The 64,112-nt window shown below is 35.0% G+C and overlaps 4 protein-coding genes and 1 long non-coding RNA gene across 5 annotated transcripts; 1 reads left to right on the top strand and 4 right to left on the bottom strand.

Annotated features, from left to right (window-relative positions):
• Positions 1 to 6,597: 6,597 nt before the first annotated feature.
• LOC131014795 (probable pectate lyase 13) lies at positions 6,598 to 10,391 on the bottom strand. Its single transcript, XM_057942883.1, has 5 exons — positions 9,793 to 10,391; positions 8,536 to 9,256; positions 8,241 to 8,432; positions 7,936 to 8,141; positions 6,598 to 6,877 (listed from the first exon to the last, which is right to left on the bottom strand). The coding sequence occupies exons 1-5, from the start codon at positions 9,930 to 9,932 to the stop codon at positions 6,658 to 6,660; spliced, it is 1,479 nt and encodes a 492-aa protein (XP_057798866.1). The 5' UTR covers positions 9,933 to 10,391; the 3' UTR covers positions 6,598 to 6,657.
• A 9,843-nt stretch (positions 10,392 to 20,234) lies between these two features.
• Positions 20,235 to 20,920, bottom strand: LOC131019069 (uncharacterized). Its single transcript, XM_057947749.1, has 2 exons — positions 20,389 to 20,920; positions 20,235 to 20,239 (listed from the first exon to the last, which is right to left on the bottom strand). Exons 1-2 carry the CDS (start codon positions 20,918 to 20,920, stop codon positions 20,235 to 20,237), a joined length of 537 nt encoding a protein of 178 aa, XP_057803732.1.
• Positions 20,921 to 23,086: 2,166 nt separating this feature from the next.
• Positions 23,087 to 25,923, bottom strand: LOC131014794 (uncharacterized). Its single transcript, XR_009098320.1, has 4 exons — positions 25,830 to 25,923; positions 25,698 to 25,737; positions 23,903 to 23,978; positions 23,087 to 23,307 (listed from the first exon to the last, which is right to left on the bottom strand). It is a non-coding gene; the product is annotated as an uncharacterized LOC131014794 (long non-coding RNA).
• Positions 25,924 to 30,165: 4,242 nt separating this feature from the next.
• Positions 30,166 to 32,650, top strand: LOC131014792 (SHUGOSHIN 2-like). Its single transcript, XM_057942881.1, has 10 exons — positions 30,166 to 30,274; positions 30,664 to 30,824; positions 30,919 to 30,956; positions 31,068 to 31,176; positions 31,273 to 31,296; positions 31,399 to 31,467; positions 31,558 to 31,599; positions 31,761 to 31,851; positions 31,933 to 31,984; positions 32,129 to 32,650. The coding sequence occupies exons 1-10, from the start codon at positions 30,217 to 30,219 to the stop codon at positions 32,433 to 32,435; spliced, it is 951 nt and encodes a 316-aa protein (XP_057798864.1). The 5' UTR covers positions 30,166 to 30,216; the 3' UTR covers positions 32,436 to 32,650.
• LOC131014793 (uncharacterized) lies at positions 32,253 to 35,181 on the bottom strand. The gene is made up of 2 exons (XM_057942882.1): positions 34,532 to 35,181; positions 32,253 to 32,389 (listed from the first exon to the last, which is right to left on the bottom strand). The coding sequence occupies exons 1-2, from the start codon at positions 35,000 to 35,002 to the stop codon at positions 32,384 to 32,386; spliced, it is 477 nt and encodes a 158-aa protein (XP_057798865.1). The 5' UTR covers positions 35,003 to 35,181; the 3' UTR covers positions 32,253 to 32,383.
• Between the last annotated feature and the right edge of the window lie 28,931 nt (positions 35,182 to 64,112).

Raw genomic sequence — 64,112 nt, 5'->3', positions numbered from 1 at the left:
GACCCTTGATTTCGGTGAAGGCTGGGGCGGTGGTATAAACTGAGGCCAAAGCCCCAAACTCATACCATTCCTTGACATCGTTTGGATTGGCCCCTGGAGTCGTCCAAACCCTTGGATATTTTCCGGCAACATCAACCCGGCAATTTCCCGGATTAATGCCCTTCCTTGTGAGAAGTTTCTCCCACCTGTCCTGGTACATCTGCCAAGAAGGAGAAATTTCAATAAAGTCAGTATCAACCTTAACTTGGCCTGTCATGGGCCTAAGATTGATCTCTCCCTCTTTTACCCCAGAGGTGGAGGGTTGACATGTTGATTCAGGGTGTGACCCCTTAACAACATCTTTTCCTCGAGAGTCTGGCTGTGAAACCATTGTCTCAGGACTTGTGCTAGGGGTACTTGAATCCCCTGCTACAGGTAATCCGCCCTGTACGGAAAGCATTGCTTTAGCCCGATTTTCACGGACAGCGCGCAAGAGCGGCTTGTTGGTTGCTTCCTGAAGATTGAACATCTTCATGAAACAGACATCGATTTGGCTAGATACTTTGGCTTCGTCAGCCGCTTGTATCTTTCCTGCTTGTTTGGTATGTAGCACACACTTGTGCCACTCTTGTTGTAGCAGCTCTATACTTTCAAAGAGCTGCCCCTGTATTGCCTCGATGGCCTCCACTTCAGGGAGCTCCATCCCTTGTCAGGAAATCTGCAAGAGCATTCTGATCAGATTTCAAAACGACAATATCATAATCATAATATTGGCATTCTGCTTGCCATCTAATCAATCTAGCCTTTTCAGATTTAGATTCAATCTTTTTAGTTAAGAAAGCTTTAACGTTAGTGTTATCTACTTTCAAAACAAATTTTTTAGCAAGTAAGAATAGCGGCCATTTCTTGAACGCCTTCCTGACTGCAAAAAACTCTTTTTCGTTTATGTGCCATCGCACAGCCTCGTCGTTGGAGAAAAGACCGCTACAGTATCTGCAAGGTTCTTCTCCATAAGGGGTGATCTTTGTAAGCACTGCTGCCCACCATGAATCACTCGCATCTGTGTAGAGGACCAAGTCATCCTCGTCTTGTGGTATTGAAAGTTTCGGGAGATTCTTGCAAATCTCTTTCAACTTCTTCATACCCTCCCGATGTTCTTCCTTCCAAATGAATGGAACATCTTTCTTCAGTAGTGGACTAAAGATTTTTCTGTGTTCCGCAAGGTTTTTGATGAACATCCCTGCGAAATTGACAACTCCGAGAAAACTTTGGAGCTGCTTTTTCTCCTTGAGATCCTCTGGGAATCCCTGGACTTTTTCCACAATATGATCTTGTAGAATTATCCCAGATTCATCGATCTCAATTCCCAGAAACTCCATCTTCTGGGTGGCAATGACTGTCTTCTTTTCAGACAGCACAAGTCCTTCTTGTTGACAAACATCCGCAAAGATCTCTAGATGCCTGACATGTTCATGAATGTTTTTTGATGCAATAAGGATGTCATCAATATAAACAAACATAAACGATGAATAATCTTTGAAGAGATTATCCATTTTCCTTTGGAATATCTGAGGCGCGTTGGCTAGCCCCATTGGCATGACATTCCAGACATAATGGCCTTGAGGAGTTGAGAAGGCTGTGAACTTCTTACTCCCTTCCTCCATGCGAATCTGGTAGAAACCTGATTTGCAATCGAACTTTGAGAATACCCTTGCATTTCTGATGCAGTTGATAAGGTGTTCTCTGCTTGGGATGAAATATCCATCGAACTCAAGAATGTCATTAATCCCTTTATAATTAATGACCAATCTTGGCTTTCCTCGCTTGATCTCCCCATGATTTCTCACCAGAAATCCAGGACTGCTGTAGGGTGATCTCCCTTCTTCGATCAGCTTTAAATCAAGATGTTCCTTGATTATACTCATCATATCCTGTTGATCTCGAGGGTTCATCAGGATAGGTCTGAACCTTACGAACTCATGCTCCTTTCCAGTTTTAACTTTCAGGGTTGCTCTGAGCTGGTTCTTGTCCCACCATGCCAAAGGATTTTCATGGTAACACCTCTGAATCCTCCTTTTGACGTCGGCAATGGACACCTGTTCATCTTCCTTGACATCTTTGTGTGATATCAAGGAAACTTTGAGGATTTGAGTTTCTTCCTCGGAGAGATCTGGGAATCCCTCAGTTATGCATTTAAGCAAAACTTCTCCGAATCTCCTTTGATCCTTCATTTGGGGTCTCCGGAGTCTGCCATCATCACCACGCTTGCTGCGAAAGCTGATTGGCAATGATCGATGAAAAGCTCCATTGAGCCTTTGCACAATGATCTCGTGATCACAATTGGTTGTGAACACTAGCCTCCTGGCTTCATTGTCCTGTATGTACCTCTTGAAGCTTTGCAGAAAATTATTTCCGAATAATATATCTGCTCCGGTATCATGGAAATAAATTGGTGGAGTTTTGACCTTGTACCAAGGTGTCTGCCCTGCTCCGCCGATCAATATTTCCGATTGCTTTACTCCCTTTGATAGGAGCAAAATCTTTTTGGAGAAATCCCTTCCTGCAATTCGAGGTAGATCCTCTTCCACTTCTGCTGGAAAGACTCCTCGTTTTGCTGTACAGATTCCTGCTCCTGAATCCACATAAGCAGCAAAATATTCTGCTTTGTATTTCTCGTATAACATCCCTACAGAGATGTATATTGAGAATGGACTTGTCATTGGATCATCACTCTTTGGCGTCCAATGGTGATCTCCATTCCTCCTGATTTCCATGACCATGGTTTAAATTTGTCAAGGAAATCTCGTCCTAAGATCAGGACATCCGCTTCTTGTCCGGCTTGGCCTTCGGTTTGGATTTCAAAACCCCAACCTCCAGAGTTCCGATGTATCGGTTGTCTCCTGGATTCGCCAAGTAATACAACGAACTACAAGGAAACTTGTTTTCCCTGCTTGTTGTATCAAATCTTGTGGAAACTTGTCTCCATCCTTCGGGACATTTGAGCTTGATTCTCATGTCCTGAACTGGTGTTTCCTGAATCGCCCTTCTCTCATATGATTGAGAGAAACTTCTTGTAATAGGCCCTGAGGTTAGCCTATTTCCTTGGAATGATAGCCTTGGTGCTCCCAGTCTGAGACCCTGGGTATGGTTAAGCACCTGCTTGTCTCCAATGTCGATGTCGATTTCTCCGATCTGAGGAATCTCCACTCGGTTTGGTTTGACTGCCTTGGCTACCTCCTTGAATATTTCTGGAATTTCAATGAACTCTTTTCCCAGAAATAATTCTGTGTGATGGGAATTTGATAAGGCATACGAGACTTGATAAGTCAATGAGTATGGCCTATTCCCTTCTGTCATAAGCTCCTTCTTTTTGTAGTCCTGATAGAGGGTCAGGGCTCGGCTGAAGGATGAATCCTGTAGATTATAAGCGATCTGTGGATAGAACTCGGTTATAATCCTCTTGGCATAGAGATTGCCCGAAAAGGCTCCCAGAACTGATGCTCTAGTATCCCTGATTCTTTTGTCGCAGAGTGCGACATCAATTGGTTGATCTGTCCCTGGGGAGAGGGATGATTTGATTACCAACTGAATTGCTCCAATATGAATCCATTTCATCGTGCTTGCGACTTCTGGCTTCATTTTCTTAAGATCCTGCCTAATATCTTCAGCAGGAACCAGCTGGATCTCCACCTGATTACTTGTAATTTCCATTGGAAGCGCCATTTCTCGGTTTGTGACACCAAAATAGACATGATGCTTCCTTTTGGATGGAATCAAGTTATTAAAAACTCGATTCAATCTCCCATTGGAAAACCTTTGGTATGTTTGTACCTCTCCAGTTTCCCTATTGAGTTTCTTCACGAGTTTTTTCACCACTTCTTCTTGTGGAATCAGAAAATGGCTAGTGAATCCATTCTGATCCTCCTTCTGGATGTGGTGGACCTCGTGTTCTTCTTTAGTCTGACTCGTCTCCGGTTGATCCATCGGACATTTCCGAATCTTCAGAACTAAAGACTTCTTCTTGCTCATATATACTCTCATCAGAGGATATATCTTCAAACTGATACACGGGTATCAATTTTTGGTGGTAGATAGCGTCTTCGATATCCGGTGTGGATTCGAATCTTCTTATCTTCCTTTTCTCATTGTCTGGGCAATTGGTTGAAATATGCCCCTTTGCACCGCACGACCAGCAGTTGCAATCCTTGAAACTTTCATTTGCTTTGGCCTGAGTGCGCCTGAAAGTTTTTCTCGCCGGGATTCTCTTTTGATTTGAGAATCGGTTTCTTGATGGACCGCTCCGTTGGCCTGTCTTGTAGGAGCGTGCCTTCTGTCTGGTCCACATAGTTCTTGGCTTCCAAGAATTCCTTCTGGACCTTCTTTCATAGGGTTGATACCTATGTTTCTTTCGGCTCCTCCTTTGATATAGCAACTCAGCACCAATTTCTGTTGGAAGATCGATGTTGTCGCACATCAATGGGGATTTCTTGTTGAGTCTTCTCAATCTCTTGAGATTCCTCTGGTCCGCCGCCTTCTGGCACCATTCGGACAGCTTCTTGTGAACATAAGACATCCTTCTTGAAGCACTGTCAAGTGGATATCCTCCTGGTGAAACATACTCATTGATGAGCATTTCCCTCCATGGACTTGGAAGCTTTGGAAAGAAAAGGTCCATGGCCGTCTGATCTTCAACTTCCCCCATATGGACATATAGGGTGTATAAACGCAAAAATTCATTGAGAGCTTTTGGCTCTAGCACTATCAACCTTAGATTGTAAAGTGCCTGTTGATATTTTTTGCGCTTCTCCTCTGCGGATCCTTCGAAGAAACCCATTCCCAAGAAATGGATTTTGATTTGTTTAGTAATTTCCTTAATGATGTCATATAAGGACGTGCTACTAAACATCTCCTCCCTGGTTGGAACTTTAAGTCCTTCCCAGTATAATTTTGCCATCCCTGCTAAGCTAGCTTCGAAGACTCTGGCAAATTCTTTTTTGTCGTAATCAATTGTGGCAATTACGACCTTTAATGATGAAGCCCAATCGTCGATGAGACCCTCCCATTCCTTGAAACTGGCTTCGTCAAGGTTGAGAATCAATCCGTATGGATGGATTGGTTCTAGTGTGACCTTTCCTACAGGAGTATCCTGCATCTGAGGTCTCCGTCGCCTGGTTCTTTGGAACTGGCTTGCATCGTCTTGAGCTGACCCCTTCTTTGACGATTCTTCTCCCTGAGGCTCTGTTTTGGGAACCTCATCTCCTTGATTCATCTTTAGATCCACCATATTGAGGTTAGCAAAAGATTCTGCTAACTCCTGTAGATCTTCTAATCCGATTCTGTCAAGGCTATTCATGATATTTGCCTCTCATGATTCGGATTATATCCTCCGGCTGCAACTCCTTGGGTGCTGCATCAAATAGAGATGTAGACGTCGGGTCTTTGGACCATTGATTCCGAATTTTTCCGGAACATGGTTTTCGCCTTTCGATCTCCTCTATTCTTTTCTGGATATCACGCAAGAGGGTTAATATTTCCTCTTGTTTGAGTGATATTCTGCTCATCTCCATCGGTAGATCGTACAGCTTGACGCCATAATATTCCACCGTCTTTTGGATCTCCCGCAAGTTGACGTTGTCGGAAGAGCTTGGCTCGATCTTTTGGTAGCCTGGATAGACTACTCCTGCTTTGTCTTTTGGTTCCATCAATCGTGTGACTGATGGGCCTCATCTCTGGTTCGTTCAATCGCCGTTCTGGTGGCGGCGAGTCCCATGAGGTTCTCATGGTAGAATTGGATGCTCGTGATGATATCACGAATAATCTCGACATCTTCTCCTCGTCGTAGGTTGGTAACGAGGGCTCGATTATTCCAGTTGAGTCCGTCAAGTAGACGGGTCATTTCGCTCTCCAAATGTTGGAGAGTGTTCCTGTATGGTACACATCTCGGACATTCGTCCGGATCCATAATTTTTTATGGAGTCTCCACCCACATGGGTTAATAACAAAATAAACTAAAAATTATATAATTCCTCTATAAAAACCCGCTCTGATACCATTTTGAGAAGCGCGGGATCAATTTGAACAATTATCAATTTTAATCATTTTTTGCTTAACAGTACGTGGCGTTGTCTCACAGTCCAGACCCAGTTTACCGAAGTAACCTATCGGGCACGAGGAAAGTTTCCAGCCGATATACCAGTCAAGCTTAATTAGGCAAAAGATGGGAGATAAAGAGAAATTAAGTATAAGGGTAGAAATGGTATTTTATTATGAAGTGGGTATTTTTCATAGATGTTTTATATAGGTGGGTAGATTTGATAGATGTATTATAAAAGTGGGTATTAAAAACCATTTGCCCATCAATTATTCGTCGGAGAGAGAGAGATACCTATCTTCAAATAAGTCCAATTATGATTATTCGTCCACATTTCAATTTCTAGCCTTTTTTTGAAGAAGTTCAATTTCTAGCCTTAAGACTTAAAGAGTAAGAGACGTTATTTCATAATGTGATGTCGGAATATTATTCGGTGAATTTAATAAGTGATCTTTCAAGTTTCAGCTACTTGCCCAATTTGTCAACTTTTGCAACTGGTTCGGGGTAAATAGGGGGGCCCACGTATCTTCCCACAAAATTGATTTCTTTTTTCTTCCACCTCAAAATATTAAAATGAATGAGGTTAATCATAGCAAACCACCAGCAATGGTGGAGATATACAATATTAGAATAATTAGGAAAGACAAAAACAAGATGCTGGGCGGTGATGCCTTTCTCGGGGCGGCGCCGGCCGCAAATATCATCCCAAAATAGTCACCGCCACCTCCGCTAGACCCGCCGCCGCCGCTGTCGCCACTTGTCCCGGTAGTGGTGGACCCGCCACCATATGATCTAACGCTGTTGTCCCTGAACACCAAATGAATTAACATTCTAAGGCTTAAATTTCTTAGCATTACACGCTTCTATTTAAGAATAATATAAACTCATGATTAATTCCGACTAAAAAAAACACAGAACATCGCTAATAATTTAGTCGAGGGTAAAAGGGTAATTAAATTTCGATGGTACAACCCAGAAAAGCACACACTGCAAAAAGTCTACGTGACAATGTACCAGTGCATAAAGCACTGTCACTAAGCTGGCAGCCCAGTAGGTCCGGAAAGAACTGGGCCCACACCTATGGGCTGGATTGCATGAGGAGGAGAAACTTAGTTTTCTTGAAATATACATAATTTTATATACCAATATTTTGACTCTTTCATAATTATGCTCTTATTTATGAGAAATTACAAATTAATACTCATACTATCAATGTTGCTTATAATTTCATTCTATCATTCGATTTCCGATAGCTGACGTTCCCAATCAGAGCACTCTCAAAACTACGACGTTTCCAGACATGGATTTTTCTCTTTGACATGTTCATGTGTATCTTTCCGGTGTGCTTTGAGTTAGAACTTAGTTGTAGAAAATCAAACAATGAGGTAGAATTGTTAGCAAAATTAAAAGTTCAAGATATTAAATGATAATTTCCCTTATTTTAAATGCTCTAACATATTCAGCAAACATAAAGAAATGTGACCAATGACCTCCTAGTTATCTCTCTCCAACATCACACGATGTGAAAAGATGAAAACACTCTTTACTAGTGAAAGGTTGTAAAGCAATGGGCATTACTTAAAAAGAAAAAGTAATACTAGAAACAAAGGCATTTATCTATGCTTGGATGCTTAGGTATGGAAAGTTGCATTGCACATTGTCAGTCTATTTAACCTACCTGCAAAATAGTGTTTTATTTTCTGTTTTATAGTATAAGTGCATGTTACAAGTAGTGACACTATTGTAGTCTAATCCACATTGACAAATGATGCACATGCTCTAAGAGTTGATACTTGAAGCAAACACACACAACTAGGTATGACATGTAGTAATAGAAGCAAAGATTAATGTGTGTGTGTGTGTACCTTGTGCCACCAAGAACACCAGCATTCATGGTTAGTTGCTCGATTTGGTTAGCCGATTTAGGGTTGAAGCTCGAGGCCTTGGCATACTGCATTGTAGCCCCTTCACCGGATGGCACGAAGAATGCACCATTCACCATCAAGTCCCCGTCCGTCCTCCAGTTCCAGTCTGCCCACTCCCCCTCGCTTGTATCCTCGCGTCTTGTCACCTAGAGACGATGTAGTATGCATATTTTCATATTTGCAGCGTTCCTTTCATGAGAAATGCACACAACAAATGTAACCTACAAATGTAAGAAGCATTGTACCTCCTTAGCACTGGGATCGACCGGTGCAGTGAAGCGATTATCCTCACTATTCACAGTCGGGCCAGCACTTCCTCCAATCGCGTACATTTTCCACTCAAAATAGTCGTTGTTCACCACATGGACATATCCCCTCCTCACCCTCGGCATCCTCTGCACGAGCCCCTCCCCAAACCGGTTCAAAGCTATCGTGACCTGCATCCCATCACAAGCATAACAAACAAATCTCAATCATCAGTTTCACATACATAATTCAAAAGGGACTGATCAAAACACAGTCTTTTCCGCAACAACCAACCTGCATTCCCGAGTCGGGCAAGTACTTATCATCATGCCCGAGCAGCATAACCTCATTGTGGTCAGAAAAATAATTATTTGACAAAGTAATAGCCGTAGATCCCATGATGATATCCACCAATCCATCGGTACAATGAGACAACGTGCAATGATCAATCCATATGTTCCTTGACCCAAAGATCGATATACCATCACCATCCGACTTCCCCCTGTGGCCAACGTGCGTGGGGCTCGACCTAATATCAGTGTTCCCAGATGGCATGCAGTTGTACACTTGCACATTGTGGATGATGACATTGCTCACATACTGCAACGTGATGCACCCGTTCCCCGTGATCTGCACATTGGCGCCACGGCCATCTATGGTCTTGTAGCTGTTGACAATCAGCTCATGCTTGAGCTTGATCACCATGTTGGACTTGAAGGTGATCCAGAGGGGCTCGTCCTGGATGACAGCGTAGCGAAGGGTGCCAGGGGTTGGGCTCACTGTGTCATGATCAGAGGAGTCCGTGACTTCATAGAAACGTCCCCCCTTTCCCCCCATTGCGCCCTGGCCGAAGCCAATGGCGCAGTCAGCCAGGCGCTGCCGGTTGTTGCCCCAGTTGGAGTCGCAGCGCCAGCAGTCGTCTATGGGGTTTCCGGTCAAGCATTGTGACTGTGCTTTGCTCAATAAGGGGGTTTCAAGAATCTGGCGGCGTTTCGATATGGATTCATTCACTCTCCTGTGATCGATATTCAACACAATGTGTGAGTAAAAGCTATGTTTATTAAAGTGTAGATGATCAATAAATGAGAAAAAATGGCGCTCAGAAATTTAATTAGCTATAGCATATAAGCTTGAAACAATAGGCTAAAAGGTAGATGATCAATAAATGTGAATGATATACTGCAATTGCCAGAAATAGAAAAGAAAAACATTAAATCTAGGCAAGAAACATAGTAAAAGGGAAAACAGGAGAAATACATGAAAAATCAAATTTTGGGTAACATAGATCTTGAAATGATAGAAAGATTAGAATCCAAATTATGTCACTCTGTATTAAATCCACAAGCAATGTAGAAACAAAAACCCTAACCCAGATGCAGAAATCTAGGTTTAATGATACTATCTACATCGCAGAAGAAAACCCAAATCCTGATAGCTGTAAAATGCCAAGTCCAGATTAGAAATCTCAATTCTTTTCAATTTATACAGAGATATGTTCAAAAATATCAAAAATAACAATAATGTATATGAAATTCACAAATTTGAGAGTACCTTCTGACTTGTAGAGCCACAAAATCAGGGTTGGGGTGCTGATGAGAGAGGGTGAGATTGAAGAAAGTGGTTGCTCCAACAGAGGAAGAGAAGATAAGGCACAGAAGCAGCAAGAGAATGTAGGTGTGAGGAACAACCATCTTTGGAATTGGAAGAAGCAGAGTAATTAATTAAGAATCAGTGAAAACACAATGTGATTTTTCTGCAATGTTTTTTGTCTGTAAATGAAAAATGAAGAGGTGTGTTTGCTTCTAGAGATGAATGCTGATGATTCAATAATAATAATAATGAAAGATAAAATAATTGTGTCAGTTGTGGACTAATTTAAGGAACAGAAATGGTGATTGAAGCAGAATAGAGATCCTGGGCATGGAGAGGAGGCTCCAAGAGAGAGAGAGAATGAGAGGAGAGAGAGAGAGAGGGGGAATCTCTCACTACTGCAGTCTCCCTTGTGCAGCCTCTTCTTTACAGACACAATTTACTACTGTTTGATGCTGGAAAATACTCCATATAGTAGTAAAAGAAAATAATTAATAAAATTTCATATGTTTGGATTTACAAAGGGACACTGTCAGTGTGACTGCAGGTGAATTCTCCAATGAAAAGTTGAGAGACGTTTCTCAAAAAGAAAGAAATAAATAATGAATAAAAAGTTTTCAACTAGGCGTAAAAAAATTATTCTCTCATGAACTAATGTTTTGGAATTTAGCTGCATATTAATGAACATAAAAAAGATTCCTTTGCAGATAATAGGAAATGGTTTTGTCACTTTTGACCCATGTATTGATGATCAGTCTTTTATTGGTTACTAGTGTATAACCCGTCGAAATTCGACGGGATTTTAAATTATAATTTAAATTATTTATATTATTTTTGTATAATAAAATTAATTTTTAATTATTTAGTTTGATGTAATAGAATTTACATTATATTAATCTTAATTATATTTGTCAATTAAATGTTACTAACTTTTTGTTAGAATAGTAAAAATACCCGTTTATATAAATTTTGTACATTTTTAATATATTGATGGATAAGAATTAATTTAAGATCTCATTTTTCATCTAAGCATCATCTCATCTCATGATCATCAAGAACTCGAAAGACGATATCTGACTTTTGAGCATTATCTCGTCTAGACCCTAAAATACTATGCCTGAATGCGTCAATCGTTTGAACATCACTATCTGATGCTTTAAATATCATAATTCACTTCTAAACATCATTTTCATTATGAGCTTGAAAGATCATGGCTGACTTGTGAGATTATATATTCTGAAGCTTGTGAGATTATAACTAACTTCTAAATATCATCTTGTATAGAGCTTAAAAAATCACCACTTGTGCATCATCTTATTTAGAGCTTAAAATATCATAACTGAGTTTCAAGCATCATTTTGTTTGGAGTTTGAAAGAATAAAACTGATTCGTGAGAATCATCTTATTTGAAGTTTGAAAGACTATAACTAAGTTGTGAGAATCATCTCGTCTAAGGCTTGAGAAAATTGATGTGATATTCAAATTATATCATATCAATTTATTTAGTATTTCAATTGGTAAATTTTCATAAAAAATCAATCTTCATGAAAAATTTATGCAAAATATCTTATTTCATGACCAAATTAAAATGAAGAAATAATTTATTTAATCACAAGTATTTATTTTTTTAAAAATTAAATAATTTTTTATTCAACTAAATAAATTTGATCAACTTTTATTGCAATTTAAATTGTATTAATCTCAATCACTTCACCAATTAAATGTGGGTTTTTGATTTGGAGAGTAAGAACATCCTTCAATATAGATTTTATTTTGGTGAAATCTCATAAAAAATCAATGTTCGATGAGAAGATTTAGATAAATAAGAATGAATAAATATGAAAATGTTTAGAGAATTAGGATAAATAAAAATGCAAAAATATGGTGATGCCACACAGGAGTATTCCATTTTCCTATTAGATATGTGATGATTTTAATACTTATTCTCGTCCTAAACCCATATAATAATATCAACTAATTTCTCGAATTTGTTTAAATTTATAAAATATGTATATAAACAAATAAAATATCAAACAATAATTAGTTAATAATCTCGATAAAATTTCAAACAGTAATAACCTATTTATTTCAAATATATTTAAATATATTTTTATTATTTTTTCAAAGTTAAGTATTTTTTTATTTAGATTTTTAAATGGTAAAGTTTAATAATCATTTTATTTAAATTGTGAATTGTGAGATTCAATATATATGAGCAAGTCTTAGATCAATTCGAGAATGGTAATTTATTTGAAATTATTTTTCATGACCAAATTTAATTGAAGAATCTATTTATTTTAAATGCATCTGAAAAGTATCCTTTTATTTATGTTTTTTTCATGGTGAAGTTCAATAAAGATCAATGCACAATGATAAAATATCAATGTGGGAACGATGATAATTGATAAGCTAATATATGAATGAAGATTAAGCCTTTTATTTAGATATATCATTATGAGATTAATGTGGAAATGCATATTTATTTCAAACTATTTTACATGAAAAATTAAATTGAAAATTTTATGAATTTAGATAAGCTAATATTTATTCAAATTATTTAGATATATCATTATGAGATTAATGTGAAAATGCATATTTATGAATTAAAATAAATCTTCATTTCCACATTAATCTCATAATGATTTATTCATATATTAGCTTATCAATTAAATTTAAAATCCCGTCGAATTTACTTAGACTCGAATTATGAAGTTTAGTATAAATCTAATATGAAAAACTATTGCAATTATAAAAAAAATATGGAATACTATTTATTTGAAATACATATCATAAGTATTTCTTTATCAAGGTTTTCCCATAATTAAATTTTATAGAATATCAATGTGGGAAAGATAGAGGGGCTAATGTATTAATGCAGATTGACCCTTTTATTAAGGTTATGATTGATGAAGTTTAGTATAAATTCAATGTGGGATAGATGAAAACAATTCTACACCATATGACATTTATACATTTGTTTTCATCTATCCCACATTGAATTTATATTAAACTTAATCAATCATAACCTTAATAAAAGGGTCAATATCCATGAATACATTAGCCCATCTATCTTTTCCACAAGTGCCACATAGGATAGACTATAGAGAATAGTGGAGAGCTCTCTAATATGTATAGATAATTGATATAGTACATAGATAAATAACAAAATATAAAAAATCAAATTTGATGTACATATTTGGATATTATATAATTGATTAAACCCATTTTGAATTTATAAATCCATACCCGTATTCGTTTGAAAACTAATAAAGAATTATTTACTACACATTTTGATTGAGGACCAATTTATAGTAATACCCACTACTACTCATACTCATTTAAGTTATGGAAATATATAGATAACTAAATATAATTTGTAATCTTAACTGATCATCTGTCTCAACAAAAACTCGAAAGATGAAAGGCTAATATATGAATGAAGATTATGCTTTTTATCTAGATATATCTTTATGAGATTAGTGGGGGAGTGAAGTTTATTTCAAATTATTTAACATGATCAAAATTAAATTGAAGAAATTATTTATTTCGTATATATCTCAGTATCATTTTCTTTATTTATATGACCAATTAAATTGAATAACTTATTTATTTAAAATACATTTAAGTATTATTTTTTTATACGACAAATTCATTTGAATAACCTATTTATTTTGAGAATATCTAAACTTTTATTTAGGTTTCCAAATATTGAAATCTAATTATAATTTTCTTAGACTCGAATTATGAAGTTTAGTATAAATCTAATATGAAAAACTATTGCAACTATAAAACAATATGGAATATTATTTATTTGAAATACATATCATAAGTATTTCTTTATCAAGGTTTTCCCATAATTAAATTTTATAGAATATCAATATGGAAAAGATAGATAAGCTAATATATTCATGGAGATTGAACCTTTTATTTAGGTTATGAATTGATGCAGTTTAGTATAAATTCAATGTGGGTCAATGAGTGAAACAAATATAAATTAGTTTCACTCCCAATTCTACACCATATGACATTTATACATTTGTTTTCATCTATCCCACATTGAATTTATACTAAACTTCATCAATCATAACCTTAATAAAATGGTCAATCTCCATTAATACATTAGCCCATCTATCTTTCGCACATTGATATTCTATAAAATTTAATTATGGAAAAATATTGATAAAGAAATACTTATTGTCACACCCCAATTCTTGAAGGAATAAACTATAACTGGGGTACGACTAAAATCATATAAATGAACAAGGGAAGAACCTTGTGAAATTCAGATAATAGAATAAAAATGTTGGGCAATGCCCTTTGAATGAAGAAAGATAGAAATCAAATGATACTAATCAATCAACAACATTCAAGCCTTAGGATCACAAGTTCGGTTTCATGCTTCCGATAACCAACGTTAAATAACATAGAGCTAGAAGTTGAGAGTTTAAGCTCGATAAAAACATAATTCAGAATTTAACATAAAAGTCTTAAGTTGGAGAAACAAAAGACAAATAAAAGCTAGTGCAATAGCGGAAGACAAAATACGGAGTTGAACCCTAGCCTCAGCTCTGCCCCGTCATCACCAGCCATTAACCTGAAAACATTTGAAAGTAATTTTGGGCTAAGTACTAATGTACTTAGTGGGCTGCAACTTTTAAAGCATTTCATAATCTGAAGAACAGTTTATCCAATCTTACTGACATGACATAGAAGGTTTTAAAGAGAAATAACTTCTATGCATGTTAAAACATTTTCATATATATATATACTTAATTATTTTGCGCGCGTTTGCACACTCCATTCTGTTACTCGCTATGATCCCGGACCTCTAGCCACCGACGGATCTCTGTCTCCCGCTGACTTGAACTGAGGGCGTAACCCAGTCAAGTAAAATAAACCTCGGAAATTAATCCAGACAGGTCTATCATAACTATGCTCCGGAACACATCCAGTCGAGCACCCTTATAACGCCTCTGGTTAGTGCCCGATGGAGATCAACCCACCGAGTCATCTAACAAGTGTACACAATTCTCAAACAACGTGTTAGGTCATAAGAGAACCTCAATTGATTAACTGTACGAGCATTAAACATGGTAGAGTGCACAAAAATATTTTATTGGATAAACAGTTTATATTACACGAATATTTAGGCTCAATAGCTAAATCATACATTTGAAAAATAAGCCCACCTGTCTAGGCAAAGCCTGTCGTTTAACCTTATCTCTGAATCGGAATAGCAGTGCTAATCCTCCTGATGCTCAAAGCCTACAAGAAATCTATTCTTAATAGGTCTCCTTGAATTCTAATCTTAAGTCATGGTGAAGTGCTTAATATTCTATGATTCACTTAGCCGGGTTTTCAAAATTTAATGAATAAATAATTGAAAACATTTCTCTTGAGTTAAGAACACCAACAATATTCTTACTCATCTTTCTTTAATAATTGGAATTATAAATAAAACCAATTAAATCATAAATACTCTTTTTGCAAAATATAATGCAATTTCATGTCATGCTTAGCATATAATAAGTAATTACTTAAAATATGCTTATAATAATAATTTAATATTATTATAAAAATTTACTCTTTGAAAATAATTAATTAAACTTAATAAGTCTAATTAATTATAATAGTGTAGCTCCTTTAAATAAAATATGCACAAATCCAATTAAATAAATACTTGGGCAGCCCATGATTTAAAATAATCAAAGGCCCAACTTAATAAAAGAAAATCGGCCCAAAATTAAGAAATAACTCAGCCCATTTAATTAAAAATCTCGGCCCAAGTACTCATAAAATCGTCCCATAACTAAATTAAATAAACTGAGCCCATTACTGACTTGGCCCAAAGACTCAAGCCCAACTGAAAAAAATAAATAAAAAAAAAATGAAAAAAAAACGGCCCAACTCGGCCCAAATTCTAACAAAATTTTCAGCCCAACACTAATTAAAAACCCGGCCCAAATTTAAAGCCCAACCCCTAACCCAAACCTAAAGCCCAACACCCCCACCACCCTTTTTCTTCCTCCCCAGCCGCACACACACACACATACTATCACATCTCACTCTCTTCTCCCTCTCTCGGCTCCCTCTTCCCTCATCTCTCGCTCCCTTCTCTCTCAGCCATCAGTCCCGCCACCGCGCATCCTTCCGGCGAGGCAGCCGTCGACCGGCAGCCGCATCAACCGAAAAGACCAGCCGCCTTCCTCGGCCCCTCTCTCTTCGGCTGGTAACAGCCGCCCACCGTGGAGCTCGCCGGAGGAGCAGCAGCGACGAGCTGCCGCCACCAGCTCTCTCTCTCTCTGACAGTGGCCAAGAGACAGCAGCCAAGGCCGCCGAGCTCTAGCCTCCCTCTGAAAGCTCAACCCCCGCGGTTCTACCTCCGGCGATAGCAGCCCCAGCCGCCACCGCTCCTCCCTCTCAAACTCCGATCCTCCCTCTGGAACTCCGGCGATAGCAGCGAGAAGCCACTACCGCCGCCGACTCCGACTCTCTCTGGATCGACGGGCAGCAGGAGCATCAAGCCACCGCCGCCGTCGTCCTCTCCTTCCCCACTCTTCACCGTAGCTAGGCAGCAACGGCAGAGCCGCAGCGCCTGGCTTCCCTCTCGGACTTCTTCCGATAAGCAGCAGCAGAAGCCGCCCGCCGGAGCCCTAGGCTCGGCCTCCCCTGACTCTCTTCTCAAACCCTCGCCGGAGCAACGGCGATGAGCCGCCTCACAGCCCCCGACCTTCTATCTTTCCAGCCAGACCGACAGTGGCGCCGAGCCACCGCCGTCGACCTTCCAGCCCAAAATCAACAGATGTAAACAAAGCTCAAACTTTTCTTTCTTCTTTTGTAAATCATGCTTTGATGTATGAATGTCATTTTAATGAAATGCTTGAAATGCGTTGCTGAGTATATATCAAATTGTATATAGCTTTGAACAAGCTTGCAGCTTGAAGTTCGATTTATGAGTAGAGGTAAAAGAAATCAAATGGCTACCTTGTGAGAAATTTCAGTGAGTGTTGATCCTGTTTGTTTGCTGGAAAAGAAGGTTCATAGATATGAATACCATTTAAATGAAGGCTCTTATTCATAGGGAAGAATGTAAAGAAACTGATTTAGAAATCTTACTTGTGTGCTGGATTCTGTACGCCAAAGAGAGAGTCTGAAATGGTGGGAATTGCCAAGAGGAAATGGCTTTGCAGACAAGTCTGAAATGGTGGGAATTGAAGTGGGATTTGTTAAGATTTGGCTGATTTGTTAGGTGTAGTGGAAAACTAAAGCAAAAGAAAGTGGAAGAAATTGAAAGTGGACGGCTAATGCAAAAGAAATTGATTAGATAGGAGATTATTTAATAATCTGCATAATTACATGTATGCTAAAAATAATCATGATATAGGGTGGCTATTAGGAACATAAATAATATATCGGGACTGTAATAAATACTTCAGGGTTTGCTAAATAAATATTTCGTGAAGAATACTTGAATGCTAAATTAAATAAATATGAAATGCATATAAATTCAATAACTAAATTTACAAATATTTTTGTAAATCATTTTTGTTGGAATTAAAAATAAATTCTTTTTCTTTATATCCGGCGTGAATCAACTTAATATCTAAGTTTAAAAAAAAAATTATTCTAAACTTAGCAAAAAGGAACGGGGTATTACATCCCTCCCTCCTTAAAAAAAATTTCGTCCCCGAAATTACATACCTTAGTAATCTAGCTGGGGATACTTGACTTTCATTGAATCTTCAAGTTCCCATGTGGCCTCTTCCATCCCGTGATGGTTCCACTTCACTTTAACAAGAACGATGTTCTTGTTACGTAAAACTTGAACCTTGCGATCAAGTATCTGGACTGGTTTCTCTTCATAACTTAAGTCCTGGGCTAGGACCACTTCATCATGCTTAATCACATGTTTTGGATCAAACACATACTTTCTTAACTGAGAGACATGAAACACATTGTGTACGTCTCCAATACTGGGTGGCAATGCCAACCTATAGGCTACAGGGCCTATCTTATCTAGGATTTCAAAAGGTCCTATAAAACGGGGTCGTAACTTGCCCCTCTTTCCGAAACGTATAACTCCCTTTGAGGGAGAAACTTTGAGGAAAACTCGATCCCCAACATTGAATTCTAATTCCGATCGGCGTTTATCGGCGTAAGACTTTTGTCTATCTTGAGCTTCTTTGATTCTTTGCTTGATGTGGTCGACCTTCTCAACCATCTGTTGGACCAGTTCAGGACCTAACAACTTTCTCTCGCCCACTTCATCCCAGTAAAGTGGTGATCGACATTTTCGGCCATACAAAGCCTCATATGGAGCCATTCCAATTGTTGCTTGATAACTGTTGTTATAAGCAAATTCTACAAGAGGTAACAAATCCTCCCAACTTCCACCTTTGTCTGCGACAATCGTTCGCAGCATATCTTCTAGAATCTGAATCGTTCTTTCTGACTGCCCGTCAGTCTGAGGGTGGTATGCTGTGCTGAAATTCAGCTGAGTGCCCATTGCTTCTTGTAAACTTTTCCAGAAACGCGATGTGAATCTGGTGTCACGATCTGATGTGATAGATACAGGTACACCGTGGAGGCGTACTATCTCTTTGACATATAACTTTGCAAGTTTCTCCAATCCAAAAGTCATTTGAATTGGCAGAAAGTGCGCTGACTTTGATAATCGGTCCACTATGACCCAAATAGCAGTGTTTCCACGTGCCGACCTCGGTAGGCTCACTACGAAGTCCATGTTAATGTGCTCCCACTTCCACTCAGGGATAGGTAGTGGTTGCAGCATTCCATACGGCCTCTGATGCACGGCCTTCACTTGTTGACAAGCGAGACATCGCTCTACAAACAACGCTACATCTCTTTTCATTCCTTTCAACCAGAAAATTTTCTTCAAATCCTGATACATCTTTGTGCTGCCTGGATGTGCAGTGTAAGGAGTATCATGAGCCTCGATCATAATCTCGTTCTTTAATTCTTCTTTGTGTGGCACACACAATCTTTCACCAACCATAAGTGCATTATCCTTTGCTTCAGTGAATCCTTTCGTTTCATTCGTTCTTGCAGCTAGACGCATCTTCTCCAAGAACCAATCTTCTCTTTGTGCTTGCACAATTCTTTCCCTCAAATCAGGTTTAGCTATCAATGCAGCAACACAACCCGATACTGTGTCTGGAGGATGAACAATTTCCAAACTGAGTGAGGCGAATTCACGAATCAGTTCCTTCTGCTGGGTGATGAAATACCCTAGCTTAGCCTTCGTCTTTCGACTTAGGGCGTCAGCTACTACATTCGCTTTTCCTGGATGATAACTGATGGTGCAATCGTAATCCTTTACTAATTCGAGCCATCTTCGTTGTCTCATGTTCAAATCCTTTTGCTCGAAGAAGTATTTCAAACTCTTATGATCTGTAAAGATCTCACACTTAACTCCATAGAGATAGTGTCTCCAAATCTTCAGCGCGTGCACGACGGCTGCTAGTTCTAAATCATGAGTCGGGTACTTCAGCTCATGGGGCTTCAATTGACGAGACGCGTATGCTATCACTTTCTGATTTTGCATCAACACGCAACCCAATCCTAGTTTCGAGGCATCAATATACACCACGAATTCTTCATTCTCTTCTGGTATTGCTAACACTGGTGCAGTAGTCAGCCTAGTCTTAAGCTCCTTAAAACTTTGTTCGCACGCTTCAGACCAAACGTATTTAGTCCCCTTTTTCAAAAGCTGAGTCATTGGCCTAGCCAATTTCGAGAATCCTTCGATGAATCTTCTGTAGTATCCTGCTAGACCGAGGAAACTCCTGATCTCATTGACATTTGATGGTGCCTTCCATTCCTTGACTGCTTCGACCTTGGCGGGGTCTACTTTGATTCCTTCAGTCGACACGATGTGACCGAGAAACATTACTTCTCTCAACCAAAACTCGCATTTGCTGAATTTAGCAAACAATTTCTCATTACGCAGGGTTTCGAGTACGATGCGCAAGTGCTCCTCGTGTTGTTCTTCAGTCTTAGAGTAGATGAGAATGTCGTCAATAAACACTAAGACAAAACTATCGAGATATTGATGGAACACTCGGTTCATCAAATCCATGAAAACGGCTGGGGCATTCGTTAATCCAAAGGGCATCACTGTGAACTCGTAATGTCCGTAACGCGTTCGAAATGCTGTCTTTGGAATGTCTTCTCTTTTCATCTTGAGTTGATGGTAACCAGATCTTAGATCAATCTTGGAAAACACACCGGCTCCTTTCAACTGATCAAACAAGTCGTCTATCCTTGGAAGAGGATATCTATTCTTTATCGTGAGCTTGTTTAATTCTCTATAATCGATACACATCCTTAGTGAACCATCTTTCTTCTTGACGAATAAGACTGGTGCTCCCCACGGTGACACGCTAGGCTGTATGAAACCTAGATCCAACAGTTCTTGTAGTTGCACTTTCAATTCTTGTAACTCTGGCGGGGCCATTCTGTATGGTGCCTTTGACACTGGTGCTGCCCCGGGTTCTAGATCAATCGTGAATTCTAGTTGTCTGTTCGGTGGCATACCGGGCAATTCTTCGGGAAAAACATCTTTGAATTCTCGCACCACTGGAACTTCTTCGATCGTTTTCTTTACTTCATGTTCTCCTGTCAAACTGACCAGAAAAGCCTGACATTCTCCCGTTCTCATTATCTTTGTGGCCTTCATCGCCGAAATCACTGGTACTCTTCCTCCCATTCTTATGCCATGAAAACTTGCCTTCTCCTTTCCAGCGGATTGGAAAGAGATCTTTCTCTCGCTACACAGTATCGTGGCACCGACTTGAGTAAGCCAGTCCATCCCTAGGATTATGTCAAACTCTATCATAGTGATGACATACAAATCTGCCTTAAATGTTTCAGCACCTATGTTCAGCTCTAAGTTCGAGATAATGTCCTTAGCAGTCAATATTCCATTACCAGGGGTGTTAACTTCTAAAGTTATCTCAGCCAATTGTGGAGCCAGTTCTAATCTCTTACAAGCAGCATGTGAAATGAAAGAGTGGGACGCTCCAGTATCAAACAAAGCTATAATCGGCACGTCGAAAGCATTAATCATACCTGCCAAGTTTCCTTGGTTTCCTGCTGCTTGATTTTGGTTAAGGGCATAGGCCCTAGCATTCTGTGGCTGTCCCCGTTGTCCTCCAGGGCCCTGATTTTGTCGCTGTTGATTTTTGGGGTTTTGCTGTTGAGGTGCTCCTCCGTTCTTCTTCGGACATACTGAAGCATAGTGCCCAGTTTCCCCACATCTATAGCATATATTCATTCCTTTCAGGCATTCCCCTGAATGAGGTCGCTGACACTTTGGGCAGAGTGGTCGTCCCATTGCTTGCGGCTGTTGATTCTGACGTTGATTCTGATTTTGGTTAGCAGCCCACGGCTTCTTTCCATTTCCATTCCCGGGGTTTCCTCCAGTTCCCTCGTTCCACTTTCTTTTTCCTTTACCACCATCTTGAGGTGGTACGAATCCAGACTGTCCCAGAGCTTTCCCTTTTTCCTTTGGTAGCAATGACTCAATGGTGAGAGCCCTGCTCAAAGTTTGTGCGTAGGTGAGACCTCCCTGGCTTGCTAGGGAGATTGATATCTCATGGCGCAGTCCATTCCTAAATTTTTCTGCACGTTTCTCATCAGTGTCCACCAGCGTCGGAGCATATCTTGATAGCTGATTGAAGGCTCTATCGTACTCAGTAACTGTCCCAGCCCTCTGCTTCAGATTCCAGAACTCATTCTGCTTCTTTTGTCTATAGCATCCCGGTATGTACTTCTCGTATAATTCAGTCTTGAAATCTTCCCAAGTGAAATTTTCCCACTGTTCCTCAGTCATTGTGCGCCTCACAGATTCCCACCAGAAGTCGGCTTCATCCACCAGTTGGTAGGTTGCACAAGTTACTTTGTCTTCGTCCTCGCAACGGATGTAGTTAAAGATACGCTCTATGGCCCTAATCCACTTTTCGGCGTCTGTTGGATCGCCCAGCCCGTCAAATGTTGGAGGTTTTTCCTTGCGAAACTTCTCTTCAGCAGTACGATTTGGTGCTACTTGTTGGATTGGCTCTTCAGGGATGAATCCCCTGCCGCGTCCACGACCACGACCACGTCCTCGTCCCCTACCGCGTCTTCTTGGTGCGTCTTCCATTCTGATTTACGAACGAAAATAACACAAAAGTGAGACTTATTCTGCATGCATGCATACATATATACATACATAGATATACTTAAGGTATATTACTTCTATAGTGTAACCCTATGTAAGGCTAACTCTATGGGGAAACTGATCTATCTGGGTGGAATACTCAAGTGAATCCTTAATCTTATCTCATTGCTTCTACGTTATAACATATCTATGTTAAACGTTTCTATCTTACCAGTCCTTACTTAAATCGATCAAGCGGGGCTATCACGACTAACATTCCCAAGACATTCTTGGGTGGTACTCAAACAGTTGTAAGAGTTCTTATTATTCTGATCGTATAGGCAGTGAACCTAAAACAATAACATAACTTTCTTATTCGTTCATTCTCTTTGAAACCTGAAACATGTGGACATTTAATGTCACATGAAACTTTTGTATTGCCGGAAAGATTCAAAGAATCTAACTCGATCATACATCTAGTATTCGTGAAAAGCTCGATAGTCCTAAACACGACTTTACTTCATTTTATCGTTAAGGGCTCGGGTTGTCCAAAACACGATACTGACTTATCTTATCGTTAAGGGCTCGGGTTGTCCCAAACACGATACTTAGCTGGTTATATGAGTCGGAGACTCAAAATAACAATATGAAAGCAATTAGCAATTCATAACTTATAGCATATGGAAAGCGTTAAGCAATTCACATAGCATCATTTACTGAAGCGCGCACTTCTTGAAAACTCTAAAACATTTAATAACTTTGAAACTTTTAAATCGTACCTTTTTCCTGCGGCAGTGTGACGGCGAGCTGAGGTTCAACAACTTTCTTAGAAGTCTAGAGGTACTATTCTAGACTCGACATTTAAAAACTTATGGTTATCAGAAACATGAAAGAAAACTCATGCTCTGATACCATTCTGTCACACCCCAATTCTTGAAGGAATAAACTATAACTGGGGTACGACTAAAATCATATAAATGAACAAGGGAAGAACCTTGTGAAATTCAGATAATAGAATAAAAATGTTGGGCAATGCCCTTTGAATGAAGAAAGATAGAAATCAAATGATACTAATCAATCAACAACATTCAAGCCTTAGGATCACAAGTTCGGTTTCATGCTTCCGATAACCAACGTTAAATAACATAGAGCTAGAAGTTGAGAGTTTAAGCTCGATAAAAACATAATTCAGAATTTAACATAAAAGTCTTAAGTTGGAGAAACAAAAGACAAATAAAAGCTAGTGCAATAGCGGAAGACAAAATACGGAGTTGAACCCTAGCCTCAGCTCTGCCCCGTCATCACCAGCCATTAACCTGAAAACATTTGAAAGTAATTTTGGGCTAAGTACTAATGTACTTAGTGGGCTGCAACTTTTAAAGCATTTCATAATCTGAAGAACAGTTTATCCAATCTTACTGACATGACATAGAAGGTTTTAAAGAGAAATAACTTCTATGCATGTTAAAACATTTTCATATATATATATACTTAATTATTTTGCGCGCGTTTGCACACTCCATTCTGTTACTCGCTATGATCCCGGACCTCTAGCCACCGACGGATCTCTGTCTCCCGCTGACTTGAACTGAGGGCGTAACCCAGTCAAGTAAAATAAACCTCGGAAATTAATCCAGACAGGTCTATCATAACTATGCTCCGGAACACATCCAGTCGAGCACCCTTATAACGCCTCTGGTTAGTGCCCGATGGAGATCAACCCACCGAGTCATCTAACAAGTGTACACAATTCTCAAACAACGTGTTAGGTCATAAGAGAACCTCAATTGATTAACTGTACGAGCATTAAACATGGTAGAGTGCACAAAAATATTTTATTGGATAAACAGTTTATATTACACGAATATTTAGGCTCAATAGCTAAATCATACATTTGAAAAATAAGCCCACCTGTCTAGGCAAAGCCTGTCGTTTAACCTTATCTCTGAATCGGAATAGCAGTGCTAATCCTCCTGATGCTCAAAGCCTACAAGAAATCTATTCTTAATAGGTCTCCTTGAATTCTAATCTTAAGTCATGGTGAAGTGCTTAATATTCTATGATTCACTTAGCCGGGTTTTCAAAATTTAATGAATAAATAATTGAAAACATTTCTCTTGAGTTAAGAACACCAACAATATTCTTACTCATCTTTCTTTAATAATTGGAATTATAAATAAAACCAATTAAATCATAAATACTCTTTTTGCAAAATATAATGCAATTTCATGTCATGCTTAGCATATAATAAGTAATTACTTAAAATATGCTTATAATAATAATTTAATATTATTATAAAAATTTACTCTTTGAAAATAATTAATTAAACTTAATAAGTCTAATTAATTATAATAGTGTAGCTCCTTTAAATAAAATATGCACAAATCCAATTAAATAAATACTTGGGCAGCCCATGATTTAAAATAATCAAAGGCCCAACTTAATAAAAGAAAATCGGCCCAAAATTAAGAAATAACTCAGCCCATTTAATTAAAAATCTCGGCCCAAGTACTCATAAAATCGTCCCATAACTAAATTAAATAAACTGAGCCCATTACTGACTTGGCCCAAAGACTCAAGCCCAACTGAAAAAAATAAATAAAAAAAAAATGAAAAAAAAACGGCCCAACTCGGCCCAAATTCTAACAAAATTTTCAGCCCAACACTAATTAAAAACCCGGCCCAAATTTAAAGCCCAACCCCTAACCCAAACCTAAAGCCCAACACCCCCACCACCCTTTTTCTTCCTCCCCAGCCGCACACACACACACATACTATCACATCTCACTCTCTTCTCCCTCTCTCGGCTCCCTCTTCCCTCATCTCTCGCTCCCTTCTCTCTCAGCCATCAGTCCCGCCACCGCGCATCCTTCCGGCGAGGCAGCCGTCGACCGGCAGCCGCATCAACCGAAAAGACCAGCCGCCTTCCTCGGCCCCTCTCTCTTCGGCTGGTAACAGCCGCCCACCGTGGAGCTCGCCGGAGGAGCAGCAGCGACGAGCTGCCGCCACCAGCTCTCTCTCTCTCTGACAGTGGCCAAGAGACAGCAGCCAAGGCCGCCGAGCTCTAGCCTCCCTCTGAAAGCTCAACCCCCGCGGTTCTACCTCCGGCGATAGCAGCCCCAGCCGCCACCGCTCCTCCCTCTCAAACTCCGATCCTCCCTCTGGAACTCCGGCGATAGCAGCGAGAAGCCACTACCGCCGCCGACTCCGACTCTCTCTGGATCGACGGGCAGCAGGAGCATCAAGCCACCGCCGCCGTCGTCCTCTCCTTCCCCACTCTTCACCGTAGCTAGGCAGCAACGGCAGAGCCGCAGCGCCTGGCTTCCCTCTCGGACTTCTTCCGATAAGCAGCAGCAGAAGCCGCCCGCCGGAGCCCTAGGCTCGGCCTCCCCTGACTCTCTTCTCAAACCCTCGCCGGAGCAACGGCGATGAGCCGCCTCACAGCCCCCGACCTTCTATCTTTCCAGCCAGACCGACAGTGGCGCCGAGCCACCGCCGTCGACCTTCCAGCCCAAAATCAACAGATGTAAACAAAGCTCAAACTTTTCTTTCTTCTTTTGTAAATCATGCTTTGATGTATGAATGTCATTTTAATGAAATGCTTGAAATGCGTTGCTGAGTATATATCAAATTGTATATAGCTTTGAACAAGCTTGCAGCTTGAAGTTCGATTTATGAGTAGAGGTAAAAGAAATCAAATGGCTACCTTGTGAGAAATTTCAGTGAGTGTTGATCCTGTTTGTTTGCTGGAAAAGAAGGTTCATAGATATGAATACCATTTAAATGAAGGCTCTTATTCATAGGGAAGAATGTAAAGAAACTGATTTAGAAATCTTACTTGTGTGCTGGATTCTGTACGCCAAAGAGAGAGTCTGAAATGGTGGGAATTGCCAAGAGGAAATGGCTTTGCAGACAAGTCTGAAATGGTGGGAATTGAAGTGGGATTTGTTAAGATTTGGCTGATTTGTTAGGTGTAGTGGAAAACTAAAGCAAAAGAAAGTGGAAGAAATTGAAAGTGGACGGCTAATGCAAAAGAAATTGATTAGATAGGAGATTATTTAATAATCTGCATAATTACATGTATGCTAAAAATAATCATGATATAGGGTGGCTATTAGGAACATAAATAATATATCGGGACTGTAATAAATACTTCAGGGTTTGCTAAATAAATATTTCGTGAAGAATACTTGAATGCTAAATTAAATAAATATGAAATGCATATAAATTCAATAACTAAATTTACAAATATTTTTGTAAATCATTTTTGTTGGAATTAAAAATAAATTCTTTTTCTTTATATCCGGCGTGAATCAACTTAATATCTAAGTTTAAAAAAAAAATTATTCTAAACTTAGCAAAAAGGAACGGGGTATTACACTTATGATATGTATTTCAAATAAATAGTGATTAAGTTCAATAGAATATTAATGTGAGAATGATGAAAAGCTAAAATATGAATGAAAATTAAGCTTTTTATTCAGGTTATGAGTTTAATGTGAAAATGAGGATTATTTCAAATTATATACATGATGAAATTAAATTGAAGAACTTATTTATTTAATATGATCAAATTAAATTAAATTATTTATTTATTTAAAATATATCTAACGATAATTTTATTTACTTTAACCAAGTTCAGTTTAAGAACCTATTTATTTCGGAAACATCTATACTTTTATTTAGGTTTACAAATATTGAAATTTAATTTCGATTTTTTAGATTTTGAATTATGAAGTTTATTATAAATTTAATGTGAAAATCTATTGAAGTTACAAAAATATGTGGAAAACTATTTATTTGAAATACATATTATAAGTATTTCTTTATCTATATTCTCCAATGATTAAATATAATATCAATGTGAAAAAAATAGATGGCCTAATGTCTACATGAAGATTGAGCCTTTTATGTAGATTATGAATTGATGAAGTTTAAGATAATTTCAATGTGGGATGGATGAAGAAAAGATGTAAAAATGCCATATAATATAGAATTGAGAATGATCAAAATACTCACTTGTGGGAGTGCCACATAGGATAGAGAATGAAGGAGAGCTCTTCAATATGTATTCTATTTAATAATAGATTTATTTATTTAAAATACATTTAAGTATTATTTTTTTATACGACAAATTCATTTGAATAACCTATTTATTTTGAGAATATCTAAACTTTTATTTAGGTTTCCAAATATTGAAATCTAATTATAATTTTCTTAGACTCGAATTATGAAGTTTAGTATAAATCTAATATGAAAAACTATTGCAACTATAAAAAAAATATGGAATATTATTTATTTGAAATACATATCATAAGTATTTCTTTATCAAGGTTTTCCCATAATTAAATTTTATAGAATATCAATATGGAAAAGATAGATAAGCTAATATATTCATGGAGATTGAACCTTTTATTTAGGTTATGAATTGATGCAGTTTAGTATAAATTCAATGTGGGTCAATGAGTGAAACAAATATAAATTAGTTTCACTCCCAATTCTACACCATATGACATTTATACATTTGTTTTCATCTATCCCACATTGAATTTATACTAAACTTCATCAATCATAACCTTAATAAAATGGTCAATCTCCATTAATACATTAGCCCATCTATCTTTCGCACATTGATATTCTATAAAATTAAAATGGTCAATCTCCATTAATACATTAGCCCATATATCTTTCGCACATTGATATTCTATAAAATTTAATTATGGAAAAATATTGATAAAGAAATACTTATGATATGTATTTCAAATAAATAGTGATTAAATTCAATAGAATATTAATGTGAGAATGATGAAAAGCTAAAATATGAATGAAAATTAAGCTTTTTATTTAGGTTATGAGTTTAATGTGAAAACGAGGATTATTTCAAATTATATACACGATCAAATTAAATTGAAGAACTTATTTATTTAATATGATCAAATTAAATTAAATTATTTATTTATTTAAAATATATCTAACGATCATTTTATTTACTTTAACCAAGTTCAGTTTAAGAACCTATTTATTTCGGAAACATCTATACTTTTATTTAGGTTTACAAATATTGAAATTTAATTTCGATTTTTTAGATTTTGAATTATGAAGTTTATTATAAATTTAATGTGAAAATTTATTGAAGTTACAAAAATATGTGGAAAACTATTTATTTGAAATACATATTATAAGTATTTCTTTATCTATATTCTCCAATGATTAAATATAATATCAATGTGAAAAAAATAGATGGCCTAATGTCTACATGAAGATTGAGCCTTTTATGTAGATTATGAATTGATGAAGTTTAAGATAATTTCAATGTGGGATGGATGAAGAAAAGATGTAAAAATGCCATATAATATAGAATTGAGAATGATCAAAATACTCACTTGTGGGAGTGCCACATAGGATAGAGAATGAAGGAGAGCTCTTCAATATGTATTCTATTTAATAATAGATAGATTAAACTGTTGTCAATTAGATTTCCCTCTATTTGTTATTCCTCTTCACTATCTTGCGACAAAATTTTAGGTTAAAAAATTAGTATTTTATGTTAGGTGTAAATGTGTGGTCGGTGAAAAAATGATAAAGTGAATAAAGAGAATTTTTTTTGATAAATGTCTCAAAATAAATGAGACACTTAAAAAAAATTATCTCAAGATAGATGTGACGAAGGGAGTAGTAGTTACCCTCCAAAAAAAACATAAAAATCACTCTACTTGTTCATAAAACAAGGGATAACAGAGTGTGCATAGAGCTGTTTAATTGAACCAAGAATTTCAAGAAATAGTATCATGATCTAATCTTATTGTAAATAGCCTTTTGCATTTGGAGATGCATTTTCCCCCACTTTTTGTGGTGAAAATGACTTGAGAGAGGATGAGCAAATCAAGAAAGCTCGTCCCTTTTACTTGTAGGACCACTAATTACGATGAGGATTATTAATGATTTGATAAGACAATGTGGATTTATTTTACCAACTAATAACATCATAAGAAAGAACATCAATATTTATCACCCCATTCATTTTTCTACCCGAATATAAAATTTCAACTTATTTAAACTAGGAAGTGATGGAAAACGAAGTCACATACGGAAATCACCTTTATACATTGAAATCTTGTGAAGAAATTTGATCATTCCTTACGAATGTGTATTCGGTAGAAATAAAAAGTTGAATTGGGTAGAGAAGAAAACTATAGAGGGTAGGGGTGAGCGTGAGCTCAACTTGATCTATATGTATAGTACTAGTGTAGATTCAAGTTTGATTTATTTTTAATAATTCAAATTTAAAATTTATTCATAGAACATTTTGAGGGTCACGAATTTACTCATTTTTCTAAAATTAAAATCTTTATTAATCATAATTTTAAAAGGATATATTACTTATTCTAAAATAAAAGTTTTTTTACTTGAATTCACAATTTTATTATAATAAATAGAGCTAATTATATACTTAATATATAAAATAAGCTATACAAAATTAATACTCCATTTTATATTTTAAAACTATTTCACTTAATGAAATTTCTTACGAGCTAATGATTGGAGTGATATCAAACTCAAACTTTGATTTATTTAGCTAACAAACTGTACAAAAACATGCTTAGGCCACCTTTTATTAAAATGAGAATTCACGAGTAAGTTGGGTCATTTAGAGCAGTAAAGGAACAATTGGACTTTTGGTAGGCCTCGACCCATCCCTAAAATTGGGGGTAGACTTTTAGTAGGCCTTGGCCCATCTCGTTAATGGGCCTACAGTTATTAAATTTTAAAGCCCGTTAAGGAGGATCCGAATTTGCCTAGGAGCTCTCTTCTAACTATTTTCCCTCTCTCACTTGATATTGATAATGCTAAACAGCCACATTGTGGCTACCCATAATTTACTTAAGTAGAAAATAATTTAATTTATTTAATTTATTTTTTAAAATAAAAATAAGATTTAGTTATTTTATCATATTCTCTACATTATAGTAATTTTTTTGCAATTTTTTGATAATTTTTTTATTTTTATTAAAAAATAAATAAAAAATGCAAAAAAAATTTTAAAAAATAAGTACAATGTAGAGAATATAATAAAATAACTAAATCTTATTTTTATTTTAAAAAATAAATTAAATAACTCAATATTATCCTTATTATATTAGTGTGTGGGTGCCCACAATGTCGCTGCATAGATTTATTGATAAATATTTCCGTGTGAGAGAGAGGGTGGTGCTGGTTGAGCAGTGATGCCGAAGACGCAAGGTTTTCACATTCTCGATGCGCAGAATGCTTCAATAAGCGAAGGTGATAATTGAAATCAACGTTACTTTTCGGTTTCCTAAGGATTTTGTGTGTGTAGTGTGTACTACGTTGAATGCCAATACGCTAAGTTGGATTTCTATTTGTACGGATCCAAAAACTTCTTTTGTGTAGATTTATCTCATTGGATCGGTTAGGTTTACCTTGTTGATAGCAAATAATCGCGAATCGTGTCTGCTTGGCTTCTAAAAATGCAGTCTGCTTTACATTTTTTTTTCCTCGTGAATTGCGATCATTTTTGTGGTTTTGTGCGTATAACAGATGAAATTTTGTATTCGATGTAGGTGTTTTTTGAGTTTTTTTTTTTTATATTTTAATAGGAGGTTTTTTTTTTATTAATTGTAATTAATTGCGATATTCAAACACGTTTCCAGATAAATCAAAGAACGCAGCAGGGCTGCACCCTCACAATGTTGTTAGGAGGAAGCTTGCAGACATCAGTAACCAGCCACAAAATCGAAGGCTGTTGTTAATTCAAGAGAAATCTCAATCTATTGAGACGACTACTAAAGAGTACATTAACCAGCTCCAGAAGGTAACACGCTGTTTGCAGGTCGTATGGTGATCGTGATTGTTTTTCATTGATTGTCCTCGTCTTATTCTAGTTTTCATTCCGTTTTTTTTTAAAGGAAAATATGGCTCTGGTGAAGATGTTGGCGCAGAAGAAGTATCCATTTTGGATTCAATTCTGTTGTTATATTGGAGATACTCATTGCTTCAGATAAATTAGCTTTTAATTAGGTTATTTTTTGTGATTTCCTTGACATTATTGTGATAGCGAAATCATTCAACACAGTGGAATTGAGCTTGACAGATTGAGAGTGAATCTGCTCCAAATGCACGAACAGAACCAACAGCTGGCAATAGCAAATGCTCAAATTCTTGTGGTGTTTATATGACATCTATATATGTAGTAGCTCTTTGATTTCTCTGAAGTTCTTCTGTTGTATTTTGTTGATATTTATTTCTACACTGGATTTCAGGAACTAAATTCAGGTAAAGATCGGGTATGTGCATGAATACTTGATGGGCGTTTATATTTAGTCTGTATGATTGGTGTTTTGTATTTTATTCTGAAGCCCACATTTTATCTGTTCTCTTTTTTTCAGTTGAAAATGTTACAGCATGAACTTCAGTGCAAAACTGGTCTTCTCAAAGCAAGAAAAATGAATCTTGAGGTCTGTTGGTGATCAAGAGAAGCCTGTTACTGATAATAGCAAATTATCTTATTATCTTGTATTTAACTTAAATGTCCATTTGTTACACAGGGAAGGGAAACGACAACAGCATTTGGAGATGCTGGTGCTGAGGTACACAGTGCGCTTCTATTAATGTACTTAATATATATTGGGATACTTCGTTATACTTTTCGCATATACATTAACGAGTTTTTATGATAAGCCATGTAAAATTTATTTCCATTCAAGTTTTTGACCCGCAACTTGGCTGCTCTAATCTGCTATATGTGAAGTTGATCAAGTCTCAAAAGGATATGAAGTCCTCAAAGGAAGATATAGATGATGAGAAGCCTCATGAAACCAAAAAGAATGTACAACCAAATGGTGAGAAAATTGTTCCAGAAACACCTGGTTAAATCCCAATGACCTTCTTTCTCTGAAGTGTTTCTCGTTCGTTCATGATAGGTGTATGTCCCTCTAAACAAGCTGAGTGTGAGGACAAGACTGAAAATAAGAGGTTTTTCCCTGCCTTCTTGGAACACACAGAGACACAACAAATCTTTCCTTATCTTTTCTTTTTTTCTTTTTTCTTTTTCCTTTTTGTTTTCTTATTGTAGTACCCTCATTCTTTCACTTACTCCTTTGAGTATTGTTACTACAGGCCCTTTAAGCCAAGGCAATCTGCTAGGTTCAATGCTGCAGAAGTAAAACGTGGTGAGGATTTCTTTGAGACAAAGGAGACCATAGTTTCTGTATCTCAGTCGCCTGATAACTCTGTCCGAGAACAAGGCTCAACTTCTGAGACTGCATTAGTGAAAAACGAAGGCAGCAGAGATGGTTCAGGGTCTAGGCTTCAGTCTCAGCAGCTTGGAAGATCTTCTCTCTCGAGGCCATCACGGGCAGCAAAGCAGAAGGTTCAGTCCTACATGGAGTTACCGCTAAGCGTCAAACTGCGCAGGCCTGAGTGATATATAGCAACATTGCACATTGATACTTACCTTCAAATATAAGATATATAGCAAGTTGATATTGACTACGAAAGTGTGCATTTCATCTTGTATACATAATTAAGTTCACTGCTTACACCATGTTTCTGTATAATGCCAACATATAGCCTAATTCTTTCACTTGTGATAGCTGGGCACAAAATTCATATTCATCTTCTCTTGATTGTGCCCGGTTAGCATGCCTGCGTTGTGATGATGATTTGTAGGTTTTGTGGATTTTACCCCTAATTAGTCATGTCTAGGAGTAAGAGCTGTCAAAATGACTTGACACAATGCTGGCCCCATTTTTGGCTCGGCTTGGCCTAATTTTACTCCACCTATCATACAATTGATGAAAATTTGCTCCTCTCCAAAAATTTATGACAAATGAGCTAATGTGATTTGTTTGGGTTCGTATTTATGTTTGTGACTAGTTGAAAACGTTGGCCGGCTAGTATTACAACGGCTAATTGATTGTAATATAAAATTTTAGAGGGAATCGTACAATTTATATATATATATATATATATATATATATATATATATATATATATATAGGGGGCGGTTATTCAATAAACCAGCAAAAATGCATGAATTTTATGTATAACACGCATGAATAAACTGTATAAAGGTATGAATTGCGAAAAATAATTTTTTGCTACCTTTGGGATTCGAACTCAGGACCATGAATTTATCCAACAAGATGATGAATCAACCGTAGATCTTGATGATTTAAGGGTTGAAAATGGTTCTTAATTTATATTTTAAGAAGCGTTCTTATTTTAGCCTTCCCCTATATATATATATATATATATATATATATATATAGATATATATATATATATATATTATATATATATAAATCTAGGTTTCGATTAAAGTTTAAACTTCACATATACTCCCTCCGTCCCAAACGAAATGTCATGTTTTCCTTTTTGGGCTGTCCCAAACGAAATGTCTTGTTTCCTTTTTTGGCAATACACTTTCTATCTATACTTAATATTTAAATAATTTCCATCAACCCACTTTATCTACTTTATACACATTTCTTAATCTCCGTGCCGAAAAGAAATGAGATATTTCGTTTGGGACGGAGGGAGTACATGAACTGATTTCTGTTTTTCAGCAACTGTCTAAGATTCTGACTAATAATTGGTAGCTTTTCTTATACAAGTACCTTTATTTAAGAAAAATGTAAGAACTTTCAAAAATTCATACAAAATAATCAACATCCAATCCAAGGGTGTATTTCTTTTTTTGAGAGGTCCAAGGGTGTATTTCTCACTTCACTTATATTTGAGTATTTTCTACATATTTTTTTAGTTGATATTTTTCACATACAAATGATCAAGGTGAGTATTTTAACCTATTCAAACCTAATTAAATGGGACAATTCAAAACAATATACAAGTAAAATCAAATGGGAGTATATGACCCCGGAGTATAAGTTAGTTTTAAAGATCTCGAACAAATTTTAAGTTTTTGAGGTGAAATACTAATGAAAACGACGTTAGGATCACAAGTGAAAAAGCCAGAGACAAAGCCAAGCCCCGGGCTCGACTTGGCATTCGTCCCAATATTTTTATAATTATTATATTTAAGTCGTATTTTATACTTTTTCAATTTTTATATATAAAATTTTAATTTTACCTGCTCAAATTTATTTTTTAACAAAAAATATAATTTCATCCTCTCATCTTGAAAATTCTAGTGTCGTCCCTAACAAGAGGAATTCATTGCTCAGTGCTTTTGAAAAGATCTTAGAACTAATTCCTCCATACCTTTGAGTTGAGTCGAAGGGCTAATTACAAATGCATGCGACACTCGTGAATAATGAAGCCAAAAATGCATCTTTTATACTACTCCATCCGTCCCAATATTCAAGTCTCCTTATTTTTGGGCACGAGTATTAAGTAGAGTTAAATTAGATGTAAAAGTAGTAGGGACCACAGAATTAGTGCTTTATTTAATACAACACTAATTACACAATTAATCAGGGGAACCAAAAAACAGAACACCAAGAAACAGGGAAGATCTCACCGGAAACAAATAAGCATGAGAAACAGGGAAGATCTCACCAGAAATAGAATTGGGAACATGTGTGCGAGCATCCGAAGGTGGGCTTTGGATGCAATGGGCCACCACTCGTTTGGTTCATCCAATTCCGCCTCCAATTCCTTCGAATTCGCCTGCCATCTAGGGTTTTCCTCGCTCAGAAAGTCAATTCTCCAAGTTTCATGACAGAGAAAGTCGAAATCTCTCTTGATTTCAGAGGATTTAGGGAACCTCTCTCTCGTTTTCACCCTTGCGGGGCGTCGGATGATCGGAGGTCGAAACGGAGGAGAATGACTCTCATCTACCTCATACTCTCGGACGCCCTCGCTCTCTGACGCGCCACCACCACACTCCTCGGGCGACACCGGCAACGTCTCCAACAGGGAGAAAGGGAAAAACACCGGTGGTGGATCACCCCACAACGACAGAGAATCTTCGGTATCGGGAATCACTTCATCGCTCAGATATTCCTTCCAACCATACGAAGGGTTCATCACGGCGGAGGAGAAGAACGGAGAAAGGCGGCGGACTGAAAGAATGGAGGAAGACGGCGAGCCTTAGGGTTTTCACCTGAAGAGGGCGGCGCTTGATTTAGAGAGAAAGGGCGAAGAGAGAGAGTGAGAGATTCGATATAGGCTAGGGTTAGCAATAGATAGGGAGAGAGAGAATTGTTATAATTAGTGGAGAGAGAGAGAGAGAGAGGGAGAATTGTTAATTAATTGAACTAATTGTAGCTTAATTTATGCTAAAAAAGGAAATGAGACTTGAATATTAGGACGGCTCAAAAAGGAATATGAGACTTGAATATTGGGATGGAGGGAGTATGTTTTATAGGTGTACATGTATTAATGGATACTAGATAGTAGATAGTACAATATTCTTTATATACGTCGCACAATTCACAGAGAGAGTGTTTAATTTGCATGATTGATAGTATTTTTTCAATCCTATAATTTTAATGGATATGAATCAAACAAAACTAACTTAAATAATACGGAGTAAAAATAATCAAGTACCTTCGGATATCCATTTTGATTCGTCAAAGTAAACAAGATATTAGTCTTATTTATGTTTATCTATCAAGACTAATCCTTCAAAGTAAATGAAAGAGCATTTAGTTTGCTTGATGGATAAGAGGCATGATTCGGTAGGATTTCTCCAATCCCACTCTTTCAATGAGATAAGAATCAACCTAAATTAGCTTAAATGATAAACATAATCAGATGATTTTGAGATATTTCAAATTTTCAATCTATCTAAATAAACAAGAAATGAGTCTTATTATATTTATCTATAAAAAATAATCTTGTAAAGTAAACATCCTTGAGTGTGATATCTATCAAATATTACTTGCATGTATTGCAGCTACTACAACATTTGGATTTGGCTCACAATCAACAAAATTTATATAAACTACTATAATTAATAACCTTACAATTCTTTTTGGTTTAGTATAGTTGTAATCTGTTAGAACAATTCCCTTTTAATCTAAAATGTGAAATTACAATAAATTTTCATGAAGTCAATGAGACCTAATTCAAGTGGTAAAATTGAAGTGCCATGATATTCTTTGTTTTGGTAGAGATTTTTAAATTTATTTTTGGATTCAATCCCGTCTGCATGCAATTGTATTATATTTTCTATTTTTCAGTGTGGTAATATATTTCTTATATTTGTGCGAATATAGCTTTGCATGCATGACATCAATCTTCATAGTGGGAGACACATTTACATTAATAAACTATACGATTATCAAGTAATTTTCAAGAGGATTCTTTATACGAAACGCGTTTATACTTTTCCTTTCGTTTTTTTTCTTCGAAAGCGACGACTTTTATACTTATACTATCTTTATATACCGCTTCAAATGGTTATAGTATTTTAAATTTTGGCACAGGACTTTAAGTAACTAAATCCTACATTAAAAAATCAAAATAAAATAATAAAACTATGACATGGGATTAACATACACCAACTGTAATTAGCCATTTTAAATGTCAGCAAACAAGGTGACAAAAACCTTCACAGTCAAATCTTGAGCCATCAATTCTTCAAATCTAAACAGCCCAAAACGTGTTGCTGCACGAACAAGGAGAGAGAGAGAGAGAGAGAGAATATCTAGCATCTCTGTTCACAGGAAATCTAACATCTCTGTCATCGACTATATTGGAAATTGACATTAATTAATTGTTGCCCGCAGATTTCATTTTCAAGAATTCTATCCATCAAAACTTGTATACTATATACTAAAATTTTCTCAAAAAAAAAAGAAAGAAAATTATTTTATATACTAGATTTGACTAATTATCCCCAACTTTACATCAATACTTTGTTTTCTTTTTCTCTAAATTCAAATTTGTAATATGTTCAGACTCCATTATATTATCAGTATCAGTATGTTTTTTCTTTTTGACAAAATTATTAGTATATATATATATATATTAAAAATTCAAAATACCAATATCATTATATAATTTACGCACGACTTATATTTGCAATCTGATTGAGATATAGCTAGTACGTATTTATGAATAGACGAGAAGGATTATAGTACTACTTAGTAAGAACAGTTATAGTACTTTAGTTTTAGATCATTACCCCTAATCTCGAATTTGCCATTCCAGAATTAGAAAAATAATTGGGCATATTCAAGATTTGTAAAAATCAACTTATATATACGACAATGAAAAAGTAAAACTGTAGAAGCATAAAGCAAGTTTTTCTCTTCATACCCGCCATGCATATCCCACATATATATATATATATATATATATAGGGTTGAGATCTATGAAGAAGTAACTATATTTCGTTCTGAATAAGTCAATAAATGTACCGAATAAATCACGCGACCGCACGAATAATTATTTTACTGAATAAACACGTACGTTTTTCGTTCATGCGCTCGCGTGATTTATTCAGTAAATGTATTGAGTTATTCAGCCTTCGTTGTTTCCTTCTACATTTAGCATTCTTTATTGATCCATTCCCTATATATATATATATATATATATATATATATATATATATATATATGACCCTAATTTTAGCAGTCCCCACACTTGTTATTAGACCCACTTGACCGTCTTCATATTCGAATCTAAGTCTATAATTATAGTATTATGTTTGAGTGATTAAAAAAAAATAGTACTCCTATGCGAGAACTTATTATATATTTTTTAATGGATAAGTTGCATGAAAATACTCGACCTTATACCAAAATTTAATTTTTTTGACAAATTTTTTAATTATAGCAAAAAATATAATGACCTTGCAATCGATTGCAATGTCGGTTCAGAGACATTTTCCCCCCCAAATCGATGCCAAGGTGAATCTCCGAAAAGCTAAGATGGTTAGTCGGGCCGACTAATGAAACAATGTCGTTCCCATTTGCATAAAACGACGTCGTTTTAATAAGAAATAAATCGGTTGCGATACATATAAGGATTAGGGATTTGATCAAGCTTATCTCACCATCTCTTCTTCCCATTGTTCTCTCCTCTCCTTCAACAGAATTCTTCTAGAAATTCATCCAATTTCAAGAAACGAAGTCGTTTTGGTCCCAATAAAAAACGACGTCGTTCAGTCAAAAAGAATACAACTAATTTTTGCCACATCGGATAAAGCTCACACGTAAGCAGTGAACCCTAATTGAGTTTAGCAGGAAAATGTCTCTGAATCGACATTGCAACCGATTGCAAGGTCGTTATATTTTTTGCTACAATTAAAAAATTTGTCAAAAAACCAAATTTTGATATAAAATCTGGTATTTTCATGCAATTTACCTTTTTTTTTTAATACTATAGCATGTACTTTCCGGTTCAAGTCCAAAATTTGAGGTTGAATGATCACATAACATAAGAAATACTAGTAATACTTTTTCAGTATATAAATAAATATTTTTTCGACCCAAATCCATAATCAATTTTGAGTAATTAATTAATAGCCTTTAATCCATAAATATTTTTGAACCAAACCCAAATATTTCGCCTTTTTATGCAGAAAAAAATACTGCATATACAAGGAACTAACTCTCTATAACTTAACACCTTTCCGATTTGCCTCAAATTCACTTTTTGGGCTTAGATATGAGACTCGTCTGAATATGGATACAAGTTAATTAGACTATCTAACACAATTTTTTATTATTTTAATGTAACCAGCATGTGCACTCGTGCTCGAAAAATATTTTTATATTTTATTATACATAAAATTTCTTATCATTTGATTATTATATAATTTTTTTAAATATAATTAAAAATACTACTCCCTCCGTCTCACTCCAATATGGTCATTTTCCTTTTTGGAATTTCCACTCCAATAGGCTCATTTTCCTTTTTGGGTAAAAAAATTGTACTTAATTGGTGTGGACCACACCACGTTCCTACCACTTTCCTACTAAAAAGTAAGTTTTCTTAATCTCCGTGCCCAAGAGAAGTGAGCCTATTGGAGTGAGACGGAAGGAGTATAATTTAAGATAAATATATTTTAATTTAATATAAAAATAATAAAGAATAATTCATATTATTAAAAATTTATATTGTAAAAAAACAATATAATTTAAAACATAATTGAAAAAAATATTTATTCAAAAAAAAGAGGAGAGAGGAGAGAGAATTTTCTGAAGTTTTAATATTTAAATAAATATAATTTTTATATTTTAAATCCAATATTTACATAACATATATCAAATTAAAACTCTTGTCATGATCTTTAATTTGATATGCATATCAAATATTTTATAATTAGTCAAATTTCACAATTTAAAAAAAATAGAAAAATAAGAAGTTAGAAAAAAAAAAAGATGTATAGCTTATAAATAAACCTTCAATTTTATTCTAACTACAAAATTGCCACTCAATTTTAAAATTAATTTGAAATTAATTTGAAATTGAAAACTCTCTTTTCAATATAGTATAGATAGATATATTGTTTAATATATTTAAAGTTCTATAGATATAAATACTACACATCTTTAATTAGATTTATGTGTCCCCGAAATGTAATGGGTTCACACGCAAACCCAATTCACAGTCGTTCTAATTAATTTACACAAATGGAGTCCGTTACACGCTAATTAATCACCCCTTTCTGATAAATAATTATATATAATTCAATTGCGATAAAACATAAATGAATTTCTATTATGATGTTTCTCACTTACCTTAAAAGAATAGATAGACTTGCATGCTACATCATATGATATAGGAAGAAATGAATGGAGAAAAACTATTTGTGACGAGGTAAAAAACTTAATCATAAGTCGATAGTGGGATTCTTTTCCCTTTCTCTTAGCCCCATATCTTTTATCTTAAGTAACATTAATGAGAATTAAGAAAAAGGAAAAGATAGTTGCCAAAAAAGTTGCATTTGCACAATCATTATGTCAAACGCGTTTTCATTACATCAAGCATGATTGAAATATAATCACACAAAGTGCTTGAAATCAAATACAAAATCTTTACATTAATTATCATTTGTCCTATTTGCTAAAGCTATACTCCTATATATTAATTTGCTTTTGGCATGACATTTTAAATTGTTTCAATTATGTAATTCAACTTCGATTCTTGGTTTTCTTTTATATATGCTGTACTTTAATTTAGTGTAATGTAAATTAAGAGTATGATATTATATCAATAAGTATGAATTGACGTGTGCTGGTAAAATGAAAAAAATCTGAACAGAATAGAAAGAAAAATTAAAGGTCGTTCAAAGTTTACTCGCTGCTAAATTAAATGTGACAAACCAATTATATTAAAAATTGAGAATTGAATACCTTATTTTAGGAAAGAAGAACATGTGAATACCTATATTTCTAGTGGAATTGGAAGTGATGATTTCATAATTACTTTTTGGTATCTATATATATAAAACTAGAAAAATATCAAAGTCGCAGGTTTGTTTAATACTTAGTAAATATATGACCTTTTCTGCATAGTTATATTTATGTATTGAGTACGTGTTTAAGATTCCTTAAAGAAATAACATAAAAGTTTTTTGTATATATTTCTAAATTATGTTTATAAAATATCATCACAAGATAAAGTATATAATTGATTGTTTGTTTGATTATCTCAAAATATGTGGCGGGCGCGCGCACATATTAGTTTATTCAAATGGGACATAGGAAATTGACATGCCAATTTTGCTATCATATGCAGGTATTTTCGTTTTGTGTGTTTTTAAATAAACGTTTACATTGCATGATTGATAAATTTCATGATTGAATATTTTTATAGCTAAGAGTAGGATTTTTTCAATTTCACCCTTTCAATGAGATAAAAATTAAATAAAATTAGCTTAAATAATTAAAATAATCAAGAATCTTGGAATATTCCAAAGTTCCTAATTAACCATCTAAGTGAATTAGAGATTAATCTTATTATTTTTATATATCAATGATAATCCTTCAAAGTAAATGCCTCTAAGATGATTGAGTGATTGACATTATCTGTCAAAAGAAAAAGGAAAATATAATTGAGATTATTTTCTCATAATTTAGGAACCTTCTGAAGCAAGAATTATCTAGGAACCTTAGGAAACAAAGTATTAGTTTTTTTTTTTGAAACAAAGAAACAAAGTATTAGTTTAAGGATCTAAATATGCATACTTTATCTAACCACCCATCTTTATTATTTGTGGTTGACTCAAAAACTAAAAACTTATATGGATATCCTTACTTGTGTTAATTGGTATATGGTTAGATTATAGTGAAAATGTTATTTTTCGTAAGAAATGAGAATACTGTATAAGATAGTAGTGATGCCTATAGATCAAAAATCACCAGTTTCAAACTTGAATCGGCGGTTCATGATTCACAGTTCACCGGGAAGGTGAATCGTAATTGGCCGCCTGTGAAGAGGTAGAGAAGGGTCGGTTCCGAGCCTTGAATTGGCGATTTCAGGCTTGGCTGAAAACTGTCGGTTCAAGGGCTGAATCGCTGGTTTTCATATTATTTTTTATTTATTTATGTATTGTGCATATTTTTCTTATGAAATTACAATATTTAATATATCACATGTAACGAAATTATTGAATAAATTATAAACGAGATAAAATTATACTCTTTCCGTCCCCCAAACATCCTCGTAAGGGAGGGTGCACGAGCTTTAATATAAAAGTTACTTGATGAGTGGAGAATGGATCCCACAAAAAGTGAAGATTGTAAGAGTAATAGTACAATGCAATTATTTCCAAAAGTATAGAAGATGTTTTGGGGACGACCCAAAATAGAAAGAGAAGAAGATGTTTGGGGAACGGAGGGAGTAACACATTATTAACACCCAAAATGTAATAAAATTCGTATTTTTATTCAATTCAAAGTAAAAAAAAAAAGAGAGAGAGAACATTACAACTTACATGTAAAAATAAATTACAATCTTCAAATTATAAAAGTGAATAAATAAACTAAGCTTACTAAACAATTTTATTAGTACTGCACTAAAATTTCTAAACTACTATAGTCAGCTAAAGACTAATAACTAATTTTAAATTTGAAAAAAAGGTAAAAAAATAATTAAAAAATCAAAAAACCGCTAGTGTTGGGAGGTTAATCGACGATTATTGACTCGATGGTTAACCGTCGGCTTTCGGTTCCAGATTTTCAGGCCCGTAATCGGACTGTATGTTTCACAGTTCTGATTCTGGTTTCGTTCTGTGGTCAACAGTTTCGGGTCAATTTTGGGTCGATTCACTCGGTTTCGGTTAGCCCTAGACATCACTAGTTGCATGACTGAGTAACAATATTATTCAATTAATTGTGAAATTCTAACAGTACAATCTAATCTCATTTTATCTTCTCCCACTATCTAAATACTCCCTCCGTCTCTGGACATTGTGACTTTATTACTATATTAGTACATCTTTGAAAATTGTGACATTTTTTTATTTTGAAATGACCGCACAAACTTTCACTGATCCCACTATTTATAAAAAGGTGTGGAACTCAATCCCCACTCAAATACAATTAATACACTTCTTCTTAAAACTTGTGCCAGTAATTTTTATGATCGGAGGGAATATATCAAAAACAACTTTATTAACTATTAATAGCACTGGGGTCTAATCCTAATTACAATTTCAATCTATTAGCCGCAAACTCGTTTGATTATGACAAATTAAATTATGCAGACGAAAAGTTATCATTATCAATATGCATTTTTGCTTTTTTCCTAAGTCAATTCAGTACATCATTTGTTTCCCCCCATTTACATTGGGTAATAAATATAGCTGTTGGTAAAACATGTACCAAAACGACTAATTTTGTTTCCTTTTATTAGTCTAGATAGTGGCAAATTAAAGCATTTAAATGCATATTAAGGACTTATTATCATTACTTGCTTTTTTTCATAAGATGAAGTCCTAAACCACTAACTAAAAACCTAAACAATCATAGTATTTAAGAAAATATGTTCCATTTGAGTGAAACAATTCATGGTTCAGCATGGGAGGAATAATTTGTTTTTGTTGAATAATGTGTGAAACTTGGCTTTATATAATTATATCATTCTTAATTCTTGCTTTATGTGTTTATTTAGTGGTAATTGATAAGTATTGTCTTACATTATCCATATTGTCGTGTCTCTCCACTTTGTGATTTTATTTTCTTTCTAGGTTTAATAAAAGACCATGCATGACTTAAGAAAACAAGATATATGAATGATCACAGTTAAACAATAAAATAAACGATCACTCGTACATTAATTACTATTAAGAATTAAAGTTTATAGGAGAATATGATTTTAGGTTAAAGCTAGTTATATTAATTTAGAGCATGGCATCAATACAAGTGAAGTCCACATAAAAATACAAATTTAATTACTAGAAAATTATTATGAAACAATTAATTAATGATACATTCACCCAATATGATTACGACCTAGCTAGTTTACTAATCATGGAGTATATTTTACTATGATAGAATCTATAAAATCACAATATGAACGTATAAAAACTTGATGCTTTGTAAAAGAAAAGGAGTAAATATTACCGGGAATTTTAAAATATTATTCAGTGTTCTAGGAAATATATAGTTTCGCTGAGAGTTTCCACATAATTTTTTTGATCAGTAAAGTAAAACTTTTATTGAAAGAAAAGGGATCAAGGCATCAGGAATGCCAATCAAAACAATAAAACAAGTTTGAAGTCTTTGGAACACCAAGAAGTAAAAGGAATTCCTAACTCCACTATTTTGTAGGCCTCGTTCCAACTCCAAATTCTCCCCTTAATCTGTAATACAAGTCTATCAATATCCCAAGCCTTGTCCTGAAAACGACTACCATTCCTGCTTTCCCAGAGCAACCACACTGTTCCAACCCACAAAGCTTTAAGCAGTCTTCTTTCTCTCTTCTTTTTTCCAGCCGCAATGAAAGAAATGAAGTGTTGAAAGATACCTCTCGGATTTACCGTTTGATGTCGAGCCATTGAAAGATCTCGTTCCACACCGCCGCTGCTTTCGGACAATGGAGGAACAGGTGTTCCGTCGTTTCCTCACTAGAAACACATGCATTGCACCATCTCTCCTCCACGCTGATCTGGACATTTCTTCTACTCAAATTATCACATGTTGCCAATCTGTTTCTAAGACATCTCCATGCCGTCACCTTGGCTTTATTTGGTGTTGAGGCCTTCCAAACCTTTGCCATCTCCAAAGGTAAAACTTGAGAGTTTCCACATAATACAAACCTTAAATTTTTAGCTCGAGCTAATGCATATAAAAAGAAAATAGATCCATCATATATATACTCCATACATATATAGTTGTGCTAATGTAGAAAAATACAAGAAGCATTCATTTAAAATAAATATTACTTTCTTTTGGAATATTCATGCATGCCTCACTTTTCATTTGTAGGGTTGCACATTTTCAAATATAAACATTATCCAAAATCTTTTTGAGTGACATGCTCAGATTTGCACAATATGTTATCTGTAAGTCACCGAAAAATGCAAAAAAGAACAATTGGGCTCTTCACGTCATGGACAATAACACCACCATTTTTAAAAAGTCTATGCTATATTAAAAAGTCTATATTCAATTTAATATAAAATTTAAAATTATATATCTTTATATATATATATATATATATAGGGGGCCGCTCCAATGAGACCCCCTAGTTTGAGTAAGATCTAGGGTACGATCTGGTGCGTTTATTTTATCAATCATATGGCTGATATTGTATTTGGAGGGAGAATTTTTTTTGCAGGGTTCGAATCCTGGAGGGAGCAAAATATTTTAAATTTTATTATTCATTAGTATATACTGCATTGTTCATCAGCATATACTGCCTTGTTCATCAGTATATATGTCTTATTCATTAACAATTTTTTAAATTTTGTTTTTCACCAGTATATACATCTTGTTCGTTAGGTATAAGTTTTGTTCATTAGTATTATATGTCTTATTCATTGTCCTAGTGTTTCACGAAAAATATGGGATCTCACTGGAGCGCGCCCCATATACTATATATATATATAAAGAGAAGTGCGTCGAAATAAATTGAATTTGAAGGTCAAAATTGGAAATGGAAAGTTGGGCTAATTTTTTAATTCTACTTATTAATGTAATGCCTATTATTTTAAAAGAAAAACTTTCTACTGTCACAATAAAATTTTATAGACGCACGATTTTGCTTGGAGCAGGACTTGGGTCCGATTTTGGTGTTTTCTGATTCCTTGTTCAATGTGCATGTTGTTGAGGATCAGTTTAAGGTATGAATTTCCTTTACGATGTGTTATACGCTGAGTTTTTATGCATGCCAAAGAATATACATCCTCATCCCACTTCAATAGGCTCATTTTCTTTTTTAGGGTTATCCCATTATAATAGGCTCATTTTCCTTTTTGAGTAAAAAAATTGTACTTAATTGGTGTGGACCACATAACTTTACTATCACTTTCCTACCACTTTCTTACTAAAAAGTAAGTTTTCTTAATCTCCGTGCCGAAAATAAGTGAGTCTATTGAAGTGAGACGAATGGAGTATAATTTTAGAGTTTTGTCTTCATCGGGGAGCCAATTAGGCTGCCCATTGTTTTACGAATTTGGCCGCTTGATCTGATGATGTTATAATTTGAAAGTCGGACTTTCCGTCTTGACTTATATATATTGGTCATCGTGATTTAATATAATTTCTCTTTTTCCTTAAAAATATAATGTCATAGTGACTAATGGAACAATAAAATCAAAAGTGGTGGATCCATTTGTGACAATTTGCCAAAATGAACTAGGAATATGTTTCTGAGACGGACGGAAAAGGAAATAAAAAAAGATGTTTCAAAATAGAGGGAGTATATATATTTATATGTGGGCATATGGTCTTATAATTAGTTGATTTTATTAATTCAGTAATGAATTTATAATTTTGGCAAATGTCATATTTAGTCATAAGCATAAATTAATAGATTATTCATATGGACTAAAAGATTAATTATCTTTATCTATATAATATATAAAAATAATTACAACTTTCCGAAAATAGTAATTGTGATTATTCAATCCATTCGCAAATTTGTTTTTGAAAAAAATAAAATAATAAAGCTTTTATTTTGTTGGTGATCTATTTTTGTTCTGTAGTATAATTATGAATGTTGTATAAAATTAAACGTTTTAAAATTTATATATTTATGTTTCATATTTAGATTTTCTTTTCTGCTTTAGTTATATATATATATAGGGAGAGGTTCAAGAAAGAACCATAAATAAAAGAAGACCAGAGAACCATTTTCAGCCATTCGATCATCAAGATCTACGGTGGATGCATCATCTTGTTGGATGAATGCAGATCCTGGGTTCGAATCCTGAAGGGAGCATTTTTATTTTTATTTTTTTAGTGCATTAATTTTAACAGCGAAAGCATTAATTTTTACAGTGGATGCATTAGATTTGATGGTTCTCTCGTTCTCACAAATAATGTAGTTCTCTCTAGAACCACACCATATATATATATATATATATAATTTTCAGAATAAATTTTATAATCACACTAGTATAATTTAATATGAAACAATATACTCGCATGACCATTTTGCAGAAAGAAACACAATATTTGACCACTAACTGAAAAAATACAAAATCTGACATTTTTTACGTTTTAGGACTGTTTTACCCTTAATTAGGGTGGACCAGATTCGGGTCGGATTCGAGCTGAGTTTGTGCGCGAGTTAGGCACACATGACACTATTATTGCCATTAGTGTCATATACTCAGTGTTGCACGAATGGTACTTATGGTCATATTAGTGCCATTAATTCCATATACCTCCTCGTAAATAACACTTATGGTCATATTAGTGCCATTAATTCCATATACTGATATTATTTAGATTAGTACGTACAGTTATATGATCATTTTGAACACTTTCTCGTAAGGTTTAGATTATCCATTTAGGGTTTAGATTATCATTTAGGGTTTAGATTTCTCATTTAGGGTTTAGATTCTCCATTTAGAGTGTTGCACGAATGGTACTTACGGTCATATCAATGTCATTAGTGTCATATACTCTCTCTTATGTAGTGTTGCACGAATAGTACTTATGGTCATATTAGTGTCATATGCGCCTAACCCGTGCGCAAATCTAAATCCAACCCGAATTCGATTCGCTCTAATTAAGCGCAAAATAGTCTTAACACGTAATAAATGGTCAGATTTTGTGTTTTTTCAATCAGTAATTAAATATTATGTTTCATTTTCTAAATTGACTATTTCAAAAGCGCTTTCATTTAATAATGCACAATTCAATAAGTGTATTAATAGAAAAACATGACGCTATCCGTAGACGAACATGCATGTCAAAATTGATCCATCTCATTTGTGTATTGTAAAATTATATTACATATAATTAATGTATGTATACAGTGTGTGTGTATTGATGTCTATTGATTAGTGATTACTTATTTTAGAGTTGGTTATGTACATTAACATAATGATACGATTATACCTATATTCTCTTAACATTGATTTTCTTTTATTTTTTTACTTCGATCCCCAACTCATCATGTCTTATTTTTAATAAATTAAATACATTGACAATATATATATATATATATATATATATATATATATATATATATATATATATATATATATATATATGTGATTCGGATGTTCATCGGTTCAATCAAGTCGATAATTTTTTAAGTTAAAAATTTTCAACTCTAAATATTTAGATTTCGAGCTAGTTTATCAGGCTAGTTCGAGCAAAATAATTATTAAAAAATTAATATATTTTTTTGATAATACTATATTTGTAACAAATAAATACACACATTAATAAGTAACATTTCAACACTAACTTACACACTAATTAATATGCAACTCTTAGAGACATAAAGATGCACTCATTTTTATTAAATGATTATTATTAGAAATTTTTACATCTAAACGTTTTATGTTATTGTGTATTCGCTTAAAAAACACAGAGAAGCGAAATGATGAGTATATATAACTCTATAATATTGGATTTCTAATATTGAATCAATATACATTTCACAAACTTTTTTGAAAAAAAAATCTTATTATAAAAATTTTTAGAAGTAAAGTAATGAAATTGAAATCAAATAACGAGAAAAATATATCAATATTGAACACATTATTTTTGGGTCAGTTTTATAGGGTTCAGTCTACTTTTAGGCCAACCTTGTCAGGTGTTGGGCTATTCGATTACGGGGTATTCATGTTGTAGTTTGATCGGGTTGAAAATTTTCAGTCATAATTCTCTCGAATTGTCGATCTAATCGAATCAGTCCATGAATTTGAGGCTGAATTGACATCCCTGTATGTAATACACTAAAAGAAATTAATATATGAAATTGACAGCAAAGATTGATTAATCATTTTCATAAGTATTAAACACTATCCATTATCCAAAATGACATCAAGCATCGTCCAAGTTGAAGTTGTAGTTTATACATATCATGCAATTTAATTGGTGCTAACAATTTTTGGTGGCTAAAGAGCTAGCTTCAAGCTTTCAATGAGCAAAATTTGAGGGGAATTTTTTGTATAAATTAGAAGATGAGGGACTCTTACACATGTATCCATATAAAAAAATCCAAAAAATGTAATATTTGGATTAATTGCAGAAAAAAATTCCCCAACTCCGACTTATAAATCATTTTAAATATAATCTTATTTTTTTAATTTATAACAAAATATCACGGCCAAGATTCTTCAGCGGTTTGAAAAAAATTAGAGAACATGAAAATGAAAATATTTAAAACATTATAAAAAGCTATTAATATATTTTAAAAAAGGATAGAAATGATAGTATTGAGTATGGACCCACTCGCGAACGCGTGGTGGAGCAGTTTCTCTTGACACATTGTTTTGGAATTGGTCAGAAATCCAAAATCTTTTCACTTTGTTGTGCAAAAGGTTTCCATAAGGACCCTACCATTAACCTCCCTTATTTTTTCAATAATAAAATATTCCGTTTTTTAATTATTAAAAAGATTTTGAATGAATAAGTATTTTGGATTTTTCTTAAACACAAATTATTCTTGAAAATGACTTTGTAGCTTCCATCCATGACAAATAACTTGGGAAAAATATAAAGATCAAACACGGATCAATTGCTTTTCAAGTTCAAATTCTTCCGAAAAAAATTCTCTAACAAACGATGCAAATTAAATCTCAACCCCATATAATTAAGAGTAATGCTAAACAACCATATTGTGGCTACCCATAATTTACCTAAGTAAAAAATAATTTAATTTATTTAACTTATTTTTTAAAATAAAAATAAGATTTAGTTATTTTATCATATTCTCTACATTATAGTTATTTTTTTACAATTTTTTGATATATTTTTTTATTTTTATTAAAAAATAAATTTAAAATAAAAAATGCAACAAAAAATTTAAAAAATAAGTACAATGTAGAGAATATAATAAAATAACTAAATCCTATTTTTATTTAAAAAAATAAATTAAATAAATCAAGATTATCCTTATTATATTAGTGTGTGGGTGGCCATAATGTGACTACATAGATTTATTGTATAATTAATTAATTAATTAATTAATTAATTAAGTGCTACTTGAAATATTAATTCTTCAATTAATGTTTATTTAATTTACTTTTGATCTTATAATTCCCACTTTTTTCCATTTTGTTTGTATCCTATGATAGTCAAAAAAGGGGGGAAAAACATGAGCATATACTCACAGGAAAAAGACCTAAAAATCAGATGTTTGTAATCATTACATGCATGTTTAACAATCCCTTTTTTCAGCTTTAATATTCCTTCATTTTGTTGGAGTTCAGTTATCTTTGTTTTCTGAAGAATTCAATTTTAAGGGTGTGAACTTAGGAAGAAATGTGATCTTTTGTTGAAAATCAAAAATCCTAAATCAAGATATATAAGTAAACTTTCACCTTTTTCAGATAGATTTCATACCTCTTATTTTCCAAAAAAAATAACAAGAATTGTCGATTCCCTTCGAAAATGGCGTGATATTAGCAATAATCGACTCGTAGATATGCAGGGTCCTTCTATGTATATAGATATTGCATCTTGTGTCATAAAATAATCTTATCTCTGATTATGCTTTATTTTATTAATTCATAGAGATATCATAAAGGACAATATTATTTTTCATATTATAAAAAAACGAGTGATTGTAGTCTCTTCCCCAGTTCACAAATACTGATTCTTTTCATATATTATATAAGTGTAACCATTAGATGAATATGTTAGGATTCGGTATGATTCCTCGTGTTACAATTTTGTGTTATATTGTCATATATGATGTCATTTAATACAGCTGATCACGTCCATTGATGAAAGTGAAATATGAAAAAGTAATGAGAAGCACTTACATGAGCGCCGGCTTATTTCTGCGCGCAGTATGTGAGCGCGGGTCTGGGTCGGGTCGGACCCGAGATCCGGCTCCAATTTATATTTAAAAAAAAAATTGCAATGACTTTATTACTAGTTTTATAAAATTTGAATGAAATTATTAACAATTGAGGAGGTAGCGCAGTGGTTTGGGCGGCTGGGTCTATGTGTAGGCACTGGGTTGAGGGTTCGAATCCCAGTTCCCTACACATTATTTTTAATATTTTCATAATATTTTTATTCTTTGTGTTTGAAGTGTTTTTTACCACTAAAAATAGTATCATTCTTTGTTTTGAAGTGTTATAGCTGGGTTCGAATCCCAGCTCCCTACACATTATTTTTAATATTTTCATTCTTTGTTTTGAAGTGTTTTTTACCACTAAAAATAGTGTCAATGTTATAGTATTTTTAAAGTGTTTTTTATTAACAAAAATAGTGTTAATGTTATAGTGTAATTTCTTTTCGACAAACATGATTTTTAATATTTTTATTCTTTGTGTTTGAAGTGTTTTTTACCACTGAAAATAGTGTCATTCTTTGTTTTGAAGTGTTATAGCTGGGTTCGAATCCCAGCTCCCTACACATTATTTTTAATATTTTCATTCTTTGTTTTGAAGTGTTTTTTACCACTAAAAATAGTGTCAATGTTATAGTATTTTTAAAGTGTTTTTTATTAACAAAATTAGTGTTAATGTTATAGTGTAATTTCTTTTCAACAAACATGATTTTTAATATTTTTATTCTTTGTGTTTAAAGTATTTTTTACATATTAATGGTGTCATTTACCAAGAAAAATAGTATCATTTAGATATATTAAAAGTGTCCTTTAGATATAAATATAGTGTCTTCTTCTTTTTTCTTTTTCGTTTCAATTTTTTAATTATTATTTTTTTATTTTATTTCTATAGTTTCTTTCTTTTAAGTATTTCTTTTTTCTAATACTTGTAGTTTCTTTCTTTTAAGTATGTAGTTTCTTTCTTCATTTAACATTTTTCTCACTTTTTTGACATATATATATACGCATTTTTTCTCTTTCTTTTTGTTTTTTCAGATTTAAATTATATAGTTTCTTTATTTTTATCATTTCATTTCTATAGTTTCTTTATTTTTTTTCTATAGTTTCTTTCTTTTTACTTGTACTTTCTTTCTTCTATAAGTTTCTATAGTTTCTTTCTTTTAAGTATGTAGTTTTTTTTCTTTTAATACTTGTAGTTTCTTTCTTTTAAGTATGTAGTATATAAATGACACTACAAGATTTCAAATGACACTACGACATTTCAAATGACACTACGACCTTTTAAATGACACTACAAGATTTCAAATGACACTATGATATTTCAAATGATACTATGACATTTAAATGACACTACGATATTTCAAATGACACTATGACCTTTTAAATGACACTACAAGATTTCAAATGACATTTCAAAAGACACTACGAGATTTCAAATGACACTATGACATTCCGAATGACATTACAAACTTTCAAATCACACTACGATATTTCAAATGACACTATTACATTTTAAATGACACTATGACATTTCAAATGACACTATGACATTTCGAATGATACTACAAGATTTCAAATAACACTATGTCATTTTAAATGACACTTCAACAATTCAAATGACACTAGAAGATTTCAAATGATACTACAAGATTTCAAATGACACTATGACATTTCAAATGAAACCCTAAACCTTAAACCTGAAATCTAAACTCTAAACCTGAATCCTTCAACAATTCAAATGACACTACAAGATTTCAAATGACACTATGACATTTCAAATGACACTAGAAGAATTCAAATAACACAATGACATTTCATATGACACTTGAAGAATTCAAATAACACTATGACATTTCAAATGACACTTCAACACATCAAATAACACTTGAAGAATTGAAATGACACTTGAAGAATTAAAATGACACTAGAAGAATACAAATAACACTTCAACACTTAAAATGACACTATGACATTTCGAATGACACTTCAACACTTCAAATGACACTCGAAGAATTCAAATGACAAAATGACATTTCATATGACACTTGGAGAATTCAAATGACACTATTACATTTTAAATGACACTATGACATTTCAAATGACACTATGATATTTCAAATGACATTATAACAATTCAAAATGACATTATGACATTTCAAATGACACTACAAGATTTAAAAATGACACTATGACATTCTTCAAGTGTCATTTGAAGTGTTGAAGTGTCATTCTAAATTTCAAAGTGTCATTTTAAGTGTCATTTCAAATGACAATTACAATCTAATAGTGTCATTTAAAATGTTATAGTGTCAATTTCAACCTTATAATGTCAATTGTACGAATTGTCATTTAAAATGTTATAGTGTTATTTGTATATGAGAATAATGTCATTTAAAATATTATAATATCATTTAAAATATTATAGTGTCATTTACAATCTTATAGTGTTATTTAAAATATTATAGTGTCATTTGTATATGAGAATAATGTCATTTAAAATGTTATAGTGTCATTTACAATATTATAGTGTTATTTAAAATGTTATAGTGTCATTTAAAATGTTATAGTGTCATTCGTTTCAAAAAAAAAAATGTTGTAGTGTCATTTACAATCTTATAGTGTTATTTAAAATGTTATAGTGTCATTTAAAATTGTATAGTGTCATTTACAATCTTATAGTGTCCTTTAAAATGTTATAGCGTCAATTACAATCTTATTGTGTCATTTGCATATCCAAATAGTGTCAATTTCAACCTTATAGTGTCAATTATACCAAATATCATTTAAAATGTTATCATGTCAATTTCAATATTATAGTGTCATTTAAATATATATATTAAAAGTGCCATTTAAATATAAATACAGTAGTATTTATTAACGCAAATGATGTCATTTATCGAGAAAAAAATGTTATCTACCAAGAAAGAAAAATGGTGTCATTTAGATATATTAAAAGTGTCTTTTACTAAGCTAAACAGTGTCATTTTTGTTTACTAAGAAGCATTCTTTTCACACTCATCTGAATCTTTGCTTCCATTGACACTCTCTTCTGCACTTGGAGTTCAAGATACGCATGCATGAGCAAAAATAGTAAATGACACTTGAAATATTTGTAAATGACATTATTGAACTTAATAAATAACACTATTTATTCAACTTTTTATTCATTGAGACATTTTAACAAACACCTTGACCACAATCCACAGTGACATGCTTAAGCTATATATAGAACAGTGGAGCACCCTTAAATTTGAGCTAGTCATTTCAAGAGAAAATATAATAATAGTCACAAATTCTCTATTCACTAAGATCAACCTGCATAAGATAAAGAGAGTACTTTGTACTCCGCCGCCGCCGATTCCATCATCGAGTCGCCCGACACCTCGCTCACGTTATTGTTCCGCTGCAGAATCGAGCGGGAAAGCCACTGATTGTTGGAAGCCGGCGAGGATGAGTCGGAGTTGGTGTGTAGATTCAGGAAATTGGCGTGATTAGGCTGCCGAAGGATTGCGCTGTTGAGCCAGGTCGGCGGCCGCTGGTGGTGGTCGGTCGGCTTCCCGTCGGGGAGGATATTCCGGAGAACTGATGAATTATCCGGCAAGTGATCGTCGCCGAAATGCTGGAGAGCCATTTCTTGCGATAAATGGTTGGGAAACGCCATGGATATAGCTAGCTAGTTGTATTTAGGTTGAAAAGTGTCATTTCCTAAGACAAATAGTATTCATTGAATTTTTGACTGGGAAAGGGATTTGCGCGCATTCTGTGAGCGCAACTTTTAGGCGGCGCTCATTTAAGTTTTTGTGAAAAGTAATATATGAATCTAGATTAAATACACCAAAATAAATCGATATTTTTCAGTTTTATTCTATATAGCTCAAAATTATATGAGTCTCTCCATAGCAATCTATTTTATAAATTAATTATTTGTCAAATTGATCTTATTATTGAATAGCGATATTAGACGTGTGATAGGTTTATGCAATTCGACATGTATACGTTTTATAAGAAAGTAGCTTTGTTTCTTTTCGTATCAAATTATGTCATTATATATAACAAGATAAATAAATGCAGAGCGTCGGAAATAAAAAATTAAACTTTAAAGAACTTCTCTCATCAAGAAAGAACCATGTAGATTCATGCAAGTACAACGTGGTAAGTAGATAGTGTATCTTGTTTCAATATATAATCCAAACGAAGCCAGAATAACCACCTATCAATTGGCTAGGAAATAATACCGATGACGCAACATTGATTTATGTATTACCATATAAATAATGAATGTTAATTAACTTATTTCATTTGGAGAATTTTATATTTATATTTAATTAAGTAATGCTAATGTGATTGTCCAACGAAATATCACGTTGTCCATAAATGAATGTAAGTGATCAAACATCCCAAATGAAAATAACCAAATCAACAACACATTATTTTAAAAACAAAAGATAGAATATTTAACCCATTCTACCTCTTTGACCGGTCAAATAAATTCTTGGCGGTTTTTCGTCCAAATGATAATACTGATATATGCCTTTTCCATTTTTAGATGTTCCATAAAAGTTATGCATTAACTCATTTAATTACTAACATTTCCTATTTAATTCTTTGATAAATTTTAACATCAATAATTTGTTAAAAGATAAATATGGACGTACCAGAAAGTTATTTATATATTTTTCTTTTGCAATAATTTTCTTAAATCCTATGCAAAATTCAATCAATCTAATGAATCTATATAATTGAGACGGAGTAAGTACATACACACCAAATCTAGGTTAAATTCACATCAAGTAAAAACAAGTATTACTCCTTTCTTTATCTACTAGGAAATTTATCTAGCTAGTATTACTAATATCACGTGAGTCCTTTCTTTCTCTTTACTAGGAGAAAAATCGGCGCTGGCTACCCGTGAGCCATTCTTTTTTTTTTTTGATAAGGAAAGGTATCATTTTATTGAGAAAGACAGGCACCAGAAGTGCCTTTATGAACCAAGAAAGAAACAGTGCCAAGAAAGGCATAACAGCAGACGAAAACAAAAAAATCACCAAATGGAGAGAAAAGCTTGCAGCAAAAAAAAAAAAATGACAGCAGGCGAAAGCCACTTCCCTAAAGAGCCACAGAGCAGATTCAGGAGAGATTACTTCCACCCCAGCAGCCAACCAAACTCACAGTCAAAAGATCAAGAAATTGCTGCTTCCAGGAAAGGTATGCATTCGTTTCGACAGCAAGGTTTCAGACCAAAGGAAGCAAGAGGCAGAGAACCTCATGAGCGTAGGCTCTAGGGATGGAGACCTACGTTCGAGAACCAGCTCCTGAAGTCCTCAGAAAGAGTTGCCACCTTGTAAACCACCTTCCAACTCCACACTCTCGCTTTAATGTCCAGCATCAGTTTATCTTTGTTCCACTTGGCCTGGCTGAATTTGCATTCATTCCTCCCCTTCCACATCAACCAGATAACACAAAGCCAAATACCAGAAAGTAATGGGATATCCTTCCTTTCTCCAAGGTTTCTGAACGCACGAAAGTGATCAGACGCCGAATGATGAAGGGTCGATTGCTTCCCAATCCAAAGAAGGATGTCAGACCATATCTCAGCCGAGACATGGCAAAGGAAAAAAAGGTGCTCTGTTGACTCAGTCTCCTTCTTGCAGAACATGCAGAGGGCATCCGCCGTCGGGATAGACACCTGCCTTCTGATGAGGTTGTCACAAGTAGGGAGTCGTCCCTTCAAAAATCTCCAGGCCATGGTTTTCGCTTTGAACGGTGTAGGGGCTTTCCAAATAGCTGAGAAGTCTTGGTTAAAGTCGCCATGTGAGGTGATTCTTGTTGCCTTGCTTAACGTGGTGTAAGCGGATTTGACCGAGAAAGCGCCGTTTTTATCTGCTTTCCACCTCCAACCATCAGGTTTACCTGCAGAAAAAACAACATCTTTGATACAAGATAACAGATTTTGGTAAGAATCAACCTCTCGCCCTCTCAACTCCCGGCTCCACCCAAGCTTCCATTCCCACACGCCCTCTACCCAAGCTCCCATACTCTTAACTGAACCACCTTGATTATTACTAATGTGAAACAATCTAGGGAAGAGATCTCTCAAACATTTCTCCCCAATCCAACATTGATCCCAGAATGAGAAAGTGTCACCGTCCCCAATATGGGCAACCAAATTATCTCTCAGCCATTTACCGCTCTCCCCCCAACTCAGGCGCAACACCTTCTTCCACCACCCCGGTCTAACTATTCTCTTCCCTTCTAAACAAAAACCTCCTCCTCCCCAGCAAATCTCGCAGTGGCATGCTCTAATAACGCGTACCCACAGAGACTCCCTCTCTGTAAGAAAGCGCCACAGCCACTTTGTCATAAGGGCCATATTAAACCACTCCAAGTCCTTAATCCCCAGCCCCCCAGAATCAGATTCTAAGCATAATTCTTCCCACCTGACCCAATGAATCTTTTTCCCCTCAGTCCCTCCCCCCCACAGGAAATGACACTCATAATGGCTCGGATTTGAGATAACACGCTCTTATTGAGGAGGGAGAATGAGAGTTGATATATCGGAATGGAGAGAACTACTGATCGAAGCAAAGTGACTCTCCCTGCAAAAGAGATCTTTCGGTTATTCCACTTACCAATTCTTCTCTTGATCTTCTCCACCAGGTAATTCCACTCAACTGTTCGAGACAAGCCTTTCCCAACTTTTATGCCCAGATAATTAACTGGCAAAGCACCAACATGGCATTCAAGAATATTTGCCATTTCTTCACACAAAGAGTCCGCAATTCCAATTCCCACAAACTTACTTTTGTCGAAGTTCACCTTCAAGCCCGAAAGGAGTTCAAAAAGCTTCAGAATACATTTAAATGCCCAAGCGTTTTCTTTCCTATCAGAGACCAACAGTATCGTATCATCTGCGTACTGGAGATGGGAAATTTTCAGAGCTCCATTTCCAACTGAGACCGGTTCCAGACGATCCTTTCGGACCGCCCTTTCCACAAGTAAATTCAGCCCTTCCGCCACAATGAGAAACAGGAACGGCGAAAGAGGGTCGCCTTGCCGGAGACCTCTCTCGAGAAAAAACTCGCCTGAGGGACTACCATTGACCAGAACGTTAGCAGAAGCTGAGCGCAAACAGCCAGAAATCCACCTTCTCCACTTTGATCCAAAGTTCATGTTCAAAAGCATTGTATCCAAAAAGTCCCAATCAACAGTATCATAAGCCTTTGCAAAATCAATTTTAAACAAAGAGATACCTTTTTTCCTCCTCTTAGCTTCTTCGATGGTTTCATTGAACACGATAACTCCGTCAAGGATATATCTGCCTTCAATAAAGGCGCTTTGGCACTCGGAGATAATGAAATGCAAAACTTGCTTCAACCTTGAGGCGAGAACTTTTGAGATAACTTTGTACATACAGTTGATAAGGGAAATGGGCCTGAAATCCTTCAATTCAGATGCGCCTTCTTTTTTAGGTATTAAGGCAATAAAAGAGGGATTGCAACCTCCTGCAATTTTCCCATGTTCATAGAACTCTGTCAATACCTCCAGGAGGTCCCCTTTAATAATTCCCCAACATTTCTTCATGAAGCTGAAGTTGAAGCCATCGGGGCTGGGGCTTTTCCCTCCCTCACAGTTCCACACCGCTACTTTGATCTCGTCCTCAGAAAACGGAGATTCCAACCATGCTCTAGTGCTGTCCGGAAGTCTATTCTGGACAAAGTCCACCGGAAGAAGTGGTCGCACCCGATGTCTCCCTCTGAATTGACCTTCAAAGTGAGTTCTGACTTCCCTTTTGACCGCTTCTGGATCTTCGATCCACACGTTATTCACCGTGAGACCTGAGATTTCATTCTTGATTCTTCTTCCATTGATGACTTTGTGAAAAAAACCACTGTTGATGTCTCCATCCTTCAGCCACTTTGTTCTTGATTTTTGAGAAAGGAGGCTATCTCTGTTCTTCAATTGAATGATCAAATTCGCCGCTGCTTCGTTCCTCTTGATTATTTCTGCCTCAACCAAACCCAAAGTGTCATCAATCATATCGAGCATGTGAATCTCCTCTTTCAGATTGATAATGTTTGTTTCAATCAAACCAAAGCTCTTTTTGTTCCATTCTCTAAGATCCTGTTTCAACCTCTTTAGCTTTTCCTTAAACCTAAAACAGCTCCAGCCAATAAAACCATCCTTTTGCCAAGAGTTTTTCACCACCGTCTCGAAATCAGGATGATTTATCCACGCATTGATGAAGCGGAACGGCTTCGGACCCCAATCGACCACCTTTGTATCCATCACAATCGGACAATGATCTGAAATTGTCCTTTGTAGGCCTCTCGCCTTTGAATGGGGCCAAGTTTGCAGCCACTTCCCGTTGACTAAAAAGCGATCAAGTTTTGTTTTGCAGCGACCGTTTGGCTGGTACCAGGTGAAACTCCTTCCGTGCAAGCGAATTTCGACCAAGTCATTAACTTTGATGAAGTTATCAAAAGCTTGAAGGTCCCTTGACGAGAATTGAGATCCTCTGTCCATCCTTTCATCTTCATGCCTAATAGAATTAAAATCCCCTACAATACACAAACAGCTATCTCGATTCTGTCTAACCACCATTCCCAATTTATCCCAAAGCTCTTCTCTATCCTGCGACCCTTGTGGAGCATAGACGTTCACCATGCATCCCGGTGGATTACCAGCGGTCCACCAACCATTCACTATGAGCGCTCCCGGGAGGTCCCAATGGCTTGAGGAAGAAAAGATTGATGGGTTCCAAATGGAGAGAATGCCCCCAGATCTTCCCTCGGCATGTCGGCACGCAAAACCCGAACAGACTGGCCCTCCTATGCTTTTGAGATCTAAATCATTCAGATTTTCGAGCTTGGTTTCTTGCAAAAAGCAAAAATCTGTCTCCTGACGCTGTATGAGTTCCCGAATTTCTCTCTTCTTGATCTTACTCCCCAGCCCACGAATATTATAAGAGATAACCCTCATTGATTAACCATATTAAGCCGCTCCTCTTCTTTTTCCTTACTGCCATCTTTCATTAAAAGAGAAGCCATAACAGAATCATCAAAGTTACTTTGTAACCCAATATCCTTCCCAAAATCCCAAATTTTCAAACCAATCTCCAGGTTTTGAGAAATTGGAGGAGGGTTCGGATCCTCTGGGTCGAGATCGGCTCCTTCTTTGCCTGGATTCCCTTCCTTCCCCGTACCATTTTCTTGGTTCGTAATGAGCAGATCAGAAGCATTCATTTTATTTCTACTCTGCAGAGAAGGGTTGAATCTCTTACTTCTTGGCTGGAGGAAACGATGGATGCCAAATTTGAAGACTGCCTCGCCCCCCTTTTTCTTCTTGTGAAAAGTGTTGCATCCTCCCGTCGCAATAAAATTTTCTCTTCTTGGAATAACATCTGACTCATCATTGAAATAGGGGTCTTCATTTGTTTGCAGCCCAATGGCCTCTACCTCTCCCGGTCCAGGTCCAAGCAGAGAACAGCTGGGTTGTTGATCAGAATCCCAGCCCACTGCGCAAATAATTCCATCAGCTTCATTTGGGCTTGGAATTGGGCTTTGGGGCCTGCTTGGGGGAGTTATTGGCCCAGCGCTAGTTTTTGGGTAAGAAAAGTTTTCCCGGTGACCAATATGGATGTCCCCTCTTTTTCTAGGAATCTCCAAAGTGTCCCCCGAATAATTAAAATCTGGAAGAGCCGTTTCAGGGATTTTTGTCTCCAGAGATTGGGAGTTACCTATGCGCATGCGCTCTTTATCGGGAGAAGAACCGTTGGCGGCGCTCCTTTCCAGAATTGATGTTGCTTCTGGAAACTGTAGCGATTCGGAATCTGAAACGCTTTTTTCATTCTGGCCACCGCCGATTTGGGCGTTTGTCGAAAAAATCGGGTCGCCTTCCTCCGCCTCCTCCTCCGATCCGCTAACTTCCTCAAGATCTGAGTTTTCATTCACCAGAAAAGCTTCATCCGAAGGTTGTTGATCACCCATCTCCTCGATACGCACCTTAAAGTGTGCACCATCAATATTGCATTCAAAGGTCTTGTTTAACAAGGCCACTCCTGTAGACATCTGAATAAAGGCAACGTCAAGGCGATCTCTCCCCTTAGTTTTGTCGTGAACTTTCAGCACCATTCCCATCCGAGCACCCAAAGTTTCAAAAAATCTCGTATTCCAAGCCTGAAGAGGAACGCCAAACCATTTAGTCCATGTCGTTCTTTGAGAATTGACATCAACATACGACCACGGTCGAAGCCATTCAAACCAGAACTTTGTCCATTCATCTAGTTCCTTCAGTACTTCTTGAGCCGGTGTTTCATTCAAACTTTGAATGAGCACTAGGTTCCCACCCATAGTTGAGACCTTAAGCAGTGAATTACTTTCGCTGTTAATCTCTTCTTCGAATTCGTTCCAATCAAAATCTGTTTTAACATAACCAGTGCATGCGTTCCTCAACCACTCCTTCTCCTCTTCAGTTGGTTTGAAGCCGAAAATAGGATCTGCAGGAGGTTCCGCTTTTTGGTTGGCCCCCCCAAGAGCTTCCGCGTAAGTTCTTCCGAATTCCTTTGTTCTAGTTGGAACACTGAGGCTCCGTATCCTTGTTGCTTCTGACTTGGTGTTGTTTTTTGCCCGGGAGACTTCCCCTCCTTCCTTACTGAGCACAGCGTCCCGCTGTTGCCTTTCAAATCTCGGGATAAAAGCTCTCAGCTTGAAGCTTCCAAACCAAATGTTGTTAAGATCTATCAGCAAGCGATCTTTCTCCGAACTCTTCTCAAACCGCACAAAACCGAAAGGCTTTCCTTTGATGTCTTTCTTTTTTGGGCAGAAAATGTCCACGACTTTGCCAATCGAGTTGAAGCTTCTTGATAAAGTTTCTAACCAAATACCCTCCGGAAAATTGTTGAAGAAGAAGGTGACTATGTTTTCGCTCGAACCCTGTCCATTCCGAAGACCTGCTGTCTGTGGCTTAGAGTGAAACCTAGAGTTAGGGTTGTGTGACTGCCTCACCGGAAAACGCTCGGGACGGGGTGGACCTACCCTTCTCCTCCTTACCTCTCTCCACTCGCTCTCTCCTGCTCGCTCCATTCACTCAGAAAGACCCAAAGCCAACTCATAAGTTACTCTTACTCGAAATACTATTAGGGTGTGTTTGCTTTTTATCCCTCTAAATGGAGGGATAACAAAAATTTATGCCTTTAAATGTTTGTTTTCTTATTCCACATTTTACACAAACACCATTTTTCTTTTCTTGTTTTCACTTCAAGGAGGAATAATATTATCACACCAAATGTGGGATAAAAAGCAAACACACGGCTATCTAGCCAATATCAAGTGTTGTATGATCGACTAACTTGTGATTTGTACATGGCTATTTAAGCTAGTAGTTTTTTAATTCAAAATTGAAATTTACATGCTCCTTTTTTACTTTAAAGTATATAAAACCTTATTAAAATTAATGTTTTATGATCCAGACTTTGGATTTTACATAATATGTAACAAAACAATTAATACTCATAAAAAAAATATTTTGCACCGACGATGAAAAGTGCAACTCAATTTATAAAATATTTCTCCTTTTATTAGGTCGAAAGTGTGAGAGAACAATTAGACGAAAAAAAAATATTTTGTATGTAATTATGGATTTAAACTTTTAGAATGACTTTCATATTAATTAAAAACGCATATTAAAATATGTGTGTGTTGATTTAATAGTAAATTTCTTAATGTCTAAAATAAAAAATCTCAATTTTAAATATATCATGATGCAATATTTAAATTTACCTGTCAATTTATCATAAACAAAATGCCTCTTAAAAATTCTAAAGTCGACAGTGAAAATATATATGTCAACAATCTACTCCATAATGACTTTTCTTTTTCTCGCTAGACGACAAACTATTTCTGTGGCTACAATTGTGCATCAGAAAATATAAGAATATTTGAAATTCATTTTCGACAGGTTTCGAAACCGGATGTCAAAATTCTAGAATTTTAAATCTCAAATAAATGAATATTTTTTACCAATTCAAATAATTTGACTCTTGACTCAAACGAGTAACTACCAATCTCAGGTGCCTCAAAATCAAACTTTACAGAGTTCTATATACGGTCAAAAAATAGGAAGACAACATAAAGTATTAGTTTTATTTAGATGTCATTTTCACAAATTTGTATTTTATCTATGTTCATACCCCAAGAAAGAGTCCCTGCTAAGATTTTAAATTTACAATGTAATTAAAGGCTAAATTATCTCAAACTATAAACTTATCCCAAAAAAAATATCAAAATATTACTCAAATTTTCAATTTTTTTAACATAATCTGAACAATATAGAGTTTTCCTATCAAAATCATTAAGTTCTAGTGATCGTGCAAATACTATTATCGTCACATTTACACTAATTGTCTATCATCAAGCATCCACGTAGATACTATGTTAGCTAGGGGCGGATTCAGAATTTCTCGATAAGGGGGCTAAACTTGAAGGCATTGCATGGAGGTTCCCCCGAGCCAATTTTTTTTTGAAAAATTCATACAATTTTTTTCTGTCTAAGTCACATAATATAATAAATAGTTGTATTTTTTCTATTGATCCAATAATAGGTATATTGAAAGTAGATAAAGAGCTATATCTAAGCATTTTTTTAGAAAATAATCTATATTCTATAAAAATAAATTAGTTTTCATTATTATGTTAAAGATTTTTTTTATTTTTTTAGAGGCTGGACTGGGCTATGCAGATATTAAGCTAAATATATTATATATATATAGGATAAGCCCAGTGCAGCCCTTGAATAGATCCGCCCCTAATGTTAGCAGTCTATGCGCAATCAATAGAAATTAATGGCCCGGTTTTGTCAGTGAAAATAGTTAGAGGCTAGATCAAGATAAAATATAAAAGTATGAGTATTATTGAATATGATATATTTTTGAAGTAAGTCGTTAGTTTGAATTATTTTAGATAATTTAGCATATAATTAAAGTAGATGTGAAAATTCAACTACAGTAATTCCAAACATTATTAGTGGATCATCTAATTTTCTATTTATAATCAATGTTATATTCTATTTCAGCAGTCTACACTATAAAATATAGTACTAATATTTTTCATGTATAAACAAATAAAATAAAAATATGAGATTAATTAAAACATAATAATGGAATAGATAGAATTCCGCACGAGTTGCGGGAGCCATGCATCTTCACGAACTCAATAGTGAAAGAAAAAGTTGAGAATCTATAACGGATAATGGAAGACAGTTGGGGTTTAGGTTAACTATTTTGGGATCTTGGGTAAAATACGGACAAATCTTCTCTGTTCACAAAAAATAATGTACTTCCAAAACAAAAATAAAAGACAATTAATACCACTATACAATTGTAAAATATCTGGGACATCACAGTAGATTGTAATCTTCTTCTTTTTCTTTTTCTTTTTTTCTTATACCATATTTATTGTATCCGATCCGGACTAACACATTTATAAATTTCATAAGAGGTCAAAGCTAATTTGTTCTATTCGATATTCCCTTTTGACTTCAAAACGATGAACAAAAATAATAAATGAGAATTTTGTTTTTGTTAATATATAAATTTGACGATCCCATTTAATTATAAAAAATTTAAAAAAATTATAAAGTGAACTAAACATTAACCGTGTTCATAATAGATGATCACTAATAGTGTATGATATATAAATTCTCTTGTATATATACATACATTATGTGTGTGTGTGACAAAATGAGAACATTTCTT

This window comes from Salvia miltiorrhiza, chromosome 3 (assembly GCF_028751815.1).
Source record: "Salvia miltiorrhiza cultivar Shanhuang (shh) chromosome 3, IMPLAD_Smil_shh, whole genome shotgun sequence".
Lineage (NCBI taxonomy): Eukaryota > Viridiplantae > Streptophyta > Magnoliopsida > Lamiales > Lamiaceae > Salvia > Salvia miltiorrhiza.
This window is presented reverse-complemented; position numbering and strand designations above follow the sequence as displayed.

What these genes read in the sequence shown, in the direction of transcription:
- LOC131019069 (XM_057947749.1), bottom strand. Translation starts at nt 20,920, where the DNA reads ATGATTAATGCTTTCGACGTGCCGATTATAGCTTTGTTTGATACTGGA.
- LOC131014795 (XM_057942883.1), bottom strand. Translation starts at nt 9,932, where the DNA reads ATGGTTGTTCCTCACACCTACATTCTCTTGCTGCTTCTGTGCCTTATC. An exon ending in GTGGCTCTACAAGTCAGAAG is followed by an intron (nt 9,257 to 9,792) that starts GTACTCTCAAAT and finishes TATCGATCACAG; the next exon opens with GAGAGTGAATGAATCCATAT. An exon ending in GGTGTTCTTGGTGGCACAAG is followed by an intron (nt 6,878 to 7,935) that starts GTACACACACAC and finishes TTTGGTGTTCAG; the next exon opens with GGACAACAGCGTTAGATCAT.
- LOC131014793 (XM_057942882.1), bottom strand. Translation starts at nt 35,002, where the DNA reads ATGAACCCTTCGTATGGTTGGAAGGAATATCTGAGCGATGAAGTGATT.
- LOC131014792 (XM_057942881.1), top strand. Translation starts at nt 30,217, where the DNA reads ATGCCGAAGACGCAAGGTTTTCACATTCTCGATGCGCAGAATGCTTCA. An exon ending in AAAGAATGTACAACCAAATG is followed by an intron (nt 31,852 to 31,932) that starts GTGAGAAAATTG and finishes CGTTCATGATAG; the next exon opens with GTGTATGTCCCTCTAAACAA. An exon ending in GACAAGACTGAAAATAAGAG is followed by an intron (nt 31,985 to 32,128) that starts GTTTTTCCCTGC and finishes TTGTTACTACAG; the next exon opens with GCCCTTTAAGCCAAGGCAAT.